Source organism: Aulonocara stuartgranti (genome assembly GCF_965226115.1).
Source record: "Aulonocara stuartgranti genome assembly, chromosome: 16".
In the NCBI taxonomy this organism is placed as follows: domain Eukaryota; kingdom Metazoa; phylum Chordata; class Actinopteri; order Cichliformes; family Cichlidae; genus Aulonocara; species Aulonocara stuartgranti.
This window is the reverse complement of record NC_138952.1, coordinates 24,558,687-24,619,957: the sequence shown is the minus strand read 5'-3', so window position 1 is coordinate 24,619,957 and position 61,271 is coordinate 24,558,687. Positions and strand designations below refer to the sequence as shown.

Genomic DNA, 61,271 nt, shown 5'->3' with positions numbered 1-61,271 from the left:
CAGAACGATGTAAAAGCAGGTAGAAAATCAGAGAAAGGGTAAAAACATGTGGCAAAGGCTCTTTTCAACAGTCAAACAGTGGAAGCTGTAATTATTGGTACGGATCCTAAATATCTGGAAGCTCTGAAAACCTCACTTCAAAATAATCATGCTTCCAGTAAAGGGACATTGTGAAGGCAAATGTGGAGCTCTGGAAAAAACCTCAATGACGGCTGCTTGTGTAAGTTGCTCACAGTGAAACTACAAATGCGTTATTACACTCAGAAGGTAGCTTTCGCTTTAGCAGCAGCAGCTGTATTATCAGTATTATTAATTAACAGTATTAGCACAAGTCTTTGTGATAGTGGTTTTGAGTTTCAGTCTGTTGGCTGATCATAACACTGATTAATGCAGCTTTAACTCAGCCATCTGTCAGCAACACACACACACGTTTGTGTTGTGGCTCATAATATGGTGTTTATACCAGAGTCACTTTCCTCTTTGATTGGCCGTCTATTATAGCATATAGGGGGACTCATGCCTTGACTATAATTAATTGGATGGATGGATGGATCAAAATGCAGCCAGTCATTTCAAAAGTATTGATGCTTTATGTTCTGTTTGCTGTTAACTGGCTTTTGCTAAATATACTATTTGTCTCTTAGTATGAGGGAGGATCTAAACGCAGCTTTTATTTGTGTCTTTAGTTACTGGATAAGATGACAGAGTGAAAGCATCTATTAAGAGACGAATCACTTCCACTGGTTCCATTATACATGAAAGTTATATTATCATACCATATTGTGGTCAGAAATTAGCTGCAAATCTATGTTTGTGTATAGATTAAATTAGCAAGATATGCTAATATACATATTAATTAGTGAGTTTTAGAGGTGCTAGAATGTCTGTGTTTTCTCCAAGTGAACTCCAAGTCTGTAACTACAAACACATGAGAATGTTTAGTTGGCTTATTGGCCAGATGTATCACCTGTTTTGGAACAGATTAAACACCTATAGATGTGAAAACACAATAGATTAAAATGCTAACTTTACATAAAATAAAAGTTTAAATCCTCCTTAACTGTCATGTAGTACATTACAATTGCAATCAGTCTAGCTAGCCTGCGACAGTGCTAGCTTACTGATTCCCAGTTTTAAAAACAGTGAAAAATAAAAATCGAAAAATAAAACAACATGGAAACATAAAATACCAAACTCTTGAAATATCTTAACGCTATTTAAGGTGTCAAAGGTAAGGTCTACCTTTTTTAAATAATTGTTCTGCTGTTTAGCCTGCAATGTTAATTATATTTTGGTCTCCAGTGACTCCTATAAATATAATTAAAAAATTTGGACTGCCAATCACATTCACACTAAAATGCAGCAATAAACAAACCTGAGTTTTGAAGCTCACACAGGTGCGCGCGCGCGCTTGTTGATTACACACCAGTGAATCTGCCGCGTGCTCGAACTGTGCCAGTCCGCTAAACTAAAGCCGCTGCCTGTTGCCATAGCGACAAGACCCGGAAATACACCGTGATCAGCTTACTGCGTGTTTATCAGAGGGTATCAAACTCATAACGGTAGAGTTTTTGTTGTTATTGTTTGTTTGTTTTTTGTTTATTTGCTCGTGCGTAAATAAACAGTAGATATGTCGGAGCCCGAGGAGCTGCCGCAGAGAGAACAGCGAGAGAGTACGAAGAAGAAGAAGAAAACGAAGCGGAGTGGGAAAAAGAAGAAGGAGCAGCGGGAAGGAGAGGAGCAGGTGGAGTTTGAGCAGGAGGTGCAGAGGTGAGTGGTTCTTGTGGGTTTCCTCCAGGGTCGCGTTATACACAGAACCCGTTTTGGACCCACACGTGTCTCGGTTCATACAATAAAGTGACATAGCAGAGGAGAGAAAGAGCCGACTACTCGTAGTCAAAACCCGTCTCTTCAGGAAGCTTTTCAAAGTAAAAGCACAGCAGTTAAATCCTTACAAAGTCAATAAATAAATAAACGATTGTGCCAACGTGCAACTGTTACTCTTCCGGTTTAGACATGTTATTGAGGTACTATTTCCCGCAACCCAAATGATACATATTAAACATAAAAAACAATTTAAAATGGACTAATTGACCTTGCAAAGCACATGGCTGTGCACTGTGGTTATGAACAGACTCTAAACTGTTTATGCTCAATAAAATAAATGAAAATAAATTTCTATGAAGAAAAGCGAAATTGCATGCAAGTGACACATTTTAATCCTGCTAGCAAGCTATGATTGATGGACAGCAATTGGTACACTCCCACTATGTTTCATAAAGGGAGATGAAGTATGTCGACATAAATAATAATTGTTTGGCTCACAACTTCATACCAAACTAATTCTTGTTTTCAAAACGTCTTGGTACTTGGTGCATATCTTTGGTTTTCACCACAGACTTGTTTTTTCTTAGTTTTTATTCATTATTGAATCAATTTAGCTTAAGGATTCAAAGAGGAGCTAGAGAGGAAGTTTGATATTAGAGCACTTTTCAGAGAAAGTCTGATAATCAGTCCCCTTGTTTGCATATTTAATCAGGTTACTTCTTCAAACAGATAACATAGAATTAGCAAACACAAAGAAAGACTAAAGAGTAGCTCCTGTCTGTATATACACTCAGCGGGTTATTAAATTAGAAAAGCTATTTTAAAGCAGAGCAGAATGCCTGAGAGTCACACTGCATTATCTTCCATTATATTCTGAACCTTGCCTGATGTTTGTGTTGTCATTTGTAGAAATAAAGAATAAATAATGATGAAAAGGTACAAATAAGGTTGATGAAAAGGTTGATGAGCATTCATCAGAATTTACAAAAATGATGTACAATTCACAATTTCCCGGGGAAGGATCTAGAACGCATTAACAATAAAGTTACAGAATTAATATTGCATTGAAATAGACTTTTTTCTGTCTTTCTTTCTTTTATTTAACAGGGACAAAAATCTAAACATGCCAGATTATAGTAAAACTGCTAATTCACATCTGTATTCCTGGGGCAGATCACATAAAACTTTATTATAAACAATAAAAATACAGATATGTGACAAACACTTATAGAGTAAAATGATATGAAGTGTGCTGTTATGTTTACTAAACATAAACATGTTTTATATTAGAGGTGACACATCTAAAAAAAAAAAAAGAAAGTGCAGTGACACTAGTAGCTTTTCACACTCTGTTCATACATCATGCAGTTTATTCCCTGGAAGTTGTGTCGTCAGGTAAAAGTCCAGTATGAAGTATGGTTTATACTTCATCATACTTTGCGACTGGTTCTACGTGACAAATGTAATACATACAAGTAAACTCTATCCAAGATTATTGAAAAAGGTGTATCATAGGGAGGATTGCTTGGCTGTCATGCAGTTCAAATGAACAGAATTTGGGATTGCAGATGTTTAGTTCCTGTAAGGACAGCAAGACATCTGAGCAGAAACATGCTCAGAGATCTGTAGCAGTAGTAATTCTTTTTGGAACCCCGCCCCCAAAAAAACATTTTTCTGTGTCAAATATGAGAATTTTAGGTCTGTGTCTATATACTTAATATCTCTGTGTTCATACTAAAGTTGTCCCAATACTTGAATTTCAAGACAAAAAGACAAAACATTTAGATGCATTTTTAAAAATAAAGGTTAGAAAAATACAAACAATAATATCGGTGACAACAGTACTTGTAGTGCAAAAAAATATAAACACCACTGTACTGTTATGTATATATATTTTTAGGTAGTGCTGGGTTTTTAGTGATTTGGCTCCATGTTTTGGTTGTTGAAGAAATTGTTAGTAAGATAGGTTGCCACTGTTTCTAACTCAATGTATACTTTTCTCAGCTTCAAACTTTATGACTAACATAACAGTTTTTAGATACAAATATTATCCTGTTAGAATAAGACCATCTTTTATAAAGTTATAAATGGTCAAGACTGATCATTTCTGCTCCTACATTAATGTTACCATTTTGCGATTAGCCACAGCGCTAGCTGCTACCTTAATGATAATAGTGGTAGCAGCTAGCTAATAATGGATAATGTGGCTATCGGATAAAAGTACCTTCGGCTGCTCTCTCATTTTACAGAGGTTGCCACAGCAGATAGGTCCGCATGTTTGATTTGGTCCTGACACAGCTCTCCCGACTATTCAGGCTTGGGACCAATGTCATGCCAAAAAGTGATCATCTGCTAGCAAGCAGTTGCCAGTTTTTGCCAAAAAATTATTTTCTGTAACTGCTGTAAAAGACTTGTTGAAGACTTGTTATAATTTATCAAATATTTCTGTCTTGAATGATATAAAATAATTTTGAGTCCAGAAAGAACATTTCTGTTTCAAGCAAAAGCTGCAGCCAGTTTTTTGGCAAAGTGCAAAACAGGTATTTAAAAAAAAAAAATTTAACTAGTAAACCCCCGTGCTACATGCAGGAGACAGGAAGCATACAAGCATACTTACATATGCCACGATCATTATAGTATGATATATTATATTGTGACACACCATTCTACTCTGACATTACATTCAGTGCTCAGTTGAACAGTGAAATGTACAAATATCTAAAATTGTGGGATTTATATAAAACATTTGTAAACGCAAGACAGATGTTGTCACTCATGGTGTCTGAGGCAATGTGTATGCAAAGTTTCATCAAGTTTTGTTACTTGTCTAAGAGGAGAAAGGGAACGTACAATCAGACATACAGAGATACATCTGCAATAATCACTATAGTGTTATATATAACCTCTTCATAAATCCTGTTTACACAGCCTATTTACCGATATATAAAGAAGGTTATTAGACATAGAAAACATATACAAATTGTCAGACGTTAGTAATCATCTTTTGGCGTGACATCGTGTTTGGAGTGCACTTGCTTGAGACCCCCTAAGGTTGGGTTTGTGGCTATCAGGTAACTGCTGATGAAACTAGCTAACAGTGATGTGTGTGTGTGTGCCAGGTTAACGTTTACGATAACTGTTCGGTACCTAAATTTTGTTGAAACGGGAGCCTTACTGACCTTTAAAGTCCCCAAAGTGTTGTTCAGTGTTGTGAACTTCAGCTAGGGGACAGGCTGTGTGATGGATGGATGGACAGTTGGGTGAAGTTGTGTGTCAGCTGGAGGAGCCAAAGATGACAATGTTTGTATCAATAGTGTTGCAAAAGTGTCTAATCCAATAGTAATTTTTGGTATCAATTATAGTCTGGGAATCGACTTTTTTTTTTCTTTTCTTTTTTGGACAACCTCATTTTGAGTTATTGGCCATAGAAACCTTTACCTGGGCTATCGTAAACTCTTGTATTCACCATTTTCACTAATTTCCATTTATTTTCTGACATTTTAAAGCCTAACAGACTAAGCCGTAAAATGATGAATCAACTTGTTCTTCACTTTGCCAATTATAAACATTTGTTATATATAATTATTGACATGATTGATATCTATGACTTCCTATTGGACAAAGTAAACTGTGTGTGTTTATTGTGTGTCAGTGTCAGTGAGTGCGTTGTGCTGCACGGGATCTTCAAACTGGGCAAGAAGAGTCACGACGTCCTGCTCACCCGAACCAAACTGACCTGGACGCCTATCATCCCGGAGAACCCCACAGGTCAGTGTCCATGGTGATGGGTTGTCATGGTGTTGAGTAGACGTGGTGGTGGTGTCAGACAGACAGACTGTGGGTGTTTTTCTTTCTGTATCTAGAAGCAGCTGGTGTTGTAATGGAGAAGTTATCTTGTGTTGAGACCACCTAAAACTTGACATCACACACACGCACACACACGCACACACAGTTCCATTGTGACACAATTAACCCCACACCCCCACCCCAGGTACGCTCCCTAATGCTGCAGTGTGCGTTTTTTTTTAAATTTGGAGGAAAAAGTAACATGTCATGCTAACAGACTAAAGCTTTATCTTTTCAGAATTTCGTTTTTTTTTTCCGTGTGAAATTGGCTCTTGTAGTTGACTGTGGAGTATGACTACATCTTATCAGGACACTGATAAATCCAATACAGTTTGCCAGACTGAAATCTGCTGTCTGGACAAGCCTGTGTAAAATCATCAGATGTGTTTTTTGTGTATCTAACCCCTGTTTGAGCCGTTTATGTTTTAGCTTACATATGGGTGAGAAAACAAATGAAAAAAAGACCAAAAAAGTTTTTTTTTAAATGTTTACATTTTATTCTGTTTAATTCTGTTTCCTGTGATCTTTTTGCGGCCCAATAGTTGTAGTAGGCTCTTTGTTCTGATTCTGCATTTCAAAGCTTTGAATCTTTAAGGAGTAAACATGACTTGGGATCTGATGATTTTTTTACATATCTACAGATCAGAAATTATTTTAATCAAAACTTAAAAGTGAACCTAAACGAATTACAATTTGTAGAAACATTCTTATTACTAACCAAATCTGAAGTGCAAAGTAAAATTATTTCTAAATTATATAACAGCATCCGGTGGTGTAAAAACGACAGAACTCTGTATATTAAAGCGAAGTGGGAAAAGGAGGGTAATTTGACAATTACAGAGAAGTGTTGGGCTCACGCATGCAAGATACAGTGGGCTACCACTGGGTCTAATGTTTGGCGTGAATTTTGCTGGAAAAGCATTATGAGATTTTTCATTACCCCTGCTCAACAAAGATATCAAGGAATTGGTGATAAATGTTGGAGATGTGGGGGAGATGGAGCCAACCGTTTCCACATCTTTTGGGACTGTAAAGACATTCGCCAGTATTGGTCTCTAATCCATGATCATTTACAAAATGTTTTTTCATTTGTTTTTCCTTCAACTTTTGAGACCATGTTTTTGTGCAATGCACCAGTGGATAAACTGAATTCCAACGACAGAAGACTCCTGTATATCCTTCTGGCCGCAAGTAAAAAGCCTCTTACGAGAAGATGGCTTAAGCCTGAACCACCAACGATAGAAGACTGGATACATTCTGTACAAGAGATCTATACGATGGAAAAAGTGTCATTTTCTCTTAAACTTCAGAGGGATACATTCTATGGAATATGGTCTAAATGGACAGACTATGTTAAGCATATGAGGTGTGATTTTGTGTATGATGTTACAACCCTGAGTTCTACGTAAACCTACCTGCCCTGCTGCCTCCTAACCCTAGTTTTTTTTGTTTGTTTGTTTGTTTTTGTTTTTTTGTTTGTTTGTTGTTGTTTTGTTTTTTTTGGGGGGGGGGGTGTTTTTGTTTGTTTTTGTTTTTTTCTTCTTTTCTTTTCTCTTCTTTTTCCGTCTTCTTCATTTTTCTATTATAAGTTAAAATGTGACAGCAAAGAAAATGTAAAAAGGCAAATTACGTGTTATGTTCAACAGCTGTCCCAATAAAAGAGATAATAATAAAAAAAACAATAAATGGAAGGACACTGCATTTCCCAATGAGAAACTGGAGACGTTATCTAATATATGGTATAATGAAGATAAAAGATCATAATTATACATCATGCCCTGTAACAGGAGACATTTTTAGCTTGTATTTATTTACATTTAAGTAAATTAACTATAGCACTTTAGCTATTAGGAATTGACAGCCATAATTAGAAGATTATGATTGATTATGAGATGAAGTGTATCAGACTAATAGGGCAAGAATTGATATTCACACCTATACGAGGTAGCGTCATCGTCCTGTTTGCTTAATTGTAGAGCTGATTAACCATCTTTATCTCACCTTTAATGATGAAATGGGGTTTTATTTATTTATTTATTGTGAATGCAGTTTGTCTTTAGGAGTTCTGTGTCTTCAAATGACTTTCACTGGGCTTTACACATCACTTGTTAATTCACATTTGACTCTGGCTAGAGTGATTGGATTTGTTGTCCTTCTTGTTCATAAATTCTTGAGGTTTTGAGTGAATTTTACCTTTTTTAGACAGTAGCAGTAGCAGAAAAGAGGAAATCTAGGAAAGGGAGCAGTGGAATGAAATGCAGCAAGCTCACAGGCTCAGAGTCGAATGAAGGACTCATTTACTGAGGGCATTTTTGACTCTGGGGTATGCACGCTACCCACTCTAGTAATCATGCTGTCTTTAACCTTCAGCTTGCATAGCTAAATAAATTAAATGCACCTCAACACTTGACTTAGTAGAAGATCTCTTGCCTCTTTACCCTCCCCCCCCCCCCCCCCCCCCCCCCTCCCATCTTCACCTGTCCTCATATCTACCATCTATACATCCAGGCATCAGCGCTCCATATCTCAGCTACATCTCCAGTATGCAAAACCAAAAGCCAGCCCTGTGATGGCTTTAAAGCTTAAACGACTCTGCTTTATTCTTGTGTAATATGGTGGTATCATTTTGCTGTGAGATTTCTGGTTGAAAACCGTTCAAACAGAACTGGTTAGTGAAGCAGGATGAAGGTGTAATTTAAATGTGTGTGTGTTGTTGAAGCCAATCTGTTTTGCTGTATTTCATCCAAGCTAATGTCATTAAGCCAGCACTGTGTGTGTGTGTGTGTGTTGGCAGTAGTAGAGAGCAGTTGGTTCAGCCCGTGGGGGGTTATTAGAGTCTCTCAGTGTGAGGAGATTAACACACACACACACACACACACACACACACACACACACACACACACACACACACACATAGTCAGCCTGTCAGCATGCTGTGTGTGTGTTGATTAGATATTTCTATATAAATGGATCAGCTGTTATTGTTTGTTTCTACACATAAATCCATCCTGTCTGTCTCTCCGTGTGTCAGGGAGGTGAGATCTGAGCGATCAGACAGTTGTGTTGTGTCAAAGCAGGAACTTGCAGCTGTGCTGAAGAATTTAAAGCCCAAAATGCAGTTAGCGCACAAGAAATCAATGCACTGTTGGGAATCATTATACTGTCAAACACCCATTTTTTGTAATATTAGAAACATGTTTACCTCAAGTTGTGTTTCATGTCGTAAGCAGTGAAGTATTCGCTGGAGTCAATCCTGTGCTTCTAAAGCAAGAAAAACAAAAAAATATTCACATGAAGAAACTGAAACAATAGTGTCCAAATGATGGATGTGGTTTTTATTTTAAACAGAGGGAGGATCGCTATTGTTTTGTTTTGTCTTTACAGTGATAAGCGTAGTACGTTCAGTCAATATTACTTATACTTTATTATTGTTGATTTAACTCTTCTTTGAACTTTTTCTGTCTTTGTATAGGAAAACTGTAAATAATAGCCTTTTATAACATCATAATTATTAATTTTACCAATTATTATATTATCTAGGTCTCCATTTGTTTGCAGGAAAAGAACAGTATCTGGTTTTAAATAAATCTGTACAGTGATATGATGATACACACAGTTTAAGCACAGATTTATGTGTTCCCACTGTTTGTGAATGTGGCCCAATAATGGGATGACCTGTGTTTGACCTGATGTCAGATGTAATTTGTGTATTGGTAGAATTTAGAGTCTGTCCAGCAAATAACAAAAATAATGAAAAACTAAAAACTAATTTGAATATTATCCAGATAATATTAGGGATGGACCGATCTGATATTACGTATCGGTATCGCTCTGATACTGACCTAAATTACTGGATCGGATATCGGAGAGAAATAAAAAATGTAATCCGATCCATTAAGTATCACGAAAGCACCTCACAAAACTTGCGACATGGGGTAACTCAGCTCATAACCTCAGTACGTCAGAGCAGTATGCATCACGTGATAGAGCGGCTGTGGCGTGCGAGACCTGTCGGTGGTCTGATTGAGCATTTGGAGCCTCGCTACCAACCCGGCATTTCATCTCAGAGAAAGTTATCACAGAGAGAAGTAAAGCAAGCGTGTAAGTTCATCTCTGAATGTTTGTAAAGCATTCCTGCGTTAAGCTTAACAACCGATATATGGAGAGGCTGCCTCTTCTCTCCCCCTCCCTCTCCTGCTGCTACTTCAATCATGAAACTGATCAATGATCAGCTGATCGGCTTTTCTGTCGCAAGTCCCGTCTCTCTTGTTTGTTTTTGGCCCACTTTGCACCAGAAAGAGGAAACCAGCGGCTGAACAACAGCAGCACGTTTAAGCTTGATAAGCTGTTGTTAGAATTAGAAAAGTTGAATCAAAACGTGACAGTGAAAACAAACTTTTTGAAATCATGAAGCACAATTTACCAAAGGGGAGACAAAAACGTTAGAAGTTAACACGAGACGTGTAGAGTATTGCAATCTGATTTTGTAGACACTTCCAGAAACAAATGCAATCTTTTAATCACGTCGCCTCATTCTACTCACTTTTTTTTTTTGCAAAGGTCAAATTACTCCTGACTGAGCAATCAAAGTAACTCCCTGCTTATCCCAGTACACCCAACAGTAGTAAAAATGTGGCAAAAACAGTGGTAAAAATGCACATTAATTTCCACTTCTTAAAATTGGTGGAAAACTTGTTTAAAATTTGTTGTAATTTGACTGGAAAAACACTTTAACTCTTCCCATGATACTGAAATGTCAGTTGACCAGAAGAAAGAAGATTGTAGCTGTTTAGGATTATCAAATTCGATGGTGGAGTAATGTATATTGTAGGACTCCAGGAAATGAATGTAAGTCAGTGTAATGTTCTCTGAAGTGATGGAAGCATGACTCCGATCCATAACTCCCCACAGTTACCACATGGCCTGGTCACCATGAGACTGAACTGCCACTGAGAGTGTTTGTATGTGTGTGTTTGGGCCACGCACAGGTGCTAACAATTCATTTTTCCCCATTTAAAATTATTTTAAGAATCAAATGATAGAATCCTCTGGGAAGTGAGTGGATAAATGGTTATTAAAATTAAAAGTAAAAGGAATAATTACATGACTAATGGCACATTATTTTTATATAAATATATCTGCGACTGTGTGTGTGTGTGTGTGTGTGTGTGTGTGTGTGCGTGCGTGCGTGTGTGTGTGTGTGTGTGTGTGTGTTAGCACAGCAGGATGTGAGGACCTGATGGGAATCTCATCTCCATCTGGGAATGAACCAACGTGTGCGTGCGTGTTCACAGTGACTCTGTAGGTCCTGTCAGCTCAGATCAGAGTCATCTTTATCGGGTTAGATGGAAAATCATCTTCCTACCCCTGACAGTGTTCTGCTGTATGTTTTTCTATCCAGGTATGCTTTTACTGCGTCGGCAGTATGTTTGGGATCATTGTCATGCTGAAAAATTTAACCGTTTCCAATCACATGCCTTCCAGGTCATATTGCATGGTGGAACAAAATCTGATGGTACTTTTCTGTGTTGATAATTAATCAATTGAGACACAATCTCCAACACTATTGACTGACACAAATCATGACAGAGCCTCCACTGTGTTTTACAGATGGTTGTAGACAAGAACTCGACTGAAAATGAGTGAAAAAGCAGCCAATGTCCAAAGAAAAACTTTGAAAGACCTTCAGAAAGCCTGTTGCTCAAGACCACTTTAAAAATTACTGACTCTGTGGAAGTAAAATCTAAAGAAATGAGTGGTTACTTCTGTATGTATTTTAAAGTTATATGTTATGTGGCTATTTTTTTTTAAATTTATTAAATGTCTGTCTTTCTTAGATGTGAAGGAAACCGAGGATAGAGGGTGCTTGCTAATATGTTAAAGCCCCTTTGAAATAATTTACGATAATAAAGTAATTTGCCTTGACTTACTTTTCTGCTTTCAAAATCCACTTGTGTTTTTTCTCAAATTTAAAATGCATAAATGATAAAAATGGTTTTGATTCCTCACCTTTAACCTCTCGTTTGACTCAGAAGACAAATACTTTAAACGCAAATAATATTAATTGGACACAATGAATGAAGACTGAGCAACAACAACCAGATAGACTGTTGTTACACACAATGACCCTGACATATGGATGCTGGTCTCTCTGGGGAACAGGGGAGGGTGGCGTGGGCATATTTGGTGTTTGATAACAGCAGGAGGTATTTCATAGAGAAGGGGGTTAATCAGCTATCATTTATAAGCTTTATGAGCTGTTTACACTGTACTGTACAGGTGCTTTGCATCAAGTTAATATCTCTTTTTGTCTCTTTGAGCACAGAATTGATTTTCCTACTCTGGGTTTGTTATGGGGCTGCACATTTTCCTTCATGTTCCTTAACCTGTTTGAGTTCAAATTAAATGAGATGCCAAGAGGCCCCTGTTTTGCGATTGTTAGATTATAACAGTATTAAATGAATACTGTTTAAGTGCACCATTATAGGTTTTAAATCTGGGAGGATTAAAATATTCTTTTTTTGAAAATATCTCTGTAGATCTGAATGTTTCTGGTGATTAAAGTGGAGTTTGTTTTTGTTTATGTACATCTACCAGCTGTGCCATGCGTTTGTCTCTAAAGCTACACATCTAATATGGCCATTTTCATTATTCTCCCTCCAAAGGGAGGGAGTATGTAATTGGTTGTGTTTGTCTGTCTGTTTGTAAGCACAGACTCTCTCTGTGAATTATTACAAAGGTCTTCAAGTAAACTTTTATAATTCAGGCTGATAAAATGTCTATAAATTTTCTCTGATGTGACGACTTTTGAAAATTTAAATGATGCTTAATTTTAAGAAAACTAGCCTTAGTAACTGACAAAATTGGTACTGTAAATATTGGATTTTGTTTTGGACATGTCGATTGTTCTTATTTCATTTAAAAAGTTTGTTATTTTGAATTAAATATCAGTATAGACAATAAATTCTCATCAACAAGTGTGCAGTTGTTGAGAAGTTATTAAAATTCCTGCTATAAGTTCCAAAAAAACCTTCTGGATGTGCTTGAGTTCTACTTTTGTGGAAGAAGAAAGATGTTTTAGTGAGGTGTTGCCAGAGCAGCTTTACTGCACTGTGACACTGTATCTCATCTCTGGACGTCTGCTGAAGTGAGGGAACACAATCCTTTAAAAGATAATTCCCCATTTGCTGTTTTGATGATGGTGGTGGTGTTTAACGCAGGTGTATACATGATCAGTCCTAATATTATGATCAATGACAGGTGAAGTGAATGACACTGAATATCTCTTCATTGTGGATGGAATATATTGGGTAGCAAGTGAGGATTTTGTTCACACAAAAGGAAGGAACAGTGGTGAAACAGCGACAGGGTCATTGCCGGCCAAGGCTCACTGATGCATGTAAGGAGCGAATGCTGGCTCGTGTTGTCTGATCCAACAGACTTTTCTGATAGAGAGGTACTAGAACACACAATGTGTCACAGTTTCCATGTTTGTTGTTTGAGTATGCATAGACGTAGGCTAGTAGTCCTGGAAGTGACCACTTACATCAGGATAGAAATATTTTATCATAGGATGAAGGTGATCACATCTTCTTTTAACACTAAGTATAAAAGGAGGGCTGAATCGATCATGAAAAAGGTGTTCCTTATATCCTCATCTCTTATCTGATAAATCAGAATCCAGGGAAATTGGCAAATTCTCACATTTTTTAAACTGAAACCAACCAGTTTAATTTGGTGTGAAAGCAAAAGTTTCCATAAGTTTGTTTAGAAGTTTACATACTGTAAAAGGTATTTACATTTAAGTCAAAAGCTCCTTGTGAAAAAACAACAACAAAAAAAGCACAAAAAAACTCCAAAGTACTTGCACTACTGTCATCTGCAAATGAGCCACGCACAAGCTCACTCAGACACAAAGTATTTTCTTTGTGTCTGAGTGAAATGTGATGTAACTCTGAATGGACTGTCTGAGCTATGCTAATATTATCCTCGGAGGATTAGAAGATTAATATGATGCTGGCCAATCAGGTTTCAGAATTCTTTCACGATTGTACTTGTTGATGCTGTACTTTACATTCTGCTGACAGCAGCAATGTGCAGCGTTCATATTTGATTGACTATTCAAAAGAATTTAAACATACAGTAAAACATCAATCAGACAAACTAATCACAGAGTTTGTTGTTAATGGTAGTATCCTTTTATACACTTACTTTTTCGCAGTGGATTTGAATCTTTTATTTAATAAGACTTTAGTCTTAATGTTTATAAAAAGAAAAAATGGCATTTTGACATTTTGGGTAAATCTCAGCATTTCATCTGTTCACACTGGTCAAGGATGTTTTTAGCTTAGCTTAGCACAGAGACTGGAAGCAGAGGGAAACTGTTAGCCTGGATGACTGAGAACCTTCACAGACATACAGCCTGGTCCCTTTCAAAACGTACCCAAACCTCTCAGATGTCCATCATGTACCTTGTTCATTAAACAGTGTGCTGTGTTCAAGTGCTGTTTGTTAACTACTTTTTTCTCTGCAGGTGAGACTGGTGTCCCACAGTCAGGTGAGGTGCTGCTGCAAGACATATTTGCAGTGAAGGTGAAGCGGAGGCGAGCTGCGGGCCAGGAGTCAGGGGGACCCGTGCTTGGTGTGGCTGTCTTCTGGTGTAGGAGGAAAGGGAGAAGGCTGGAGGAGGACACGCTGCACCTCCACAATGCCTCCTCAGAACACACACACACCTGGTACAACACCCTGAAGGAGCTGCTCACAGGTAACACAGACATTCAGACTGTCATGCAGTTCAAGCAGCAAGCACACAAAAGCAAACCAGGAGTTTAAAGTATTTTTGTCAGTATTCAGCATCTTTGTCTTAGATGGTGGAGCTGGTCAGCCATTAACCATTTGGGGTTCATGGTTTCTGTTGTTATCCTGTTAAAATGTTGAAAGTAACACCCAGATGCTGTGAAATTGCTATGGACAAAACAGTGGAATGTAAATTTGACCAAGCTAATGGATGAGACCCAGTGTGGAGGTTCCTTGGGCCCACATTGAACATCCAACTGTGACGGACTCACTGCAAATGTGACTGGCAGTTTGTGTTACATAAGAGCTGAAACAGGAGAAACGTGAGTCAGTGCTTCAGTGAGTGTCATACTCTAAGATGATTAAACTGTACACACACACTGCTGAGTAATACTGTTATAAGTAGCACGCTTAGCATCTGTCCATTAGATGGTTTGATGAATGGAGACTTATTTAAATGGAGTTTGTCATTAAATTCACACATTACAAATTTAAACTCATATTTTTATTTACGTCATAGCTAATACAACTGTTAAATGAACGAATAAATACATGGATTCTTACTAGACATACAACATCTGTATTACTACATGTTTTTGTGCAAATGTTGTCAGTAAGGTATCCTAAAAATTGCCACACCCACAACTGTAAATAAAAGGCAACACTTTTTGTAGCATAACAAAATTCTGATGCTGGACTGTATTCTGGGCTCTGATTATTTGGTATTTTTGCTGATGACATGCTACCATAGCAAATAGTTGATTTTGGAGTCATAAAGTCTTGTTTTTGATGTTCACTTTCATTAACAAGAATGTTCTGTTTGGAAAAGCTGAAAAAGAAAAATCAAGTAGTAAAGTGTTGGAAATGTTTGCATTGTTGGAAGATTGAATTATAATACATTTTTCATTAGGCCAGAATTTTAATTTGTTATAATATCTAAAAAACGGTCATCCCCATCAGCCTCAGCTGTTCTTTGTGTTGAGTGCTCATTCAGTGAAGTCCCATTGTAACACTTCAAGCTTAGCTTCAAGCTAAGATCTTAGCTTTTTAAAACCAGACGTTGCCTTTGTTGGGTGTCTGACTTTGAAACCAAACAGTGGAGGATTCTTGTCATGTTAATCACAAGTCATTACCAAGTGAGATAACCGTGCTTCATGCTCCTTTCTGATAATAATGGGGATCATAATTTACAAAATCAATGTTTTATTGAATAAGACTTGAAACTAGCTCGTAAAATCATCAGTGTTCACAGAGGTTTCAGATCATGGAAACAGAGCTTTTCCCCCCCCCAGAAACTTCTGTATAACTTAAAGTGTTTCTGCAACCACAGGATTTGTCCCTTGCTTGGGGGGGATCCAGGGTTAAAACACTTGTGTGTTGCCTACAATTGTCAAGTCCAAAAGCTACAAAAGCTTTTATATACAATCTGTTTTGCTAATTAACAAATGTTAGCATGCTAACACACTTAACTAAAATACTAAACATAGTAATTAAACATGTGGTTTACTGCAAGTGATTGCATTAAAACTTTGGCTTGCAAGTTAGTCTGGACCATAAACTGTTTAGATTGATAAAGCAGTTTTTTCTACAGTCTGTGGAAAGGTTGCAGTTTATTTTACTGGTTGTTCTGCTTAGATGTGCTGACACCCTGCCATTATTATAGTTCAGGGGCTTTAATGTATAACATTTCAAAACCTTATGTTATTTGGAACAAAACTGAGCTGAAATCTGTGCTGATATTTTTCTAAGCCAACGTGGTCAGTCAGCACTGCAGCTGCCCAAGATATACAAGGATTTAAAACGCACACCTTTGTGTTTTGTACGTCTGCAGATGATTTGCATGATGATGCAGTGCTAGCTGCTCAGATTAAAATTTCATTGTTTTCTATCTGTTCATCACTCAGTTTAATGAGGTGAGTCACAGTTACATCAGACCAGAGAACTAATCTGCTAATCCACAGGAACAAAGGATTACACACACACACACACACACACACATTTAGCAGTACTCAGTAAAGTGCTGTCAGCAGTTAAATCATGTTGTCTGCAGGAGAGATTAGTTACTGTCTGCATGAACACGTGTGTATACAACCACTTCATATTTAGTGCATAAGAAATATCTCTGAGGCTTGGAGCTTTAGACAACACACACTGCAAGGCTGAAAGCATGGAGACATGACTTTTTTCTAGTTTCAGATTTTCAGCAATATTTCTGAATCTGCAGCTGCAATAGCTTTAGCGTGGTCTTGTTTAGGGGCTGGGCTGTTGTTGGTGTTCAAGTTCAACCAATGGTGTGCAATGTGTTTGACGTCCGAGCCTTGAGTTCAGTTCTTCTTCACCATGCTAGGAAACCCCCCCCAAAAAACAATCTTATGTCTCTGACTCAGTCTCAAGTATCAAATAAAGTGCAGAAGATGTCACAGTTGTTTAGTTTCTTTAGACATCAGTATATTTTTTCTATAGAGCATAAAGTTTTCAGAAGAATAACCTCTTCATTGCCCAACCACCTGCTGCTAAAGCTCTGGATGTTGCTGCAGTCGGACGTTCCCAGACGCTGATTTCCCAGGTGCACTGTAGTGGGCGGTGCGTGGCTGACAGTTAACACACAATAGAAATGTTGAAGTGCTTGTTGTGTGGATTTAACTCACATGGACACATTTTACATTTCAGTTCTTCTCTATTTGTCCAACCACGCCAACTGCAACAGAGACATTACAAGCTATCCATAAATGAAGAGGTCAGAGGTCACACACACATTACTGTCCTTTTATCACCATGGCATCAGTCTGACATGTTATCGCTGGTCACCTGTCTGTCTGTCCATCTGTCTGTCTATCAAACCAGATTACCCATGAGGCCCTGCAGCAAAGTCACAACTTCTTCAAGTCTTTGTCTTATGGGCTCGCACTCACACTCACAGACATGAATGGCCCGCAGGTCGTGTGTCAGCTCAAGTGGTCACACTGCACATCAAGCTGTGACGGCTTTTGTGACTTTACACACCGCAGCAGAGGAGTCTGTGTGCCTGTGTGTGTGTGTGTGAAAGGTAAACACAGTCAGTAGCTCTGCCGCTGTGCGGACATTAAGCCTATTTTCCAGCCAGAGGTCAGTGTGAAAAGCGTATTGTTGTGCGAATCATGGCGTCACCGAGCGGGCAGTCCCGCCGCAGCCGACGCCGGCACCACTTCTTAACCTTCGGGTCTGAACAGTCATCTGCACAATGGTGTGCACAGCGCAGACACTTCCTGTTTCTGGAACCTCATTTTTTGTTGTTTGCTGTGTGAAGCAGCTGCAGAATGCTGTTCAGAAAGTGAATGGTAGTCAGTGACAAAAGGCGAGAACTGCTGCTGTATAGACTCCAATTCCATACTCACAGTCAGTCTGCAGGATCGACTGACTGCAGTTGTTTAACACCACAACAGACTGACAGGTCGGTGGAAATTGCAGGACAACTGAAGTGAGCGTTCATAGGTCACCAGGTGCCACAGCGACCCCTCCCAGATCTTTTGTCTTGCGGTTGCTGCTTGCTTACAGAAACCTCGGGGTCACAGTATCAGAGTAAAATGGGTGTTGTTAGTCCAGTGGTACTGTAAGTTGTCATATGGTCAAAAGGACAACATCAAAATGCAAGGTTTTACCTTTAGAAATGGAGTATAGTTGTGTTTTATTAAATTCAGGAACCTGCTACCCATGCACTGTATTTTCCATCGCCTTTTATTTATATATAAGAGCTCCAGGGACTCCCAGGAGGATGAGTGTTACCATCTGAGGTGGCTTTCCTTACACTCTTTTAGAAAGGTGTTTTCTAGATTGTTCCTCCTCAAATCCAAAATCTTGAACTAGTGAAGCATGTCATCGTGGTGGACAACCAGATATGTGAGCGTTTGAGCTGCATACTCCATGGGTGCAAATGCTCTGAGCACCATGTCACTAATAGTTTGATATTGATACCCTTCCTCCCTTTTCCTATAACCTCTGTCAGCCCGCACTGTCCACTGTGACTATCATTTATAATTAAAACCCCCTTAATTGTAAAATGTTTCAACTTGCAGTGATTTTTTAAAAAAAAGTGTAAAGTAGCACATTTTCACACTAGAGAAACTGATACAGACTGAGACTGATCTAATGACTGCATGTTAAATGCTTCGCAGAAAACTTGTGTAGGTAATGAAGCTGTGAACTAATTAAAAATGATCTAAGGATGGAAAGATTTGGATTTCCTTGGGTTTGCGATGACCTGGATGACTGAGAACATACACAGACAGGAAAAATGATGTTTGAAAGCTATAATAAAATGGAGTCTGTTTGTAAACAACATGCAGCAGTCCAGTCTTAAGTGCTCAGTCAGAAACTCAACACTACTCCATGGTAAACTACTCCACTACGGGGATTGTTTACCATGGTAACATTTCAGCAGCGCCATAGCAACCTGTCACTGGTCAAGGCTCGGAGATGATCTGATGGATACTTGACCTCTTTATATCTGTGAGTCTGTCGTCTTCTTACATTTGTTGTGAAGATGGTTCCTTTATGACAGAAAGCATCTGTTTATGCATCTTTTTTCGATGGAAAATCTAGGTGTTTTATCAGGCTTATATTATATTATAGAATTTTTTTAATGAGTGTACGTGATGTGTTGGTTGTATGTTTGTTGTTTGTTTTGTTTTGACATACTGCGAATCAATTTCCCATCAGGGACAATAAAGTTACCATTGACCATTGACCATGCATCAACAGTGTGAGTGATTTCTGTCATTTTTAACACATTATTAGCTTTTATAAGCAAGTTGCTTATAAAAGAAGTGTACTCTAAAAGAAGTGTAACTGGTCTAAGTGTTAAGTCTTTCTTTTTCAACACTCTGGAAAACCCACTCATTTTCAAATGTACAGATCCTTGTTTTGACCACGCCTTTGCGTGGTCAAAACAGCTGCTCCTGTGTTTTAAATGCTCAGTTTAAGAAACACTGGTCAAAAGAGATTTCACAAGTGTGGGACAGAGGATACTGCAACAATCCTAGTTTAGGGTTTCCTGGTATTGAACTTACTGAACTAAATACTGACCTGATCGGCAGTTTCATAAGCCACTTTAAAAGTACTGCCAATCCCACCAAAGAATACTTCCAGATTTCAAAATAAAGGTTTGTTTGGTTTCCATTTCTCTTGTTATTAGCAGTTAAAGAGCAGAATAATCCATGCTCGTTAAACTGAAGGAGAATCAATTACAGCACACATGAATAAATATTGAAAACTAAGCAATACAACTTTGCTCCTGATGATAGTAATGAGACCCTCTGTTATCATCACAAGGTCCTTTCTTATAATTATAAGATCAGTAAGAGATAAGGTGTCTTTTGAGGCCTTTTTTAATTGATTGCAATTTCCACATAAAACCAAAAAGAAATGTAGGTTTATTCAGGCTTGTTTGCTTAGTGCTGCAGCACAGATGTGTTGCTTAGAATGGAAATAGGCCTGAGATTTGTGGGACAACGACAGGGTGGAGATTCTGGTATTTGATGGGGGACCACTAGAGAGATGTGGAGGTGTCGGGTAGCTCCTCACAGGAGCTCCGGAGAACCTGGTCAGAGCCGTGGGGTGGAGTGATGGCAGGAGGTGCACATTGTGTATATGTGTGTGGGGGTCATTAACAGGGCGAGGTCACGGCCTTTTGGGAGCAGATTATAGTAATGAGAGGGATAATGGAGCTGGTGTGTGTGTATTGATCTGAGATGGTCCAGAGGGATTCATAATGCGGTCTCTAAATCTGCCTAATGATGCGTCATACAGGGGGTCTGTGTATGTGTGTAGTGTGTCGATATTATAAAACAACACACACACACCCATCAACCAGTGTTGTAGATGTAAACAATATTCTGATGTATCAAACAGGCCACCTCCACATATACTGAAGCAGGTGTACAGACACGTGTTATCTGTTTATTTATATATATATCTCTGGGTTAATACTTTAAATTTAGGGCATGTGGAAGTCAGTTTCTGATCCATGCAGAATTTTAAGTGAAGATGTTCTTCAGTTTGTTCAGATACTTAATGTCAGCCACGATAACAAAGTGTGTTGTGATCAGCGTTCAAGTAAGGACAGTTAGCTGTTGAGCTGTTTGTCATCACTTGGTAAGTTGATTGTTGTTTTAATTAACGCATTAAGAGCTCATATTAAAATTTTAGTATTTTTAGAAAAATATTTGCAGTCTTCCAAATCTTATTGTCCAAAATGAAAAGTTATTTAACTTCTTGAGTACACATAAATAAACATACAAAACTGCTTCATCTATCAGAACACAGCTGCAGAGGAACGTGAAGTGGAACGCTCAGCTGGCTATGATGAAAGATAGTTCATAGACATTTTATAATCCAGAACTTTATGTAATCAGCAGCAGTAATTTTTCTATTTTATCTTTTTTGTTCACTAAAAGTGGCACATGAACACATTTTTTTTCTTTCATTTTTGACTTTTAAGGGCACTATATTGTGGACCAAAACACACAGTGGCATGTGGTGTAGTTGGAAATATTACCTACAGCCAAGGAGCTATGCTAGTAGCAGTGTAAAGCTGCCAGTGTATCCCACTGCAATGGTTGCTTCACATGCTGCCGGTAACGTTATCACACAGCCACTCCTGAAAAGCAGGTGTCACTACTCAGATATTTGTTAAATGCTAATAAACATGAAGTGCAACTGAGTCTCAATAAAGGAGACTCAAAGGATCAAAAACTCATGACTGTGAACCAGTTTGCCACCAACTGGTTTGCACATCTGGGCAAAATCTCTTAGTAATGCATGGAGTCGTTTTTGATCCTCTGAAAATGGGGGGACTCTGCATGAAAATCACTGTAATTACTGAAGTGTTAATGGAGCGCTTTTGAATTAAAGCTGTGTCTACTTCACATCTACATTGTTTTGTTTAAAATTCACTGTTGTGGTATTACTGTGCTAAGATGTATGGACCTAACTATCTTTCAGTCTGTTGAACAATAACTGGCTCATAGCCCATCACTAGTGTAGCTAACCAACCATTGCAGGGTTTCATTTTCTTTCAAAATCCAACCTATGATGCACCTGCTAAATGTGTGTGTGTGCATGTGTGCATGTTTTCAGGGTTCAGCAACCGTCCTACAAATCTGAAGGTCTTCATCAACCCTAGCAGCCACAAGAAGGAGGCCGTTCACATCTACAGAGACCACGTGGCTCCTCTATTCAAGATGGCTGACATCCGAACTGACATCACAGGTTAGTCCATCCAAGTGTTTATTTTTCTGCTCAGTAGAAACACTGAAAAATTATAATTATAAAAATATAAATAAATGTACGTATTTTTGTGTGTTTATTTTTAAATATAAAACTATGTGAGGCAGGGTTTTAACAACTAGATCTTTACTGACACCAGACATGATACTGAAATCTGTGTGCGCGCGTGTGTGTGGAGGGAGTCCAAAGGTCAGAGTTAATGGCAGCTTCTGGTCGCTAGGTAACCTGATATAGGGGGCGGAGCTTAGCCCATCTGTTGTGACAGAGGGAGACAGCCTCCTCTGCACTCCTCCCCTCATCTTCTCCATCTTTTTTCCTCTCCTTTCCTGTCTCCTCCTGTTTCCAATCATTTGCTCTTGTCTCATTTCCAGTCCTTCTCCTCTCTGCTGTTTTCTTGTTTTCTTTCCACCTGTCCTCTTTTCACCTTTCTGTTTTCCTCTCCTGCCTCATATCCTTGTGTCCTCTTTCCTTCTCATTTCCTATCTTCTTGTCTCATCACTTTTCCCATGTTTCCTTTTTCTCCTCCTTTTTTCTTGATTCCTCCTGTTTGCTTCTACTCTCCCCCTCTCAGCAGATGGTGTGATATCCGCTGTCCCACTTTTTTTTTTGGCAGTCATCAAACACACACTTCATCTGACCACACATATGCACGAACACTTTATCTCTGTCCATCTCAATGTCTCTCCATCTGCTTACTTATTTTTTCCCCCTCTCTCTGTCTTTACCTGTCTTTCTCTCTCCAGTAACAGAGAGGAAGGGTCATGCTCTCTCAGTGATAAAGGAATGCAAACTGGATGAATATGATGGGTTAGTCATCTATATTTTTTTGCTTTCAAAATCATTGCTTGGTTGGGATTCATCAGGATTTTTCCATTAAAAAATCCAGAGTAAGAAATTATTGTAAAAATAATTTACAGTTTAAATGTAGTTTTGTTATTATTCATCCATAGATGTTCAGTATCATAATATGTTGCTTTCTGAACCAATGTGTGACTGATTACAGACAGGTGGAGCCACCTTTAATTGTGCTGAAAGTAGTCAACGCACTTGAAGATGATCAGATGATCTGCTGTATCGTGTGTAGAGGTTTCTGTTTGTTAAGCTTAAAGCAATCCGCTGTCAGCACTGTGAGATCGATGAAACTGTCTGTAGCTTTTAAACTGGATGAGTCTAAAATATGCACTTGAAGGCAAGATAAATGATCTCAGGTCCAGGTTAAAAGAAAGCCAGCTGACGATCAGCTGGTCCCTATTCCTCAAGAGGACAGGTAATAGTGGAATCTTACAGTTGGAAATAGTTGACTGTTTAATGGTAAGTGCGTTGACATGAAAGTTACCATGTTTAAATTGTGACATCATCCTGCTGCTGAACTGAGGTGAACTGGATAATCAAATAGCAGTTTACTGTCAAAGGCGGACACTGAAACACACTGACCATGACTGATCTCACACACCTCATGCACACACACACACACACACACACACACACACACACACACACACACACACAGGTAAGATGATCAAATACCAAACATTAACTGTTCACTTTGTTGTTAAAGTTAAAATAACTTTTCATTCCAATGATAGAACAGCAGCTACAAGTACAGAAACAGCTATCAAATTCTCATCAGTCTTTTTCTGATGGTGTGTGTGCGTGTGTGTGTGTGTGTGTGTGTGTGTGTGTGTGTGTGTGTGTGTGCGTGTGTGTGCGTGTGTGTGTGTGTGTGTGTGTGTGTGTGTAAGCAGCTTTTGTGCTCAGCCCCCATAAAGCTTAATGTGCTTAGAGAAGATTAGCTCCGCGTTGCTAAGCTAGCTGCTGAGTGTGGGTAGGTGGTTGGGTGTGTGTGTGTGTGTGTGTGATTTGGTTGAAACCTACATTTGCCAATTAGGTTGGCTGTCACCGTGGCGACTACAGCTCCAGGTAATCCCATACTCAGGAAGAGGGGGAGGGGGCGGAGACTGTTCACCTCCCATTTACTGCAAATAAAGACTCGGAAGATGAACCTTCTCACTTTCTCACTTTTTTTTTATTACTTTTTTTCATTAATACTAACAAACAATAACTTCCTCCCACCCTACCCTAAAATAAAATACAACTTTTTTTTTTCAAAAGCGATCAAAATATGAGTTTTATCTTTCGTGTGACTCTGTATGGGTCATTAGTAGAAATGTGACTGTAAATGATTCCCTCTCTGTCTCTTTGAGCTTACCATATGATAGACTGTCCAGAGTGTATCCTTTTTCTCACCCTGTGATTGTGAGTTCTTTCTTTTTTTTTTCTCTCCATCTGTTATGGTTAAAATATTGCTCGAAAGCATTTCACACCATGAGTTAAATATAATATATTTGTTTTAGTTTTATAGTCAACTTTATTCTAAACTTACGATTTTAACACTTAACTTAAGATTCTAAAACAAGACATGGATTATACTGCTGCCTGTTAGTGTGTAGACCTTTACAAAACCCCAGCAATCATAAATATTAAAGAGTTTATGAACTTTGGTGACTGTAGGAGAGCAATTCACTGGAGCTTTTCAAAATAAAACCCATCACAGTCATTCTGAAATCCAGTTTCTGTGTGTCTACTAGTTTAGTTGTAGTCTAATTCTAGTATCAAAACTTTGGTACTGATGTTTTTCTACTGAACAAGAAATGTTGAGAAATATTTGTGCTTAATTAAAATACAAACCTTTGCAGTGAAAATACAACCTAGAGTATTTATAAATATCCATTCACCATCCTTCGCTATTCATCAATAGTTAAAGAAATAAGTACTCAGCATCACACATTCAGGACCACCCTGCACAAACATTTTAGTTAGTGCCCAAAAACATTGAGGTTACTTACCCTGTTGTATTATAAAACAAATTGTCAATTTTACTAGAAAAGCCACATCCTCTGCTGGATGGTTTTCCTTTAAATCATCAGGAGTTTGAGATCTGTGAAATGTCTTCTAGGTGTATTATACTTTTTGTGGCTGTGAGTTTGTTAAGTCCGCTTGGGTCCAAATAATGTAAATGTTGTCATTAGGTGCCAAGATTGAGTCTGTGACAATTTTTTGTGACCATGCGTTTATGGAGACTTCACATTTCAATGAGCCAACAATGGATCAACACTTCAAGCAGACCTCAAAAGCGCTATAGAGGACTATAATGTCAATGAAGTCTGTGTCCTTGACTTAGTATAACCACCTCATTTAGCGTCACAATAAACCCTTATTTAGATTTGGATGATTGAGACTGACTTGTCTAAATGTCTACCTGTCCTCACACTAGTTTTTTTCCACCTGTCCATCAGGGTGGTGTGCGTCGGTGGAGATGGTTCAGTTGCAGAGTTGTGTCATGCTCTGGTCCTCAGAGCCCAGCTGGATGCAGATTCCCCAGAAAAACCAGTGAGAGCCACACTGCCACTGGGAATCATCCCAGCTGGTAAGCAAGGGCATTCTCATATAGAACCACTGCTTTAAGGTCTCATAAGGTTTGGTATGCTGGTATGCAAAAACACGACATGAAGTACTTTTATTAACGGTCTGTCTTCACATGTTTGCAGGTTCCACAGATGTGGTTTCCTGTTCTGTTCATGGAGTCAGAGATCCAGTCACTGCAGCCCTCCACATCGTCTTGGGTAAAGCTTACATGTTGTAGATCTGTTACATAGATTGGGGTTGGTTGGAATTGTCTTTAGTAAATCTATATTTGGATCACCTAATGTCATCTATGCCTTTTTATAAATCAGTCCAAGATTTTACATTTTCAAGGACAAAAATCTGTTCTGTTTTAATATTAAATCTGTGGCAATCATAGCCAGGTTCTTTGTGTAACAGACTAATTTCCTTAAAGCATATCACACCAAAGCTCAGCTTTTGCTAAGCTTTGGTGTGATTGGCTGAATGTCAGTCCGGCAGCAGGGACAGTGTTTAAGAACAAACAAACATGCAGACAGACGGTGAGACTGGACTCTGGAGGGAGTGAACAGACAGATGTCTAACAACAGGGTCTGTTTCACTTGAAATCACTAAATCACAGGTTTACACTGCTCGCAGCAGCCCCGCCCCCTTTGTCTCTGACCACCACACTGTCAGGTAAACACGGTAACCAATCACCCAGCAGCAGGGCGGGCAGCTGTGTTTGATTGACAGCTTATCGTGTGATGATGTTTCATTGTCACTAATTAATACTGCAAGCTGAGTTTGTATGTGTGTGAGACAGATGGGAAAATTCAATAGCCCTAATGAGACTACTTCCTGAACAATAGAAAACTGTTAAAATTCCCAGGTAGGAAGCTGTTCCCACGGACACCAGGTGACTGCAGGTGAATTTTCCTGTCTTCATAACACTGAGGTGTGCTCATTCACAATCACATGATCTCCTTGCTGGACGTTAAACTACTAACAGGGGCGGAAGCATCAGTGCTGTTGCTACGGTTACCCGAGCCTGAGCATCCCTTGAAAATAGCGGCTTAACTGTTGACCTTTTATCAACTTATGTTTGGGAGTTGCAGCTGACACTGAAAATTTTCTGTATGTGAAATGGCCTTAGCTTGTTTATAGGTGTGTGTCAGACCTTTTGTATTTCTGGCTGTTTTTTTGTATCTAAAAAAGCATTTCAGCTGTAGAGATCTACAGGCGAAAACTACAACAAATGGCTGCAGGCTGCTATCCAACAAAATAAGCATCCAAAATTAAACTAATGTTTGGAAAAGCTGTTTTTAAAATTCATTGCTCTGTTTAACAGAGGCTGGAAAATCCTTCATAAGGGGGCCAATTCTGTCCTGATCTCTAAACATAAATATATAAAAGCATGACATGGAAGTCACCACCTTGACCACTTTACAATAATCTCATCAATGATCACCTTACCTGTTTAAAGCAGTTTGCCTCGTTCATTGTTGTACGAAAAACTACTTGCTCACAGAGTTTAAATTTTTTTCCAGAAGTTCAAAACCTGCTGAGTCTTTTCTAGCCTGGCTTGTTAGAAACCTTCACTGCAACAATGAGTGGGACAAAAATAGAGACAATTTTAGCAATATGTGAATTTCTCTTTTCTGATATAGGAAAAACCAAAGCAATGCAATAGCCTATACACTGAAACTTCAGCATACTGTATCTCTAGACTCACAAACAGATTCAATATGATATTGATTAATACTCAACGGTTGGCCCTCCTGGTGTTTGGAGGGGTATCTTTGTTGGCACCGTCATCATAGCAGTAACGAACAACCAGAAGGCAAGCTGGTCGAGGTTCAAATAGCAATTAGGATTAGCCAAGCTAGCTGTCTGGGAGTAACAACGGCCTGATGTAACTCATATACAACAGTCTGAATAATTCGATTTTTAACATTTTGATGCCAGAAGTACAAGCAATACGGCACATTTACAAGTGCATAAATGAAGCATGACACTGGTACATGTGAACCCTGCTTTACAAAAATGTGAGTCTGCATTTTTACCTGCATTTATCCACAAACCAGTAATTTTTGTGCAGGTCATCTACTAATTAGTACTGGGCAGTGTAGAAATGTTGTAGAAAGTGTAGAAAGTTTTTTGTTTTGTTTTTTCATTATGAACACTCTGTTCACTTCAGGCACATTACAGTGATTTCTGCCTTGGCACAGAATGACTATAAATCTACCTTCATTAATGATTTACTCAAGAACTTGAACATTGGAAGTTATAAGAACTTCCACAAGTCCTGAAAAAGTCTCCAAGCTTTCTCCATGAGGATGTTTCACAGCGTCAACAAACTCAACTCACAAAGCAGATGCACTAACCAGCTCCTCAGACACTGAGTCGACTCCCTGCTCGCTGTTTGCTCACATGAACTCAATAAAATAAACAAATCATTCAACTCTTCTAGAGTTTTTAAATGTTAATAGAATGAATGTTTCAAATTCTGATGATAATAGTAATTAGAGTCATTTCACTGTGACATATTACATGACAGTAATAATTTGATTTCTATGCTATCAATCCAAAAAGCCCAGCAGCCTTCTCATACAGTGACATAACAACATCTCCACAGAGAGTTGGGGTATTTTCAAAGTATGTTTTAGAAAAGCTCGTTTCAAGAGGGGGAAAATTATGGTTTAATTCAATAAAAAACAAAGTTTAAAGTTACAGCCTTGGAGCTGAGCAGCAGCCCTAAATCCTCCTACTGGTGGTTTCATGTGTCCATTTTTAGCGGTGCCCTTAAAAACGAGATACTGCATCTCAAGGGGCTATCCTTTAAATAAATTAAAATTCATTCATGTTGCAGTTGTGCAGCAGTCTGTTACAGGTGCCATTTTAGATATATGACTTCTGACGGATGTCTTTTGTCTCCTCCCTAAATCCTTGTGTGGGATAATTATTGGTTGATTTGCATTTATTTCAGCATTTTTTAAAAATGACTTGTGTGAGCATTTTACTGCTAACAGAAACAGTCATCCAGCTCATGTGATGCTAACATAACTTTCTAATAATCAGTTGGTTTACTGTTGAATTAACTCAGTCATTTTGGTGTTTTTACTTTCACTGATTATTATATTTGTACTTAATATATATAGGATATATTAGGTACAAATATTTTTTTTACATTCAACCACTTCATCCACTATATTTTTGAATAAGAGCTACCAATATGGTATGGAAATAAATCCTAAAGGTGGATTAGGAGCCAAACAGAAAGATAATGACTTTGTGATGTAAATGAATATTGGTTGGACCTTTTAAGAAGCGCCGCAGGTTTGATCTCGGTGACACACTGACCGTCTCAGCTTTAATCCTGCGCAACACACACTGACACACAAACACACTGACAACACGCCATATGGTGAGGAAATCAGATTCTGTCCAGAGAGACAGACAGGCAGTCAGACAGACAGGTGCGGAGACAGCAGTTCAGTTCAGTAGGTTACAGCAGGTATGTGGCCAGATGGCCCGCTTAGTGCGTGTGCCTTTGTGTGTATCCATCTAAAAGCTGGTGGAGCATCTCAGTAAAGGAGCTTGATGGAAAAATCTGGTTATTTTAAAAATTATTTTAGTTATTTCTATGGTTTGTGCTGCGTTCAAAGGCTGTAGAAAAATAAAACCGTAAGCAGTGTTTAGCGTGGAAGCCATTTTTTACCACATACATAAAAAGAATCTGAGGAAACGTTGATAATGTTTCCTCAGATTCATTTCAATCCTCTGAGTTATTAATCGGCTTCACACATTCTGTTAATTAGCCGTATTTTAGACTGTGTGTATTTGTATGTCTCATTTTGTATGGATAAAAACCACAAAATGTACAAACGCATAGTAAGGTTACAAAATTATTCATTTTCAGTGTGAAGGCTTGGAGCAAGAGTTGTGTGATGTCCTCTGAAGTGATGGAAACACAGCTGTGTGTGTGCTGCATCCTAACTGTTTCTAATGAATCGTTTAAAGGGTCTTCTCTCAGTGTGCTGGTGTCTCTCTGCCTGCAGGTCACCTGCAGCAGGTGGACATGTGCAGCTTCTCGTCTCATGGCCAGTTGGTGTGCTTCGGTTTCTCTGCCATGTTTGGCTTTGGCGGGCGGAGTTTAGCGAGGGCAGAAAAGAAGAGATGGATGCCATCGTCACGGCGGCGAGAGTATGCTCTGGTTAAGACGCTGGCTAGGCTGAGGTGACACACACACACACATATATAATTTTTACTTTTAAATGTAAATGTGCGTTCCTAAGGCCTCAGTCACACAGACATGACTGACTGACCTCAGTGACCCCATAGCAACCACTAGTCACTAAGGAAAACTGTATTCCATGACTGTTTGGTTGCTGGAGGTTGTTAGCTGTTGCTGAGTGAAACTGGTCACAGTGCTCCACGGTGCTTGTGAAGCTTTTGATTGCTGGAAGGTTGCTGAGGTCACTCGTAGTATGTATGGATGACACTGATTTGTCTGCAAAAAAATTGTCTGTTTCCTATTAGCATCCCATTTTTATCATTTCGCTAAAGCTAGAGTCTGTGTCTTCCATGTGGCAATCTGATAGCAACACAAGTAATCACAAGGTGATTTTTGGTGCATCACTTTCTTTGCCACCATTTTCACATGCTTAAAGCAAGCATCCTCCAGCAACCACTCATCACTCATAAAATACATATTTTTCCTTAGTGACCGGAGGTTGCCAACGGGTTGCCAACTGGTCTCTAAGTGTGACTGAGGTCTAGCTAGGTCTAGGACTAGCTGGTTTCTTATTTCTTTTTTTCTCTGTCTCCCTCAGACCGGAGGACTGTCAGCTCTCCTTTTTATCAGCAAGGAAGTCAAACAGCAATTTGTTTGTACAGCGGTGAGAAACACGCGCACACACAAACACGCACATACGCTCTGTGATGTTGGATGGTACATCTAAAGTGTCTTCAGACCACCATAAAAAACAATATGCATTTGTTTAAACAGGTTACAAGCACTCAGAGGAGACTGTAATTGTTCCACACCAACAGTGTTTGTTAGTTTGCTGCGCTGTTACATTTACTCAGCAGCTGAACCAGAAAGGCAAACACACCACGTAACAGCTTGTCTACTACAGAGACTTGCAGCACAAATCTACCAGAAACAAACTCAACGCAAATTTATTAAGAACAGTGTGGAGGAGAGCCTGTTTGAGTCAAAGCTGTTGTTTTACCATGATTAGTTTAATAACTGGCTCTGTGTTTGATGATATTGGTCCGTTATATAAATTTTCTCTTCTGTCATATTTGAAAAATTAACTTGATTTCTTGCTTCTCAGAGATAAGGACCAGGACCAAGACCAGGACCCAAAGTCCGGTAAAACCACTACTTCTCTATTAAAATGGACAAATCAGATTTTAATCGCTACCAGCTACTCTCTGTCTTACTTTTTCTTTCTTTGATTTGTGTGTACAGAGGGGGAGGAGTCCTGGGTGACCAATCAGGGCCTGTATCTGAGCATCAGCATCATGTCTATCCCTTGCCTGAGTCCACACGCACCTCAAGGACTAGCTCCAAACACCAGGTACACAGTGTACGAAGATTGGCTCGATCTTCTGCTCTTTGGCCTTGAATGCATCACAGTGCACGTTAATACATGATGATGTTTCTAATAATGCTAACAGTCTCCACCACTTCCTGATTTTGACAGTTTGGCAAATGGCAGTGCAGCGCTGATTGCGGTCGGAAACACCTCCAGGTCCGAGTTTATTAAACACCTAAAGAGATACAGCAGCTCTACTGGACAGGTGAGAACACCTGCCAGAGGTGAAAATAACATGAATCAATTTATTCCATTCAAATCCTCACTAAAACCTTTAGCAGATCTTTTAAGGCTCAGGAACTGAACATTTGCAATCTAAAATCTAAAATATTCACAACTAAGGAATGTCGGAGTACGATAGCAACCTTTTTTTCTTTACAAACTCCCAGTTTACTCAAACAAATATCCATTTTTTTCTGTCTGGTGCAGTTAAAGTTCAAGTGTTTGCAATTTCTCATTGTGAAATTGCAAATGATTTATGGATTTCATCATCTACAGTACATATTACTATTAAAAGAATTTTTAAAAATGGGGCAAATCTTTGTACACAAGAAAATAAACTAAAAACACAGAAAAACCTGCAGAAATCAACACTTCCAAGACTGTTCTGAGTGGACATTGTGCGTCTGTTAAACTCTACTGTGCAAGAAAAGCAAAGACGACATGTTGATGTTATCATGATGGGCTTAGTTTAATTGCACAGAGCTGGTGCAGTGTGTAGATTATGCTGATGACAGCCTCAGCTATTATATATGTTTCCACCCAGATGTTTTCTACCGAAGAGAGCAATTTATTGTCGTGGGAACTCACTCTTGACTTCAGGGTCACACAAGCACTTTGACTCGGGACAATTTTGTGATTGTGTTACAGTCGATTAATGGCTGTTGATTATACCACAATCCCTCAACGTTCACAACACCTAAAGACTCTAGAAGATGGGAAAGTAGGTCCCAGTTTTAAAAATACCGCAGTTTTCCTTGAAGTTAGTGAGTAGATTAGCCTGGTTCAGCATGACCTGGTCTGGGCAGAGAGACTGCACACTAACCCACTTACTAAATATACGGGCAGTGTGGTGTTCAGACTTGGAGTAAACAGGCTGTTTACTGACTGGCCTACATCCTGCTAGCGTCCGTCCTGACATCTCAGCAGAAAGCACAGCAAAAGTGGATGCTCAAGTGGAGCTGCCCACATGTGACCCTTACAGTTTATGTCCTACTGTGGACTTTAAACCTCTCCTGTCACTTGTGTGATGTAGAGTGTGTGAAAAACTGAATACACCTTTATTAATCTGATGATTTTATCAAAATAATTTTAAAGTTTCAGTGCTTTTTGGTGCAAATCCTCCTGTGTGTTGGTATTGAAGCAGCATTAAATTGAAGTGGAGCTGCAATTATACATTAACCTGCTGGATATTTCCATGATCAATTAATCATATCCTTTGTTTGCTTTGATCTATTAAAAAAAGCTGAAAATGTAGGCCTCCCTCTTTAATGAGATGCAATAAATTCAAATTCATATGATCAAATAGACAAAATATTAGAAACTGCTAGAGGAAAATTTTAAGCCATCAATTAGGCGTAGTGGAGTTGTAAAATATTTCTCTCTACAATTCACAGTCTCGTGAAGTTAAATCAAGTGTGTATTTAAGGACAGTACTGGAATCCTCTGGGCTCTTGTTTTAAGATAGATGTTAATCTGTCCTATAAGAATGGCTTTACTTTAAGAAAGCGCAAACCTGCAGGAGAGGACAGCAGACAGACAGACAGACAGTGGGACAGTCAGCTGGTCTTTGCTGCCCCCTGTTGGAGCCTCACAGCAGAGGACAGTGGACCGGAAGAACCACAGACAAATCCTGCTGCTCTCTAACAAGCTGCTTAACGGAGATCTTAATGGCTCTTTCTGACCTCATCAGCTCAGCTTTAACACACACACACACACACACACACACACACACACACACACAGACAAAGCTCTGACTGATTATCTGTGTGCAGTTCAACTTCTCCTTCGTGGAGACGCATGCTGTGTCAGCAGTGAAGATCCGCCCCTGCTCACTGATTGGCTGTTCTGAGGATGAGAGTGAAGAGGAGGGTGACTTGAAAACCACACCCTTCTTCCACGCAGAAGGAACAACCTTCCCCTGGAACATCGACGGAGAGCTGGTGGAAATTGCTAATGAAGTGCTCATCAGGTGGGACGCTCACGCCTTCGTTATTAAAAATATATCCAGATAATACAATCATTACAGACAGAGGAATTACTCTGAATTGATTAATTCAAGCACTGATTATTGATGATCAAGGCACTATTTTTCCTTTTAGTTCAGATCAATAAAATACAGCAAGAAGAGGTAAATATAGAGGATAATAATAATGATAATTATTATTAATATTATTTTGGACAATGGCTGCTCTTTCATTTATTTTCAGTCCAGTCCTTGTACCTCATCATTTTCAGAGGTATCTTGTTTTGTTTATTAAAACATTAACAGTGATTTATGAATCTTTCAAACATAAAAAGGGACCTAACACAAGGGCTGAACCCATGTTGTTTCTACACATAACAGACAACTTAGCACGAAATAATATTTTTGCACCAACATGATGATTGTCAAAGACATATTAGCCACAAACTTGGTATGATTGGAAGAGGATTAGGGAAACTGGAAAAAATGAGGCACTTTTTTTCCCCAGAATTCTGAAATTAAAGTCAGAATTCTGAAAAAAAAAGAAGAAAAAAAGACGAGCCTACTTTTTTTTTTTTCCCAGTCGTCCTAATCCTCTTCCGTAATCTCAGTATGATGTTCAGTGAGTTCTTAAAAGATTTGAGGAAACTGGACAAACGGAAGACAAAAGAAGAAGTGACCGGCCTAAAAAACAGATAACATGATCTGAAAGTCATGTTGAAATTCTTCGAAAGAAATGGAAAAATTTAGCAAAGACCTGAAAATGCATCCGATCCATCTGCTGCTCACTGAAGCCTCATTTGAAATGGTCTCAGTTTAAGTGTGGTTGTTAAGAAGCCATTCTTCGTGAATGGAAACGTGGCTGAGTTGTGCCAAATTACACAAGAACTGGATTAAAAATCAGTGACAATAGATATTATAGGGGGATGAATTCATATTTGAATATTTGGATCAAATTTTTTTTTGTGTGTGTGTGTGGAGCAGGTCAGGAGAGAGGTACAACAGTGAGTGTCAACAGCCATCACTAAAGCAGGTGGAGGCTCTGTCATGTTTTGGTGCTGCTTTTCATCCAGTAGTGCAAAAATTGATGAAATAATGAAGAAAAGTACCAGCAGATTTTGATCCACGATGCAATTGGTTTCATTTTTCACAGTACCAAGCGACTGACTGGTCTCCTTGTCCTGGAGCTCACACTGTGTTTGTTTTTTTACATTCTGTGACATTTACATCAATACCAATCAGGCCATGCTCCTGCAACCATAGCAACATGTCTGAGGTCCTTAATATCCACCTGACTGTGTGTCTGTGTTTCTGTATGTCTTTGTGGTACATTCAGAGTCCACCCAAGACTCATCACTCTGTACGGCGAGGAGGTGGAAGAGGCCGAGTCATCTGTCTCCTGCAGCTGCATCTGAGAACAACAAGGGGGCGCTGATCTGTGTGACACTCACCACGGTAACCAAAATGACTCAACAGTGCTCTTTGTACAGACTCTGAACTCACAATTTGAAACTTTGGTCATCAGCCCATGATTTTAACGATATATTCATAGAGGAAAAATAAATAAAATAAAAAAGCTCCTTTACTTTAAAGCCGTATTAATTTTATATTCTTTTTATCAAAGTATAATGTGAATATTTTGTAATTTTTATTCATGTATCAGCTGCAGAACTGACCAATGCACATAAAAATGGTTTAATGTTTACAATTTACTACAGTTTCATTACCCATTTCTCTCAGATCATGCGACTTTAATTTCATATGTTGCTTTTTTACATCCAGTTTTTGTTTCTGTGGCAGAGAACAAACTTGTTTAATTTGTGTTCAAAATCCAGTTTATTTCACTTCCCAAAGGGTTCATGTTTGAATAAAGGTATTAATAGGTGACTTTTCTATCTGTGCAGACGATGGTGAAGCAAAAACAGACCTGATGTATGCATGTAGATTCTCATTTTGACTCAAATCATACTGCGACTGGAATAAAGTATAAAAATCAAGATGTTTAAATAGAAAATCCTTTATTTTAATAGAAAAGTGTTGCTAAAAGCAGTGAGACTCTCCAGTGCAGAACAACTTCACATAAGAACATCAAAGTCACTTATTAAAATATTAAAACACTCTGTGTGAATCTGTGAGGTGCATTTGTATTAAACACACACCGGAGTGGAGGGCAGCAGCTAAGTGAACAGTCTAAATGGAGACCGTTAACACAATGCTTTTTTTTTTTTAATGTATTACTTGAACCAACAAGTTATCAGTTTAAAAAGCCCAGGTGTCAATTTTAGGAAGTATGACTGAGAAAACTGACCACATCAAACATGTTTACTTAGTGTTTGTGATGTGTTTGTTCAGAAGATCATTAGGCCTCCCACCTACCTCACACTGGTAGGAGTGGTTAACCTTAAATGTGCTTTATTTAAAATGCATCACGTTTATGTTTTTTTCCTCTCTTGTTTTATTTGTATTAATTTTAATTTAAAGAACTCCCACAGGACAAACTTTTTCATGGGCATCACATTGTGATTGTTACCACATTAAAAGAGCCTTCATGCCTCATTATGTTTGATTCTGTGTGTTTGACCCTCCTGGGCCCAAAAGGAGGAGGAGTGGAGGAGAAATGCTCATTTCTAGCTGCCCTGCGTGGTGCACTTGTGCTGATCTGGCTGTACATTGTTTTCATTGTTTTTCCCTCCACATACCAGCATGGCTTCCTGTTTTCTTCTTCCCTGAATGGCTTCCAAAGCGTCAGAGAAACTGTAAACAAGTGTGAAATCAGGCTCACGGGAAGGTTAAGGAACCATAGCACCAGGAGGCAGCACAGTGGAGGATTCACTGTAGAAAGATCCTGCATTCTGCTCATTTTTCAATCCTCTGCCCTGAAATTTCTATTAATCCTACATCAAAACTGCCCTCAGGTTCCTCTATTGTGAAGCAGTTTGCAAAAGCAAAAGGGTAGGTAAAAACAGATAGCGCTAATAAGCTGATCATGTCCTCCACGTTGGAGTATCCAGCCAGTGGTCAACATTGCTGGCTCAGTGAACTAACTTTGTGCAAAACAAAAATGTGTGGATTTGCATCAGATGAGCTGATTGTGCCATAAAAATTTGCTGGTTTAAGCAGAGGAGACACATCCCAAAACAAATAGTGGGAGCCAAAAAACGGAGTGATCACCCCTGTTACCAGCAAATCCCAGCAGCCATCACCTTCTTCCTCCAGCTGGACGACATCCAGTGTGTGCCACAGGCGTCAAATGATGCAGCACTGCCAGTGAGTTAGCTCTTTGTGTGTTTGTGTGTGTGTGTGTGTTGGTCAGCAGGTGAACAAAATTCAGAAAATAAGTTACACAGACAAAAGGAAGGTTTCCCAGAGCTACGAGCCAATCAGAGGCAAAGTTTAAATCACCTGAGATCATAGAAAGTGATGTTCTTTGTTTTGTTTTCTCCTAAAAAGAAGAGTCAAAATGAAGGTCATTAATCCCAGGAAGCTCCGAGGCTTTCCAATTGGTTCAGATTTGATGACTTCCGGTTCACTTCCCTTTTAATTAATCCTCTATCCATCGAACGCTGCAGTCTTTTTTCTTTCAGGTCTTTGGATTTCTCTGGTTCCTTTTTGTGAAAGCATGTCGGCAAAATAGTTTAAAAGGTCACAGTCAGATTCAGGAGGCGTTCACTGTCACGTGTTAGACTCAAACCCTCGGAGCGTAGGCGGATTTCACTGACCGATGACGTTCACAGTGCTGCAGTAAGACCGAGGCATGATGAACACTCTTTCATAGGTACAATGTGAACTCCACCTTGGGGTCAGATCACGGGCAGAGAGAACAATCTGGGTTAGGTAGTGCTTTCTCTTTTGCTGTGCTTGGGAACGAAGTCCCAGCTGTCTCTGTTGAACTCATCCTCCTTATGATGTAATTCTCTCTTGAAGAATCCAGCCTGACGGACAAAGAGAAGAAGAAAAGGTGAAGCCTGTGTATCAACTGCAAACATTAAACTGTAACATAATGTGGTTGGTCAGTACCGCAGAACTGAGCCATGATATTTTACAAGATGGTAGATTGTTAAAATACACCAGTTATTGCTGGGAGAATTGTCACAAAAATGAGTTTATGTTGAAAGACAAAAATTGAGTACCTTCCACAGACACCAGATGAGAGCTGCCAGGATTGTTAACCCCACGGCTAAACTGACAACGACAATGAAGATTTTCACCATCGCTGAGGGTTTCTGGGTAAAAACTGCTTCCACCAATACCTGGAAATGTGCAACATACATCTTTAACATTGCTGCACCACGGCAACTGTGAAGCCCAGACTCTCGGATCACACAGCAGTGTGTTCTGATTGGCTGCAGGGGAGTTTTACCTGTGCTACAGGATGATCCTGGATCAGGATGGTGTTATTATCTTGTTTAGGTGATGACATCACTGCCATGCTTTCCAGGATCATGATCCCATGGCGACCCTGAGACACAGAGAAAGGCATCAGGGACCAGAAACTCTGGCAAAATGCAGTGAAATCAGTCGCCTGCGTGCGAGTGTGTTACCGGAGCTTGCCGTAGTACGGCAGGATTCAGGTTGGCTTCCAGTTGGATGGTGACCTCTCTCCCCGCCTCCAAATTACCAAGGCGACACACTAACCACTCACAAGCCTTATCGGTGCGGCCACAAAACTGAACATAGAGAACAAAATTAAAGTTTGCACCCTTGCATAAGCTATATCTGAGAGACTACATTTTATGTGTGTGTGTGTCTGTGTTTGAGTACCATTCTACGGGTGGAGGTGGGCGAAAAGAAGAAGATGAGTTGTTTGATGAAGGAAGCTTGAGGGGCGTTGCAGTCGTCGATGACTGAAACAGTTGTGTCACTGATGTAACACACGCCTTGAGACGACTGCAGAGAGAATTCATGTGTTAGTACGGTCTGTTCTGTCGCCATTTACGAATAACTTTTCTCACGCTCTTGGCTTGTTTCACCTCAATTCCAGCCATGACACATGAGAAATCACACAGAACCTAAGTGTCAAACCCACTGCCGATGTTTGTGTTGATGTACCTGCCAATCGACCACTTGCAACAGCCTGTGACGGTAAGGTGTGAGGATCTTCGGCAGCGCAATTTCAACCACAGTGTCGACTGACCTGCTGGGACCGGAGTTTAACACCTGCAAGGAGATGGAACAAGATGCTGAGACTCTCTAAGGCAAGGACGTGTTCATATCAAGAGCCCTGTTTATTTACCTTGCGCTTTTTCACCTTTTGATGTGTGCGCACCAGTGAAAGTAAACCAAATGAGCACAAACATAGCAACAACTTCCTGTTTGGTTCTGAACACTTCCCTTTAAAGAGTTGCTAAAAAATTGTTGATTGGCTCCAGTTTTATGATGTGCTACTACTACTAAGACCAAAGGTTCCTAATTGAAACCAGAAATGACCAACTTACAGATGACCACTTTCCTAAACTCTCCAACCAGTGTTGATGAAATTGGACTTGCTGTGAAGTTTTAGCTTCACATATGAAATTGTATTTTTGGACAGCTGCATATATTTTTTATTTTGGCCAAACTAGTCATTCTTCTATTCCATTTTCTTTGACTATATGCTGTTGAAAGTGCCGTGACACACAGAACTCGCACCGCGATCTCTGTGTTTCCTCATTTGCTGACCTACATTCTTAAATAAATAAGTTTGGTCATGCAACTAATGTTGTGACACTTCTGTGTGTCACAACATCCCACCTTGACACATCTAACTCTTCATAAACTCAGTACATAAGTCCATCCATCCTTTTCCGCTTATCAGGGTTGTGTGTGTGTGTGGGTGGAGATGGTGGAGTCAAACTCAGGACCTTCTTGCTCTTCTTCTTGGCATCAGTGCTAACCATTATGCCACCGTGCTGCCAGTACACATATAATATGTCATATTTATATAGTTTTTTAAAATATATTTATCTATATAATATTTACAATATTTCTGCTAAGTTCTGCTATGTTATTGTATTTCTGCCAATATTATGTTTTCTTTACGTTATTGCAGTTCTGCTAAGTAATTACATTTTTGCTAAGTTCTTATGCTTCTGCAAAGTTATTACAATGTTTTGCTACTTTTCAGCTTTTTCGGCTATTTTTAGCAGACAGCTTCAGCGTTACAGCATCCACACAGCATTTTTGCAGGAAATGCAAATTTTTCTAGTTCTCTTTAAACTTTGCGTTTGTGATCAGCAATAAAGCTTGTCATGGTGTAGTGGTTTAAATTTGCTTAAAAAAAGATCATTGTTTGCTCTCACGAGAAGATCCGGCATTAAAAATCTGCCTAAATCAAATACACAGAGCTGCACTGTGTGACGATCCCTTGTGAATATGGGAGCAGCCGAAAGTAGCTTTTTATTGTCCTGGTCACAAAATCAAATTTTGACATAAACAGTATCATTTATGTGCTCTCTGTTGTTTAATCAGGATAAAATGGAAAAAAATTGGAAAATATCGTATTATAATGTTATACTGCCTCAGCTCAGTGACGTGTTTTAACAGAACACACTCAATATTTTTAGTATTACTATAACATACATACAGGCAGACATACACATAAATCAAACTGTCTGCAAATGTGTACAAGTCTACCAAAGTCAAATGTTAAATTTAACCTCAATGAGCTCCATCTGTTACTGTTTTGCTTGTTTGGTATTTAAAGCATCCAGAAGTGTGTTTGCATCCTGTCTGATCACATATGAAAAAAAAAACAACCCTCTGAATCAGGCTGACCTACCTTGTATGTGTAATTGAAGCTTTCTGAATAGCAGTTAGTGGAAATCAAGTCTTCATCTCTAACTTCAAAAGAGGAGGGAGTCACAAAACTGTAAACAGGCAGACAGAAAGCATTGGGATTAGTTCTCCGGAGTTAAAGATATCCTTTATTTCTGCACTCTGAGGAAAAAATGTTGTTCACATGAATTTCACTGACATGGTTAAAAAAAACACCCCAAAAAAGCCTTTGACAAAGCAAATAATAGTAATGCACAACAAGGTGAGCTCACCCGTGGATGTTCACATTGACTCCATATTTGAGAGGAAGGGTGAGGCTGATGGAGTTGTCATGGAGATATTCCCTCCTCTCATAGTTATCACTGCAGAGAAAATAAATTTCACATATTTTTACTCCCTGATGGTTTGATTCAAGGTTTAAAAGTCTATAAAGCTATTTCATATTCATTATTGTTTCTTCTTCTTCTTAAATGTTCACATTAACCTGCATTCTGCATACTCCTTTTTCAATAACACTTTATCTTCATACATTTGTTTGCTTTACTGTCATAGGTGAGGTGCCCACTCACCTCAGAAAAATGATGAGGTGAGCGGAGGAGATTTACCTGCTGGTGTTGACGTGAATGAGGTTTTGTCCAGGTGTGCTGTTCTGGTTGACATCCAACAGAAAGCTGATATTCAGCTACAAGAAAAAAACATTACTTAACATCTTCCTTCTTTATGATTTTTGCTGCTAGAACTTTTTTACACAATACAGGAATCTCTACTCAGCTGCGGTCCGTTTCACCAGATCGTTTTGCAATATTTTAAACAGATAAGTCGAGGAAAAATAGAGAACTGAAAGCACAAGAACCCGCTTTGACCTTTGATATGTGGACCACAGGAAGTTGAGGACCCATAATAGCTGGCTGGAGTACGACATTCAGGTTCCTCATAATTTTAGTAAGTGATCAGTGTGTGATTACCTCCAATTAGCTCGGGCTTACCTGGGTGTGCGCTGGAAGGAGGAAGCTGGTCACACTGCAGTCAACACCCACTGTTGTAGCGTTGACTTCCTGTGTGACATCACATCTGACCACATTGTCCTCCTGGTTGAAGAGAAGCAGACTTGTTTTGGTTTTGTTATGTATTATAATTTTGACAATGATCATTTAACAGTTGTGTGACTACCTGTTTACACAGCAGTTTTAACTGTAAGACCAGCCATGAAACATACTGCTGTCCATTGTATCTGCCTATGGTTGCTGATGACACTATCTAAGAGAGCAGCAGTCTGCTGTTCATCTTCATGTAGGTTCTCAAATAGAGTTCTGTTTTTCTAAGAATGATGGCACTTTTTTCTCATTTTACCCAATCAGCATCCACCTCTGGCAGCTTACTCAGCCAGGACCATTTAGGAGTACATACATGACGGTAGGTATGTTTTTCTGCCCTAAAAACAGCCCTGAAAATGACCCTGAAACACACAAGCTACACACCATTTTATCTATTGATTCAGTTTAGTTTTATTTATATAGCTTCAAATCACAACAATGGTTGCCTCAAGGCTCTTTGTGAGGTAAAGACCCTACAGTAATAGAGAGAAAACCGAACAATCAGAACAAGAAATCAGACTTGGCGACAGTGGGAAGGAAAAACTCCCCTTTAACAGGAAGAAACCAGGCATAAGAGATTAAAATTAGTAACCGATGCAAAATTGTGTATAAACACATAAAGAGTGAGAGAGGTGAGGTGTGTAAAGAAAAACACTTGGTGCATTATGGGAACCCCTCCCTAAACCTATTGGAATTTAACTAAGGGAGTATTCAGGGTCACCTGATCCAGCCCTTACTATAAGCTTTGTTAAAAAGGAAACATTTAAGCCAAATCTTAAAAGTAGAGAGGGTATCTGAAAGTCTGACTCACATTTTGCAGTACTTTAATGTAGTGGATGTTGCTGGGCAACCGTAGCGTCAGTCGTGGCAGGAAGGCGTCATCTCCAGAGTTCAGCAGTGAGGCTTTCAACATGATAGTCTGCCCGGATCCCAGCGCAAAGTACTCCTGCTGACTGAAGACAAACACGACAAACAACAAGCATCGCTCAGAATCAAACTTTCTCTACTGTTGAAATACTTTTGATTTCTTTTTTGGTTTTAACTTGCAGATTTTTACAGTTTGATCTCAGGAGCCCAAAGTGTGAAGCTGAATATAACCAGCAACTCTGGCACTTACTAATTACAACAGCATACAGCACACATTCATTCTCTACACAAAAATATGCAAACACAACAACTTGATATCCTTTTTTCTTCCTTTTTTTTCACGTATATTCCGGTTGTTTCCCTGTTGTTGTTTTTTTTTGTCATTCACACACAGCTCCCTGCAGTGTGTGTGTGTGAGAGATCTTACTGTGGGAGCACTAGATGAGCTGACAGCTGCATGTTTGTCGAACAGTTCACCAGGGAGCAGGAACGAGCAAAACGAGTCTGAGAGAAAGAAAAGAAGCAGCGGGTTAGCAGCAGCCGTGAGAATAAATAAACATTTCGATCGTGTTACTTCAGTGATAAATGGTAAATGGCCTGCATTTGTATAGCGCTTTACTCAGTCCTTAAGGACCCCAAAGCGCTTTACACTACATTCAGTCATTCACACATTCACACACTGGTGACGGCAAGCTACATTGTAGCCACAGCTGCCCTGGGGCGCACTGACAAATAACATCAAACAACTTGAGAGGTTCAATAAAAACCCTCTGATGACTAACTCCACCTGTGAATTCCTACTTGTAAACTGTTCCTGCACTGCTTTATGAGTGTGAGCAACATGTGGGGGACGCACACAGCAGGAGGGTGTTAATGTGCTGAGATGCAGCTGAAAGCACATCTGGATAGGCGATACACAAAGTTTGTTGATACACAAAGGTCGAACAAAGATAAAAAATAATAATTTGCAGATGGCTTAATGTGTTAGTTTAGCAGTATGCTAAACCTATGCGTCTATGCTTTTATAGCTGATTAAGCTAATTCATTGTGTTGTAACTGCAAGTAGAAATTTTTCATTTTTATTTAGAGCAGATTTATAAATATAGATATTGATTACTGTGTGCATGATGGGCTGTTCTAGCTGTTATTTGCTGGGTCTTTGTACGTTAGCTTGATACCTGGCTGGTGATGGTGTTGCGGTGTCCTGCGCTCCGCTGCAGAATGGGTTTTAACGGAGGGAAGGATGTGGAAGAGGCTCTGCGGCTGTTTGTCTCCCTGAGACTGTAAGAAACCACAAACTGAACCGGAGTAAAAATGTCCCTCACATCTTTCTGTTGGAGGAAAGAAAAAGGGTTCAGAGGAGGAAAGATGAACATTTTAGCATCACTGCTGTTAATCCAATCAGTGCATCATATGTTAATATGACCAAAATAGACAGTGGGTGAGTATATTACCCTTTGGTAAGCCACATGGGCCACACAAGTGAGATGCCCCTGTCGTGCTCGTACACGCTCATTTGTGATATTGGACGATCCGTTACCGTGGAAATAGAACCGAGGTGGGAAGGACGGTTTATGGAGGAGGTCAGAGGTCAGATTATATTGAAGATCTGAAAAAGAGAAGAGAGAAACAACCTTCAAAAATCAGGCTGTACACTTTATGCAAAACAAATGTTGCCATTTGGAGAAGCTATCATCCAATCCCAGCACTGAAACTGCAATTAGGCACATTGCTGTTGTAGAAGAGGATAGAGGGAGAAAGAGAAAACGGCTGGAAGGTTGCATTTATGTATTTTACGATAAGGACAGTAGGAGTGTGACTCTGCAGCTTTGGCTGACCGATTACATAAAGCTGACCACTACATTCTTTTATGAGATGTTCAGATGAGTGGAAAAGCAAAGCTGTCAATTTACCAGTTAATCTATGTCCCCACCCTCACCAATGGTCACAAGGGCTGCACAGTGAAGGAGACGTGACGAAAATGAGACTGGCCTCTCCCTTAAAGATAAGGTCAGGAATTCAGGCACTCGACAGTGGCTCAGAGTAGAGCTGCTTCTCCTCCACACTGAAAGGAGGCAGTTGAGGTGGATTGGACATTTGACTAAGAGGCCTCCTCAGCGCCTCCCGGGAGAGGTGTTGCAGGCATGTTCTTCCAGGAGGAGGCCCAGGGGTAGCCCTAGGGCATGCTGCACAATTATTAATTTAAAAACTGTAAGGTAAAGACTCTACAATAATAAAGAGAAAACTCCAGCTATCAGATGCACTTGGCGACAGTGGGAAGGAAAAAATCCTTTTTAACAGGAAGAAACCTCCAGTAGAACCAGGCTCAGGGTGTGGCAAGCATTTGCTGTGACCAGTTGGGGGTGTGGGGACTAAAGACACGCTGCGGAAGAGAGCCAGAGATTAATGTACAGTTTATATCTCTCAGCTGGGCTGGGAAACCCTCGACGTTTCCCTGGATGAGCTGGGGGAGGTGGCTGGGGAGAGGGGACATTTGGATTTCTCTGCTTAGGCTTTGGGTGCCACTGGGGACGGTTGCTGCTGTGGAGTGTTTCGGTGAGTAACATCCACCTGCTGTCACTGACTCTAATGATGTGCTTGATTGGTGTTTACTTTTAAACATAGGTAGCTTTTAAATTTTATAAATTAACAGATAATACACTAAAGAGGTGCAATTAGGGCAGTACCTATGTGCCCCCTGAAATGTCTGGACTGGACACTGAAGCAGATGGTAACGTTAAAGCAGGGAGCTGGATGCTTGAGCTCTCGGCACAGCGCCATCCGATCGTCGATCTGCTCCGGCAGGATCAAAGACGCGTTCACTTGAATCACTGGACGGGTCCTGCAGCACAAGCACACAGTCAGAGAAATTATCACAGCATGCAGACTGGGGTTTATGAATCACTGAAAACAACTGAAAACAAATAAAGCAGGAGGATTTTGTTATTTTCACCTTATTTTCCACAGATGTTGGGACACTTTTGGTTCTCTTGCACACTACATACATTAAAAAAACATTCCTGTTCACTACTATGAGAAGACGGTAACTACAGATGGAGTCTTTTTGGGTAAAGTTTCAACAGGAAGCTTCAGTGACGACTTACCTGAGAACCACGGCTGAGTCAGAAAGGAACGCACCAACTGCCACATCTGCAGAGACAGAGCGGGTTCAGCCTGCTTAAAACGATCTAATGAAACAAATATGGCAGAAGTTTTGGCACAGAATTGTTTACCCTTGTAACCGTTATCGTCAATGTCAATGCCAGAGCTCAGCGACTGCCCGAACATCCTGAGGTCATGGCCAAGGGTGGATCCAGTAATCCTCTGAAAGCACAATGGTAGGTATACCATGGTAAATGGTAAATGGCCTGTATTTATATATGAACCATATATACCATGAAAGCTGGTGTAATGATATTACTTAAAAGCACAGGAGGATATAAGTACTAATGTAAGCATGTGCAGGCAAGTATGCCAAAAGGCCAAATATAGCAGCCAGTGGCTCTTTGCTGCATTTCTTCCCCTAATCCATTTCTGTGTCTGTTTTCCCGTCTATTCTCCTCTGTGCTATTAAAAAGGCCAAAAAATGTCTCGTAATATTCTTATACTTTGGGGGGATTTATCATTAGTATAACTCCCACACTGGTTATTATTCTGTTAATATCTGTTCTGATTTTTTACTGATCTCAGTCTTAAAGAAAGAATAGATCATTTGTCTTGGTTTGATTTGTCCAAATTCATAGCTTTAACTCTTGGATCTGTGCTACTTTTCTCTTCTATTTTTTTATCTATTGTATTTAATTATTTATGAATCTCTCTTTGAGCTATGACTGCAAGGGGATCAGGTCAGATTTTGCATTTTTGTTAGACGTGTTATTGCACTGGTAAGTAAAAAGTAAGTAAGTGACATTTTTACCTGCACGTCATCCTCATTATAGCCCTTGCCTGTCACTTAAAGACAGGTAAGTCCCCCACATACACGTTATTCTCTAAATTAAACAGGTGAGTTATATAACAATTTGCCCAGATACATCTTGGGGGAATTACATTTAGAGAACAAAACCTTGTTTTGTACCAAGCTGAAAACATGTTTACTTCTGTTGTAAAATTGGGACATTCATATCTTGTTTCATTTGAGAACCTGCAGTTTTTCTTTTTTTCAGCCCTGGAGGTTTTTGCTCAGTTTGTACCTGGGATGGAGTTGATGAGATGCCCTCTTTTCTGCCGTTGTAGATGTACACAGCTCCTTTAAGGTCGTCTTCATGTGGAGCACCAATCACCACATCTATACACACACACACACACACACACACACACACACACACACACACACACACACACACACACAATTTTGTATTTATATACTTGAAAGGATTCTTGTTTTCACTTGTCACCAACCTACAGTGCCATGAAAAAGTGTTCATCCCCTTCCTGATTTCTGTCTTTTTTATTTTTACACTTTTGTACTTAACTTTTTCAGATCATCAAAGAGATTGTAATATTAGTCAGAGAAAACCTGAATAAACCTAAAATATAGTTTGTTTTTAACATAAATTATGATTTAATTTAATAAAGGAAAAAATTTATCCAAACTTACTTTATGTGAACAAGTAATTGCTCCCTAAGCCTTATAACTGGGTGTGCCACCCTTGGCAGCAAGAACTGCAGTCAAGCAATTGGCAATGAGTCTTTCACATCAATGTGGAGGAATTTCGATCCACTCTTCTTTGCAGAACCTCAAAGTGTCAGATTTATTCAGAATACACTGCAGGGTTTTGAAGCACGAACAGCCAAAGCATCTCAATCAGATTTGAGTCCAGATTTTGGCTTGGCCACTCCAAAAAGCCTCGTTTTGTACTTTTTGGGTTTGGTTTAACCAGAGCTGGACTTCCTGCATGTAACCGATCGTTGTCAGGCTGTGAAATGAACCATATTTTAAAATCTGCATTTGTATTTACTCTGGTTATCTTTAGGATGGGACAAATTGTTTTTCACAGCACTGTTTCAGCCTAACCTCATCTTTGATTTCTTTTCTTCAAAGTAGTCGTTGGTTCTTGTGACTTTTTACATAAAATTTTCACACGTTTTAACAAACTAATTTTTAAATTCACAGGGTAATTTTTGTCCTTTCTTGTTTTTTCAGATGGATAAAAGTATGCAAGAGTATATAAACATGAGTAAACACTAGTATGGTCTTTTAATATTTAACTAAAGTATCCTTAAAATATTGAGGTCATGGACACACTAATGCAGTCAGAGATACTTCCATTGTTTCAGCCATCAGCACACTGATTTACATTTATTTCTTGCCTTACAATATTTCCAAGTTTACTGTAACGCTAAACTTGAAATCAGTCTTCATAGTAAAATTTCATGACTATAACTTTTCCTTTTTTCTCCAAAAGTTAGGTGGGTCCACCGTGTGAGTGTGTGTGTGTGTGTTAGTGAACAGATACAGTGTGTCCCCAGACCATGGGTACACACACACCCTTTTATCTAGCTGTGGCAGATTAGAGGGCATGTTCAGTTACAGAGCAACAACAGTATGTCATTAACGTTTAATGAACATAATAACACCCTCCACCCCTCTCACAAACACACACACGTACAAACACACACACAGACACACACAAACACACAGAAGGTAGGGGTCTTGATGTATGTGTTAGGGCGTTGTGTTACTTATCAGGAAGTCTCAAGTAGTTGGTTGGCTTGTAAGGCACCTAAAATACATCATCACTACATGCATGTTTTTCTGTTATGTAGCTCAACAGCCAGTTAAGTAATGTAGTAGCATTTCTAATGTTTGTTCTAATGCAGTAGATCTGTGCAGAAAGTAAAGAGAGCAGCTCTCTAATTACCACTCTCAAGGTGCCCTGGAGCACACAAGTGAACCCACAGCTGCTCACTGTGGGTTTTTGTGCTACTGTGACAGCTACTGAAGCAACGGCAGAGCATGTGCTGTTAGCAGTAGCTAGAGCAGAAACAGTAAAAGCAGGAGTCGTTTAAGTATAGTACTTATTTGCAGTACAAAATCTTCTGTTATTTGTAGTACTAGGAATAGTTATAGTACTTGCAGGCAGGTTCACCAGCAGTAATATTAGCAGTGGGACTAGTAGTATCTGAAGCAACAGTTACTTAGACTTCACGTTTTTTGCACTAAGACAGTTAAGGGGATATTTACATTTTGCAATAGTACTGCCATCAGGATTTATCTTTATTTTTACTGGTATATATATTTCCTTTAATGTATTTTTAATACTAAAAGTATTTATAGGAGAAGTAGTCTTCAGAAGCATAAGAAGGAAGATTTTATAAACTTCTAGCATTAACTGTCACATATTCAGTACTTCTGGTTGTAGTAGTATCAGCAGTGTTGTGTATACCAAAGCTTGCTCCAATAAAAAAAAAAACAACAACTTCTAGATCAGTCGGCGTGTGATCCCTACCAGGGTAACCATCGTCATCCAGGTCTCCCAGGTCTGCGATGCTCTCTCCAAATCGGGCGGCGTAGGCGTTGCTGCCAGTCAACTGAAACTGCTCCTCTAGCTTTGCCTGAGAAAGGACACAGGACACGTTAACAGGTCATCTCAGAAAGTTTAAAGAAAGAAAGAAAATAAAGTCTGTGTTCACGATCAGGTTCTTTTATTTTTAATTCACAAAGACCCGTCCTCATAGCGTCACATAAATCAGATGTTTTCATCTCTTCAGGGAAAGTTTTACTCGTTATACATGGATGTATGGAACTGTGAAATTAGGATCGACAGCAGAAACAATCAACACATCAGAGCATCACAGTAAAATAATACCATGCTCAGTGTTCCTGCCTACCTGCCCCTGGTTGATGTACACGTGGACTCTCCCTTCTTCTCTCACGTTGCCCGTTGCCATCGGAGCACCGACCAACAGGTCTGACAATCCATCGGCATTTAGGTCCACCGCACAAACACTGGAGCCGAAGTAGGATCCCAGCTACACAAAGACATGAGCTAAGTGCTAAGCAGGCGGTTGCTTTGAATGGGGAGCATTAATGCTAAGGAGCTTCATACCTCTTTTCCAGAGACTTGGGCGACAATCTGTAGCACACTGTTGTCTACTGTAAAGATGAAGACCTGCACAGTGTATACACACAGTCACTGAATTTAACATCACATCTGCTGTACATAACACAATTAAGAAATCTTTACATCACTGCACCAAAGATGCGCCGAAGGCTGGCGGTGCAGCCCTTGCAAGTCAGGTAGGTCTTACCTTTCCCTTCTGATTGTATTGTGGAGCTCCACCCACCACCTCCACACTTGCAGGACTCAGGAAGTGACCAGCTCCAACAGAATAGCCTGAACAACAGCATGGCACATGATTAATTTAGGTAAACTTTAATTTGGGTAAAGTTTCCATTCATTCTCATCTGCTTATCCTTATCAGAGTCGCGGTGGGGCTAGAGCCTATCCCAGCTACAGGTCACCAGTCTGACACAGGGCTAACACAGAGAGAGAGTGCCTGGGTGAAGTTTACTTTAATATTAATACTCCACTAAGTTTAAAAAATGTTGATATTCTTATGTTTGTCATACTCTGCCTGATAATAACAATTCTGTCCTTTTACTTAAACTGCTATTTGCACAGTGTGGCGCTTTTTCAATTCAATTCAATTCAATTCAATTTTATTTATATAGCGCCAAATCACAACAAAAGTCGCCTCAAGGCATGACTTTTCACATGACTGAGGCGTAGCTGTGGGCACAAGGATCCACACGAGTATGCAGGCATGTCACATAATTCACAAGTACACTTGTACAAGTACACATTCACTTGGTAAGTGATTCTAGAGCAACCGATTCAGGAAATGTCTTGTGAAGCAGGGAAGGAACCATTAGAGCTCTGCTCATTCATTTGGCACAAGCCTGTGTTCACAGCTAACCTATGTTGTTACGTATTTCCACCGCACAGGTGGCTGCTGGACTTCCCAGTTGAAAACTTTTACCAGATACTGTGCTTCCTGACTAAAATGTTTTCAGTATGGATCTTTAGAGAAAACTGGATATTTCTTTTACTTGTGAATAGACCTCAGCTAGTTCCTACCCCATTTATAGACTTAAATGCTAAGCTAATCTTCTGCTTCTCAGTGTAAATAAATAAATCCTTATGTCATTCATATTATTAACACTGTATAAAAACTGTTTACAAAGTGTACATCAACCTGAAACAGCAAAATAAGGTAGAAACTAGTCTGTTGGTTGACACAATTTTACCAGCAGTGGTGAAAATTAGATTTATTGGTTAAGGTTTCAGATCAGGTTTGGCATGTGGTCGATCTATACTGAGGTAAACCATTTGTGTGTGGCAATGCACAGACACGAAAAAGTCAAAAACAACCACAGGCTTAAAAAAAAAAAAGTTCCTGAAACTGTTTCCTGTGTACACACACACACACACATAACCACATACACCAGTGGCCTGAATACAAAACTCAGTAAAGTTTCTACCCCCATCATAAGTGAGAAGAAACCATTTTGCAGTCTGAGCTTGTATAATTGTCATTTCAGCAGCTCCTCACCACTGGTAATTGTGGTTTTTACGTCCCGTGAGAACCTTGAAGATGCTTTCACCTACAGTTTTCAGAACATAGCACCTCTCTGCTTGGCTTCCTGTTTCTCATGAACGCTGAGAGGTGATGCATATGCTAAAATGCGTTCGTATAGTTTTTTCGAAGTTTTTTCTCTTGGTTTCTTAAATGAAAACACGAATAAATATGACTTATGCCATGTCTATATGTACCCTTTATCCTCCTTAACACATGGGCCAATCTGCACCAACATCCTTACAGATTAAGATCTATATGTTATTAGAAAAATATATAGATCTCAGTTCCTTTGATTTTTGTATTTACTATGTTCATCTAATCACCCCCTGCAAATGCAAATGCGATGTTATGATCTCCGTTTTCAGTTGTTTCACCTGTCAGTTTCAACATGCGTAACTTATATTGTATATTTGTATATAATCTTGTGTGCGAGTGTGTGTGTGTTTAAGTTTTCGTCATCAGACTATATACACACCTAAATTGCTCAAGGATTAATAAAGTATAGTGATTCGGCGGTATAAGGCACATATTCAGAATAACAAGATAAACTAACCATACATGTCTGTGCCATACAGGAATGATGCTACAAAGTGCAAAACAATGCATCAACACGGGATGTAAATGTGTACATGCAGGTGTCATGACACGTATTCCTGCCAATGTTTTTGGATAAGTCTGCTGATCTAAGAGGCACAAACAAAAGGAGGAGTCTACCAGCAAAGGCACTCAAGTTATTAAGCCAACATCAATGTAATAATTAGACTTTAAATTTGCTTTGCAAATATTTTACAATAAAGAACAATCAATAAATAAAATAACGTTTGGGCTATGCACACTTTTTTTATACAAGAAAACTCCACAGGGCAAGTTCTCAGTTTCTCCAAAAACATGTTCACTGTGAAGCCGTGAGCTTTTTTTAGTTCCTGCAGCTATCAGCAGTGACAATGTTTGCTTTAAGTCAGATAACGTGGCGTGCCGATAATTTAGCGCCAAAATGCAAAATCAAGACTTTAAAACGAGACTCTGCAAACCAATGGGTGGCGACAGCGTGGTTATCTCTGTCGTTTATGATTATGAGGATGAGAGCACACTGTATATATATATATATATATATATATATATATATATATTAGGGGTGCAACGATATTCGTATTGATATTGAACCGTTCGATACAGTGCTTTCGGTTCGGTACGCATATCTATCGAACAATACAAAATTTGTAATTTATTTTATCAACTTTCCTTCTGACGATGCTGTCTGTGTTGAGCGCTCAGTGAATCTGCGTTCGACTACTCCGCCTAGGGTCGACAGTGCAGCCTAGGCGGAGTAGTCAAACGCAGATTCACTGAGCGCTCAACACAGACAGCATCGTCAGAAGGAAGAGCGCAGGGCAAGCTAGCGAGACAGAAGTTAAGCTCTTCTTGCAACATGGACCTCCCCCACCCTCATTCAGATCTGGCGTTTGGAATTATTTTGGTTTTCATGTGACGTATGACCCTGAAGGTAAGCGAGTCATGGACTAAAGTAAAACAGTATGTTGGATGTGACATGCAATGCTCAATTACATGGGTGGGAACTAGTGTGTTAGCGCAGTTAACTCGTTAACGTGCCCCATGCACGGGGCTATCAGGGGTAGCTCGTTAACGGAGATTTGCTGTGTTGTGGCGTTAAGGTCATTTCAACGAGATTAACCTGAAAGCACTAGTGGGAACACAACGAATATGACTGCACATTTACGCCGACATCATCCTAGTGCAAAGACAAAAACAACAAGCATGCTACTAACTTTAGCTGAGTCATTTAGACAGCTGTTAGCACATGATTCTCCTTATATATGTTTAATATGCTGCTGAGAATATAGCCCAGAAGAAGCGGATAGTATAGCTTTTATTTTGGAAAGAGCCATTTCTCTGTAATAAACTCTCTTTTCCAAAGATGAGTGATTCCTCAATCAGATACAGGGCTCGCAATATCGCTAGCCCGACGTCCTGGGGCTAGCGATTTTTTCAGTCGGGCTACCAAAATCTATCTCTTCCCTGCCTGTCGGGCTATTGTAGGAAAAATATATGTCAATGCTTTTGCATTCTTTCAGAAATGTAGCTGGGTAATTATGTCATTGGCATCGGTGAGCCACTGTCAATATGTGACATATTGAAATCGCGTTTGAATTTGCGCTTGTTTTTTTTGCTTTCACTTTGCAATCGCGCGAACTGTGTATAGAGAGCGACAGCACTGATCTGTGAGTGATGATAATTTGTGCACCAATTCCTCTGACATCGTCTTATTAATCGTTAGCTTACTATGCAAACATGACAAGTGAAATCTCCCGCAGCTTAAACATGTGAGAGGTTGATCGCGCAGAGAATCGCTGAGCTTATGTGAGTGCGTGTGTAAAAGCAGCAGGATTTATATTTGACTACGATGACCTGGATGACTGAGAACCTTCACAGACAGATATATATTTTAGTTCTGCTGAGCCAAATAAGACAGGTCAGGGTGAAGAAGTGACAGCCAAAGAAAAGCTTACCACAAAACGGAAAAGTTATGACAAATCAGACTATAAGGCAAAAAGAAAGTGCAGCTTTATGGTTTCATGGACAAAAGAATTTCTGTGGCTGCAATATGACGAGCTAAATAACCAGGGCTGCACATAAGTGGTCCGCAGGTGCGCATTCGCTGTCAAAATAAAAAACACGCACAAGGGTTAGGGTTAAATTTAAAAACTGTACTTTTGAGTTAAAATATATATTTATAATTTTAATAAATGACAAATTAAAAAGGCATGAACATTTTTTTGTATCGAAAAAATATCGAACCGTGACACCAAAGTATCGAACCGAACCGTGAATTTTGTGTATCATTGCACCCCTAATATATATATATATATATATATATATATATATATATATATATATATATATATATATATATATATAGGGCCCAAAACGCATATAACCAGATGACGTTGAAACCAAAGCTACGTGTTTGTCCCCAAATACTTAACAAAGCTTAAACTTGGTTCTCCCGGGAAGCAAAATACTGAACGCATAAAGTCTGTTTATATCAACTTACTTACATTTCCAAATTTAACTTCCACCTGGAATACTTTTATTGACTTTAGCAAAGCTAGTTCGACATTTTAATGAATGTGCAGGTTAAGTGAACTCACACTAAACTACGGTTTGTGTTTTAATCAGCTTTTGCTGTTTGGCCACTTCCTTTGCTAAAGCTGTTTACACCAACTTCAGATCTCACAAGAGAAAGAGAAAAAGCCAGTGTTCCTCTCTCTTAAAGCCAAAAATGCTTTAATTGTTAGTTTAATTTAATGGTGTTTTCTTATTGGTAGTAAGGAGGAATCATTTTAACAGGTACAGTAAAATAATGACCAGATAGAGTCTTCTCAATGTTTTTGTTTCTATTATTCACGTCTCTGTGAAAGCTCCATAAATGATGGAAGGAAATCTATGACAGTAGCTGTAACTAAAATTAAGTTGGACACTGAAGTGAAACTAAGGTGAGTATCATATTCACAGACAGAAAAAGTGCTACCTCTGTGTGACCTGTTATGATGTCTCCACAGCACACAGCATAGCCATGAGCAGCTGTACTAGTGATAGCATATCCTGGAAGCTGCTTCTTCTTGCTTTTTTTTATTTAAAACTTATCCTTAAATCTGTATAGGTTTGTCTCTTATAGACCAGATCAGACTATATTTAACAAAGCACAGAACATTTCCTTTGTTTGAGTCTCACAGCAAGGAATGAATCCCGGTGTTCAGCGGCGTTGGTGTGAAGTGGCAGGAAATGTTTGCATGAACAGGAACTAAGGTAGTCTTCTGACCAACATCAGCTTTATGTGAACACCTGTCAGTGAATCTCCTTTTGGGCGTGAGACTTTTTACCCCCACATGGTGGCTACAGCATGTGAGTGAACAGCAATCAAAGAGCTTCACCTTCACATTTTGTCAATCCAAGCCGCAGAAGGAGAATTGTGTTTAAAGGAAGGGACAGAAGCACAGACCGACTCTCTCTGATGAGGCTTGTGGTGAAAGCACAACACCGGTAGGTAACAGCTGTATTCTGGAAGCGGGCTAACATCAGCAGTGCTGGTGGAGGGCCGCGTGGACTACGTACCCAGGTAGCTTCCAAATTTGACGGCTTCAGTGTTGTCATTATCGAGGTAGGCTGAAATCTTCCCGCTGGTGCTGTTATAGACCAGAACTGAACCAGTCCAGTAAGATGTCCCTGGTGCCCCCATGATGACCAGATCCTGAGAAAGAGAGAGCCTCTATATTATAATGTGATGACTTTATTTAAGCTGCATTATATGTATAGCTGAATATCTTAGATTGACTCTTACATATGTTGCTTTAAAATTGTACTTCTGATTTGATCATGTCACAGTTTTGCTCTTTTTTTTTAAAAAAACTTGAATTTATACATTTTCATAGCCTGAGGAGCAGCAAGAGGAGAGCAGATGGCTTTTTAAAACATGGATGGACCACATTCAGTCTGCAAGAGGAAACGGGGATGACACGATTTTAACAAAGCGTGTTGCTTATGTTACTAACCTCTGTCAGGAAGTTGGAAATACCCGCCTGACATGATCCATAATCCTCCCCAAACTTCCTTTGGTGGTCTGTAGGAGACACACAGGCATGTCAAAAGGTGAAGGTGAACAAACGAATAAATCCCTCTGCAGCTGAACAGCTGCTGGTTTCACATGCACACACATTCATATCGCTACAGTCACGGTCATGGTTTTACATATCAGGACATTATTTAAAAATAACAAGCAAAATAAAAAATAGTCCTTACCAGATGTTAAAATTGGGTACGTATAACCTGAGATGTACAATAACACAACATACTGGACTGTCACATTACTTATTTAACAAAAAATGAAGACAAAATGCAGAAGCAGTGTGTGAAAAACTAAGTAAAAAAGACTTCATGAGTCTTTTTGTCTCACTCTGCTTTATAAGATGTTTCCCTTCATTGAGGTTTGGGGCGGCTGTTCATGCACAGCTCTCTTAAAGTCCTGCTACAGCGTTTCAGTCGGCTTGAGGTTTGAACATTTGGATATTGTAACACTATGATTCTTCTCCTCTGTCAGCCATGAAGCTGCAGATTTCTGTTGCGTTTGGGACACTACATGATCCAGTTTGGTACAGGCTTTAAATATAGGACAGAGGTCCACACGTTTGACTCTAGAATACTCCTACGACGTGTTTGGGCTGAAATGCTGTTTGTTTTTGCCAAACTCAGCACTGTCCCATTTTCTCTCCCTCCAAATAAGTCATCCTTGTTCAGTCTTTTTTTAATTGCACTGTTATGAACTTTTAACATACTAACTGAGGCCTGCATAGTCTGACATGTAGCTCTTGGTGTTTTTTGTAATTTCTTTGAGCATTGCACAGTCTGACCTTGGAGTGCATTTGCTGGAACGTCCACTCCTGGGAAGTCTGACAGCTGTCATGAATGTTTTCCACTTGTGAATAAACTCTCTCAGTGTAATAATAAATGAACCCTTCCCTGACTGATGGGCAGCTTCTCTAAAATCATTGTGATGTCTTTTCTCCTGAGCATTGTGTTAACACACACCTCAAAGCTCCAGACCAGCAAACTGCCGACGTCTGATGCATCTGGCTCTTAATTACCTTCTGAATTCCTATAAAATCAGGACTGTGTCTGTTTTGACTTAATAGCTGTTAAATAATTAATATCACTGTGTAATTTTAAGACGTGCCACTTTATTTGTATTATGTCCTGATATGTAAAACCACAGAAATGTCAGCAGGTGAGTTTCGTTTTACTATGACAACTGTATGTTTGTGACCTTTATTGACATCATGTAATTTGTAGTTCTTTACCCTGTTCTACAAAAGGTTGCTAGGTCAAAAAGTTGTTCTCTCTAGTAGGAAGAGAGGAATAAGTGTAACCATTAGAGCAGCATGTGTGCGTGTGTGTGTACCTCTGTAACAGGGGGTCATAGCCTTGTAAGTTTTCATGTCGCTGCCAAAACGATAACACACCCCATTTGGAAGCTTGTTGTTCTGACCATCTTTCTTTGAGTAGAAGACATTCTTCCAGCGGTGACCACAGGCCTGAAAACACACAAACACACACACACAAACAACATGTGACATGCACTCATTACTAAGTCACACGTTGGCAGCAAAGTGTTGTTGTTCCCATGACCTAAGTCACTGTAACAAAAACTGTGTGTGTGTGTGTGTTGAACATTATCATTTTCCTGTATGTTTCTTTGCTTCTTTCCCCCCCTGTGCTACACAGACGATCACAGTGAGGAGACATTTGGTGCTGTAAATACTTTCTCAATCACATCACTGCCTCCATTGTGTGTAACAGAAATGCCTTCAGGCTTTTCAAATGTTGCTGTCTGTTGTGCAAATGTTTCAGGCTTTCTAAGTGACTGACCTGCTGTTTAATGACTGCTGACTCTTTGTCATAAAGCTGGATGTAAAATGGATTTTTGTTTAAAAAAATAAGAGTCCATAACCTCTGAGTTTGTTTATGATACTGTTCTAACGTGCGTTGACGGTTTCTCTACAGTGACCCTGCACCTTGGATTAGTTTCTCTGAGTTCTCTAACTCCCTCTTTTTGCTTCATGTTGTGAATCATAATAGAGTAAAACAGGGAGTGCAAAGGATATTCATTTGTCACTATAATAAAAAAGAGACACATCCCTAAGTGTGCAGGATCTGCTAATAGCTCAGTGAGCGCTGAATTGTGGACATCATTGGTAATGTTACTAATCTAGTCTGACTACCTACCACTTTCCCAGCATCAAACAAACCTAACAGCACAATGGCTCCTCTGAAATGCTGAATGATACAGCGAAGTTATTTTACATAACCAGCACTAAAAGGGATTTCCATAAAAATTGTTAAAAAATACCTTTTTTATATAATTATATGATGTGCACCATGCCTTCAAAGCACACCACCAACCATCGCTAGCCCTGAAATGTTAAGCACTGCGAACTCTTATCTGCTGGCATTTGCAGTCTTTTAGATGGTGTCTGTTTTATGGCATGCTGCCCTACCTCACTGGAAATACCAAAAGTTTACAGCCTTTCTGAACAGCCACACTGTAAAAACCACTCTTCACCCAGAATGGTGAACAGCATTTTGTTAAAACTCGAGGTTTGTCTGACAGAACTGCCACAGGCCACGTGTTTTATGTCCAAATGGTGTTTCAGAAAGTCCACCAAGAACACCAAAGTCACAACAACGATCATGTTGAGGAAAATGCTGAACCAACGAAGATGATAAAACTAAGAAAAACGTGTTTAGTGTCGCTCATTGAGCATCAATAACATGGGGGAAAAACCTAAGTAGCACAGAGAGTGTGTGTGCGTTACCAGGATGTGTCCCCCTTCCTTTTCAGGTTGTCTGGATAAACTGACTCCCATCCACTGGTGATCTTGCTCGGCTTCACACGTCTTTCCACACCAAGACACATCTGCATACACATGGATACGTGGTTGACTGTCAGCATATCACCTTCACTCACCTTATATAGCATCTACAGTACATCCAGACTTATTAAATATATGTGTTTATAACACTAGCACAATAAAGGATGTTTTGGCTGAACTTGCATCTCTCATCTGAGTTTCATCTCCATCAACAGCTGGAGTAACGCAGGGGGAAAAGACTAAACGCAAAGGCTGACAAAAACACACACCAGCAGTCATGTGGTGGCATTTCCGGGGTCCAGCAGCAGCGATGCTGCAGCGGAGAACAGCTCCTGGAGACACTGAATGATCGGAGGATGTGTTTGCGACTGGCGCTCCAACTACTAACCTAAAAGAGGGAAAGAGAGGCATTTAGCACTGGTTTTGTCTTTGTCTCAAGTATCTAAATCGCATCTGTGTGTGAAGCATCAAAGAGCTGCTCTCATTGGCAAGAACTGGCTAACTGGTGTGGGCACACACACACAAAGTGATACTGTGTGAAGATGGCAGCTTACGGAGCGTTACTATGGCAATTAAATCAATTAGAATAAGACTGTAAAAACAGCTGTGAGTTATTTTACAATTTAAACTGCATGAGTGAGGTACTAGCATGTAGCATTCTTTGAAATGTAGTTTACGATGAGCAACGGCACATCAGTGGACAATCAGTAGTAGATAAACAGATCAAAAGTCAGGGTTAGGGTTGGAGGGGGCTGGTGAGTTGTTAGTAGACCAATAATGTGAATACTAGTAGTGATCCAGACCAGCTCTCCGTGTTGTGGCGATACAGCAGGACTGAGTATCCGAACATGGAGGAAGGCGGGCCTTTAAACTCCAGACTGTGGTCCTGATCCAGACTGTATCCTGCAGCAGGAGGAACCAGGGTCTGAACTAAGACCATGACCAGTGCAGACACACTGGCCGCGGAGACCTTCATGATGGAGGGCAAACTGCGAGAAGAAAACAGAGGTTATGCTGAATGAGTGCGGCAATTTACATTTTATCGCTACACAGTTGGTCATTGAAGCAAATCTTTAAAGTTTCCTTTAGATTTTTCCCAGATTTTTCTTTTCACAGTTTAGTTGTGTCTGAGTGGGATTTATGTGACGATTGCCCAAAATGTGGCATTCCACAAGTGTGAGGTTATTACCAGCGTTTCCACTGTAGGACATCAGTAATTCATTTAACTGGACTTTATTGAAAAAAGGGGAAATTGCACAGGTTCATCCTCTCACTCACTTCAAATGACTTGTTTGTTGTTGTAATTTCCCAACAAATAACAGAAAATGTATTAAAAAAAATAATAAAATCAGCTTCAATTTACTTAATTCATGAGCAGTTAATCAATCAATACCTTAGATGAGAACAAAGTATGTTTAATTCGAGCATGCATCACTTTACTTAACACCACAGTACACAGACTATTAGCACGCTAAGTATGTCAGCCTGAGTTTTGGCATATGTAAATAACAAAATGCACTCTAATTAAAGGATGAGTTTTTGATGTTTAAATGTTTCACTGAGTCTAGACATGAGATAACCGGATGATTAAACCAAAAAAAACCCCCATGCTGATACATATCTACTGTCAGACAGTCTCAGAGTTACTTAGGAGACACACCCTTGTAAAGTACTCTGGTGTCTGGTTTTATAAAAAACCACAGCAAGTGGTTGCTTATATCCAACCACAGACTGAAAGCAGAGGAAATCACTTAATTTGTTCAGGTTAAATTAAAGAAAAGTTACATCTACTTTTCCATCAGTGCAAAAAATCTAAGTGTTTCTGCTGTCTGCTCTGGCTATGAGTTTCCCCCTGCTTCCAGCCCATATGCAAAGCTCAACTAACTGTCATCTGGCTGTTTCCTAATCTATACAGCAGGAGAAAGAGTGAGTGAGAGTGCAGCCAATCTTTCTTCCTGTCTAAAAGTGAACAAAAAAATTCAATCAAGTCGATTTTCCAAAATTGGAAAACTGCAAAATCTATTTTTCATTGTGCTTTTGTTTCTCTGGATTTGTTTATTCATCTTAATTTGCTTATTTTAGCCTGTTTGAATCATGCTGGGCTGTGGTTGCTCTTACAGAGTAAAGTACAAAGTTACGCTTTTCTAAATAAACATGAGCTTAATAACAGCTAGTTAAAAACTATAAGTAATGGTCCCAGACATTCAAACACACTGTTGTCAAGTTTCCAATGTCGAGGACCCCCAAACTTTTGGGTCATATGAAGAGTTATGACTTTACCGACTGCTGCCATTATTACCAGTTTATTTACAGACTCATTGAACCGTTAACAAAGAAATATTTTTTTCAGCCTGACTCCTCAGCATTGTTTGATTCTTCATCAGCTCTATCAGTCATTCACTGTATAAACGGTCCACATTTCGCTTACTGTACCGCTCAGACAGCAGAAAGCCTACCCCGGGTCAGACAGCTGTTATCCCGGGTCAGACAGGTCCAGGGGCTGACAGACTCAGGAGAACCGCAGCGCGTGAAAGACGTCTCCGTTAAATCCACTTTATTATTCCCCGCGGGTCTCGCTCGTGCGTAAATCCTCCTGTTGCTCCCCAAGTCTCCTAAAGAGTCTCGTGCGTGGACCGGCTTCGCACGAGACTTGTGTGTTCTTATTCGGGCAAACACGTGCAGTACGAAAGAAGAACTAAGACGAGAGAGTTTGAATGTTAAAAACAGAAAACAGAGTGAAAACTTGAGCTGAGCAGAGTTTCACATGGAGTCAATGAAACTGAGAGATGAGCGCGCGGAGACCCTCCCCTCTCTATTTGCGCGCGTGCGTGTGCAACGGTGTTTCTTCTTCTAAGCCACGCCTGAGCGCGCGCGGTGTGTGAGTGTGTTAGAGTCGTTTCGTCTTCAGTTGTCACTGAAGTGTGAATGAAGTTAGCGTTGATCTAATGTGACTGTCTGAACCGTGCAATGCGCGCAGGAAATATTCAGAAACAACAAATATGAGAAGTCCTTCTCTTAAAGTGTGAAGACAGAAAACACAGCAGTCGTGGCTCTAAAGTTTAAAAAACTCCTTTATTCTAAAAAAAATCCATCCTCACAACGGATGTTTCTATTGTTTCTATTGTTTTCATTTGTGAAACACGTGAAGCTTTAAGAATAAAGCACTATGCGGCCTGCAAATTCATATTCATAAAAGGTTGAATTTGAATTTTTTTTTAATTCAAAATTCTGAAAATATAAATGAACAGATACTAGAAATTGTTTAATTAAGTATAAAAGTATAAAGTACAAAAATTAAGTATAAAAAATAAAATATCCACAATATGCATTGTTTCAAGTGCTATTAAAACCCGACTGAATCCAATGTGATGTTCGTAAGACTCACAATAATAAGGCAAAAAATAAAAAATAAAAAATCACTATTTGGAATTTGGATCATTTTTGCAGTACAGGTTGTTTTCCTGCCAGAAAATATAACTAAATTATTTAAAAAAAATAAAATAACATTTTCACACTTTAAAATGCAGTAATATAATTGTGAAACAATTTCTACAATACTAATTTTACTTTATAGATCTGAGTATTTCTTACTCTGCTACTGAATTATAACCTCGTATAGTTTCCT

At 39.4% G+C, this 61,271-nt stretch overlaps 2 protein-coding genes across 4 annotated transcripts; one reads left to right on the top strand and one right to left on the bottom strand.

The window, feature by feature from the left end:
• The first annotated feature begins 1,484 nt into the window (after positions 1 to 1,484).
• cerkl (CERK like autophagy regulator) lies at positions 1,485 to 34,901 on the top strand. Its single transcript, XM_082507310.1, has 14 exons — positions 1,485 to 1,770; positions 5,480 to 5,595; positions 14,207 to 14,437; positions 21,583 to 21,714; positions 22,476 to 22,539; positions 25,029 to 25,159; positions 25,281 to 25,355; positions 29,175 to 29,352; positions 29,949 to 30,014; positions 30,456 to 30,493; positions 30,593 to 30,701; positions 30,828 to 30,924; positions 32,714 to 32,910; positions 34,241 to 34,901. The coding sequence occupies exons 1-14, from the start codon at positions 1,631 to 1,633 to the stop codon at positions 34,317 to 34,319; spliced, it is 1,653 nt and encodes a 550-aa protein (XP_082363436.1). The 5' UTR covers positions 1,485 to 1,630; the 3' UTR covers positions 34,320 to 34,901.
• A 4-nt stretch (positions 34,902 to 34,905) lies between these two features.
• Positions 34,906 to 60,471, bottom strand: itga4 (integrin alpha 4). 3 transcript variants are annotated; one of them, XM_082507305.1, is made up of 29 exons: positions 60,080 to 60,471; positions 58,450 to 58,635; positions 57,916 to 58,034; positions 57,590 to 57,690; positions 56,176 to 56,308; positions 54,773 to 54,840; positions 54,336 to 54,471; positions 48,870 to 48,955; positions 48,668 to 48,730; positions 48,450 to 48,590; positions 48,068 to 48,173; positions 45,809 to 45,903; positions 44,852 to 44,942; positions 44,723 to 44,768; positions 44,306 to 44,460; positions 43,073 to 43,227; positions 42,797 to 42,949; positions 42,046 to 42,122; positions 41,563 to 41,704; positions 40,644 to 40,745; positions 40,263 to 40,339; positions 39,930 to 40,019; positions 39,662 to 39,749; positions 37,954 to 38,061; positions 37,666 to 37,791; positions 37,446 to 37,571; positions 37,265 to 37,363; positions 37,035 to 37,154; positions 34,906 to 36,836 (listed from the first exon to the last, which is right to left on the bottom strand). In XM_082507305.1, exons 2-29 carry the CDS (start codon positions 58,620 to 58,622, stop codon positions 36,735 to 36,737), a joined length of 3,078 nt encoding a protein of 1,025 aa, XP_082363431.1. In that variant the 5' UTR covers positions 58,623 to 58,635; positions 60,080 to 60,471; the 3' UTR covers positions 34,906 to 36,734. The 3 variants fall into 3 exon arrangements, with proteins under 3 accessions (XP_082363431.1, XP_082363430.1, XP_082363432.1); XM_082507304.1 differs by having other exon boundaries at positions 60,103 to 60,471; XM_082507306.1 differs by lacking the exon at positions 34,906 to 36,836 and having other exon boundaries at positions 37,042 to 37,154; positions 37,265 to 37,283; positions 37,354 to 37,363; positions 60,103 to 60,471.
• Between the last annotated feature and the right edge of the window lie 800 nt (positions 60,472 to 61,271).

Excerpts from the sequence above, each read along its gene's own strand:
- cerkl (XM_082507310.1), top strand. The coding sequence starts at position 1,631 with ATGTCGGAGCCCGAGGAGCTGCCGCAGAGAGAACAGCGAGAGAGTACG. Across the intron at positions 5,596-14,206 it reads CATCCCGGAGAACCCCACAG|GTGAGACTGGTGTCCCACAG; the intron begins GTCAGTGTCCAT and ends TTTTCTCTGCAG. Across the intron at positions 30,702-30,827 it reads GGACTAGCTCCAAACACCAG|TTTGGCAAATGGCAGTGCAG; the intron begins GTACACAGTGTA and ends TGATTTTGACAG.
- itga4 (XM_082507305.1), bottom strand. The coding sequence starts at position 58,622 with ATGAAGGTCTCCGCGGCCAGTGTGTCTGCACTGGTCATGGTCTTAGTT. Across the intron at positions 44,461-44,722 it reads GACTCAGCCGTGGTTCTCAG|GACCCGTCCAGTGATTCAAG; the intron begins GTAAGTCGTCAC and ends CTTGTGCTGCAG. Across the intron at positions 37,155-37,264 it reads AGGATCATCCTGTAGCACAG|GTATTGGTGGAAGCAGTTTT; the intron begins GTAAAACTCCCC and ends GCACATTTCCAG.